This window comes from Lissotriton helveticus, chromosome 2_1, assembly GCF_964261635.1.
Source record: "Lissotriton helveticus chromosome 2_1, aLisHel1.1, whole genome shotgun sequence".
NCBI classification, from domain to species: Eukaryota; Metazoa; Chordata; class Amphibia; order Caudata; family Salamandridae; genus Lissotriton; species Lissotriton helveticus.
This window is the reverse complement of record NC_136059.1, coordinates 1,299,476,693-1,299,548,781: the sequence shown is the minus strand read 5'-3', so window position 1 is coordinate 1,299,548,781 and position 72,089 is coordinate 1,299,476,693.

Below are 72,089 nucleotides of genomic sequence, written 5' to 3'. Positions count from 1 at the left end.
GGCAGTGGTTTGAAGATTTTCCTGCAATTTCTCAACTTTCCCAAGCTGTAAGTTGAGTGTCCATATTCCTTGGAAGCTTCATTAGGACCACTTGTGTCTTTTAAGAGAGGGGTTTTGAGTGCCAGTGAATCCTTGTGTTGCTATTCTCTATGTTGCAGTAAAGGATTGTAGATAGTGGTTAAAGTAGGGGGATCTGAAGTAGCCCCATCAGTAAGATAGATGGCAAACAGTGTAGGCAATGAGGGAGGGAGCATGCAGATTTCACCATGATTGGTATTAGGGCTGGTGTGAGAGCATCACTGAAGTCTGAGGCTGGAAGAAATAAGTTGGTTGGAGTAACTTCAGTGCCGTCAAGGTCCCAAAGCAATTCCTCCTCTTATGTAGTGACAGGGTCCAATGTGCCCTGTGAAAAATCTTTAGTTATGAGGTCCTCGATGCTTGGGCCGTGGTATTGGGGTAAGCCGCCTCATGCTCTTTTCTGTTCAAGATTACCCCAGCATCTGAGCGATAATTTAGAGGCTTGGTCTTGGATACAGATGCTCCAGCATCTTCAAGATTTTGCTGGTCAGGGCCTGACTTGGACAGACTCCCAGAATCAGAGATAGAGAGAGCTGAAATTCTTAGGTGTTTCCATAAGAGTAGTTCCAGATACCAACACCGGCTTTAACTTCTCACCTTATAGACTACCAGAGTCGGGCTGAAAGGATGCTGTGTCCACAGTACTCACAGATGCAGTCAGAGTCCCTGTGTCAGTAGCATCTACATAGGTACGTGATTCTCCATGGTGGCGTCCCTCCCACTTGTCTCCATTGGTAGAGATGCCAGGTTTCATGGGGGTAGTAAACATATCCAGGGTCCTCTGAGACGTAGAAGAAATAAATGATGGAAGGTTGGAAACTGAGCCACCCTTGAATGCACTTACCCCTCAGAGGTATGATCCAGTTTAATGCCTGGTTGTTGCCCCTGTTAAATCCAGCAGGGAGTGCTGGCCCATTTTTACTCAAACGGGTCCCAGCGATGCCCGTGGCAGATTCTTGCTAGTACCTGGGCCTATGCCAGCATCCCCCTTTCCATACTGATTTTTCTTTCTTACCGCAGCCTGTGTTAATCCAATATTTAATGATGCATCAGTGTTTGGTCCCCCCACTGCCAGATGTCTTCAGAGACATCTCTGCTAAGATATAGGAACAGAATGTCCAGGAACGTGGTGTAGTTGTTGGGAATGCAAATGCCCCTCTGAAACCCCAGCCACCCTGAGACTGCTTTTGCTCGATTGAGGCCAGCAAAAAAGCAAGTTATTTTGACAAGCCTTGCAATGACTGCAGGAAGCTTAGAACATTTTGCAGCTGTTTCCCCTGATGACAACAAAGTGCAGCGGACTGATTGCAGCAGCTGAAATAATGTCTCTCATTTGACCACCCCACCATTTAGTAAACTTGTTGGTGATGTCGGTCTGTCGGTGTATGGACAGAAGATGGAGTAAAAGCCGGTACCTGTACTGCCTAGCATTGCCTCCCCAAGGCAGTCAGTCCGGGAAATGCCACACTCAGCTCTGGTCAGCACCAGATCTACCAGCTGGAGGCAATCTCCGAGGCAGCTCCAGATGCACCCGCCCTGTGAGCGGAATGAGCACAACAGCATCATCAGAGGTCCCTGAAGACACCCCATACCTGTGTGAGGAGAGAGGAGTAAGAGATAACCCCACCACTGCAGTCAAAGTTCTGGCCCGATCCAATTCAAGGCCCCAGATGCCACCCCACACATCGGCTCAGCTAACAACACAGCAGAGCAGGTCAGAGAGAAAAGCACAGCAGAGACTGTGTCAAGCTATGTTCAGATCTGTGTCAGATCGGTCTCGGGGGCTAAGGGTCATGCCTCTTATCCTTGGTCAGCAGTCTCTGGGGGAGAGGTCAGGTGCACAACTAGTGCCTCAATGCCATCTTGCTCAGTACCTATATTTTGTAAGAAAAAAATCATCTATGACTGACCACAGGATCATGAGACAGCTTTCCTCCATCAACAAAGATTTATTGAGTGTCCATCAAACCTGTTCAGCGCAATGATCATTCATTGACAAAAATCAGTTCTCGAGGAGGATTTAAAGCGTTTAGAAAAGCAGGTGTATTTTCTCTCTTGTGGATGATCTATTAGCTAGCAGGGTGTCAATTAAAGCTAGATCGCTATTCACTTTTGCTATAAACCATGATGCCCTCAGTGTATTTTGCTGTTTATTGCTGCAAGAAGAGTCTAATTTAATATCCTGTATAATGTTAAAGTCACCACCAAATATAAGTAATCCATTCAACAGGAGCAGAATATTATAAACTTCACTGAGGGAGGTGATGTTAGCCTCGATTGAGCCGTGGAAACTAACAAAGTGGGTAAGCTGTTATGGACCGTCAAGCGCACCAATTTCCATCTGTCCTTTGGGTCTCTGACAACTTTTTTTTTTTTTTACAGAGTTTTATATAGCCCTAACTTGACCAGCTTTGGGTATCAGAGCAATTTACATAGCACCAGTTGTATTACATGAGGACACAGTCATTTTTGTTATGCACAGGGAGATTAAGTGATTTGCCCAGAATCGCAGGATGTTCAGCATTATTGCAGAGATTGTTGCACTTCACCTGAAAAATCCTGTGAAATCAAAATTGCCACATCCCTAACTGCAAAGCTAGGTGACGCATAAAATATGTGTGAGATAAAGATTATGGTCTTCAGTAATTTGTCCGAGGCCTCAAGATGAGTTTAAAGGAAAAGCATAATGTGCACTTTGGATGCCTTGAGCTACGCTAGTAGAGCCCTTAACTTGGTTTGGTTGTTAATACTGTTGGCATTGCAAGATGCTACGCTAAAGGCACTTGGATTCATGACAGGGGAATACATACTGACTTGAGCTGCTGTTACCTAGCCCTCCCAATGCCTTGTCCTAATAGTGCCCATGCTGACTTTCCCATGCTGAACTAAAAATCCAAAATGGCTTCCTCTCAAGCCTTTATTGACCCCTGGCTTCAAGAACCATGCTGACGATTTTACTGCTCATTAAAAAACTTGACACCAGGACTTCTCTGCCTGAATTTTCCTCAACTGATGTGACCCCACTTCCTATCAAGCACCTTCTGTCCATGGAGCCCCACCCATCCTGGGCTCCCTTAGAAGGAGTTGCCCACCCACCCTTGCATGCCCCTCCTCCTCCCTAACTCTCTCTAAGTGAGTGTGCTAGAATGGTAATCCTGATACTGCAAACAGGGGTAGCCGAGTGCTTCCCAGTCTGTTAGGGAGCCTCATAGGCTTTTTTTCAAATAGAATGACATCACAAACTCTGATAAACATACAAAACCAAAATGTAAGGAGATCTCTATGACAAGCATGGAACATTACATCACTTCTTACCTCCTGTCGTCCCCTCGCCTCCCACCTCAGACTCTTGGATTAAATGTAGGAAGTCTTTAGCTTGGGCCGCTGAGGGGGAAACTTGTGCTTGTCCCTTGCAGAAAACATTCAGCATGGAATGTTGGATGATTCCAGCTGTCTCCCTTTGGCTCTCCAATTTATCAATTAAACTTTTTAAGGCTGTGCCACCATGCAGCAGATATTGACTAATCATTTTTTTTTTAAGGAACAGTTTTCTGGGGTAGGATATGCTTTGTCCCTAATGGCTTTGGGCTGGATTTGCTCTCTTACACGGATGTTGCTGAGTTCACCAAGATGGTTTGTGGATAGTTAGTGTTGAGTGATTGAAATTCTGGGTTGAGGTGAGACCAGGAGATCATTAGATCCATGTCCTTCATTGCTATTTCTGGGCATACATACTTGTTGATAAGATCAGGAATTAACGTGATAACAGTCTGACCTTTTTTTTGGCCCTACGGAATTCCAAGAAATCGCAATTTAGAGGAACAATATCCACTTTTGTCATCGTCGAGTTTCAGTTGTGGTTCAACCAATTCGGATTGAATTTTTGAAGCTACAGAGTCTTGTTTATGCCTAAAATCCTCTAGGTCTAAAACTCTTTGTTCCACTTGAGTAACCAGAGGAATGGATATGGGCATTAATCTGGCCCAATTGCTTGTTCATCTTTTTCTGGGCTTCCTCCTGAGAAACATTCATCTAGTATTTGATGTAGAATATACTTAAAGGGTGTGAAGGACGTGGCCCTTTAGGGCCATGCGGGATATATGCAAACCACCTACTATTCCTTCCCAAGAATGAAGTGTCGGTCAGACAGTAGAGAATTCATTCAGGTATACACTCTGCAGAGAAGGCCAGTCAGACCTTCACCCTAAGATGTCTGTCCAGTGGACTGACTCCCCAGCGTATGTTAATACATAATGAACCTGCAACCTGGGCAAACCTCATCTCCCTAATAATGAATCTGATCTCAAGGGGCCACCCAGTCCCGTATTCTTGGAAGGGGGCGGAGGTGGTAACAGTGTATAAAAAAGGGGCGAGAGATGACCCTGCCAACTACAGACCGATCAGTCTAATAGACGTGGTCCAGAAGGTGGTTGGCAGGGTAATAATCTCTAGGGTAGGATCATGGATAGAAGAGGAGGGCATCCTTTCCCATTTCCAAGCAGGATTTAGGCAAAAGGTGGGCACGATGGATCAGGTCTTCCGACTCTTTACTGTATACTGGAAGACCGTGACCAACGGGAAAGGCAGCCTTTATTTGGCATTTATAGATCTCAAAACGGCCTTCGATTCAGTGCCAGGCTCTAGATTATGGGATGTATTACAAGAGATGGGCCACCCATTACCCTTGTGGAATTCATTAAGAAATTACACGAGGGGAATTATGCGAAGATTAGAGGGGGTACCCAGGGCCAGTTGAGGGTGGACGTGAGGAGGGGAGTCCGCCAGGGATGTGTAATGGCACCAACTCTGTTCTCTCTCTTTGTGAATGGGGTGGTGGACCATTTGAGAGAGGACATGGCCGACGCCCCATCCCTGGCAGGGGAAAAAACACCTACCCTGCTCTTTGCGGACGACACCTTCCTGATCTCTAAAACCCCTTCTGGCCTTCAAAAGCTGCTGGATCGCTTTAGCTCGTTTTGTGAGGATAGAGGTCTTACTATCAATACTACCAAGACAAAGTGTATGGCCATTGCACCTTCAAAGAGATTTAAGAAAAATGTCTCCCTCAATGGTACTCCATTGGAGTTGGTAGACTCATTCGACTATTGGGGGGTAAGGGTTAATAGTCGGATGAGTTGGAAGGCCCATATGGCAAAAATGCTTTTAAACCACAAACGAGTTTCAGGAGCGATCCTACGGGAACAGCGAGAGTCTATGAGAAAACCTGTAGCCCCGGCCCTTGTTGTGTACGAAGGTAAAGCATTGTCCTCAGCAGTTTATGGATCTGAGCTGTGGGTAGTTCGAGAATTCCACTGATTTAGTTAGATCAGAAAATAAGTTCCTGAGAGAATTGGTTTTACTCCCCATCTCTACCCCGATAAAACCTGTACGACAAGATATGGGTAGGCGTTCATTGAAAGACATAGTCTGTCTCCGCCCACTACTTTTCTGGATACGCCTTAGAAGGACCCCAGAACTGTCACAATATGCGGCTGTTCTGGATAAATTTATTGCACTCAACTCGGGCAATAAGATTAAGTGGCTGAGTAACCTTAGACAGCTGGTTCTAAATCTAGGTTTGAATGAAATATGGGCTAGCCAAACGCCACCCCCCAAGCAAGTAATGAAGAAACTATATTGGGACTGGGTACAGGAGGAGGACATGTGTAGAGGCAAAGGGGGTATCCTTACAGAGCAGTTCTTAGAGTTTAAACCTGTAAGGAAACTCGAACCGTTCCTTGACTTTATCCAAAAACCCCTGGACAGAGCACTCTATTTAAAACTAAGGTTCGGGACCCTCCCGGTGAATGAAACTACTGCAGGGTGGAAAAAGCTAAGTTCTCCTGTAACATCTTGCCCAGGGTGTGCAGCCCCTAAGGAGTCTGTGGCTCATTTCCTTTTTGCTTGTCCAGCATATAGGGGAGCACGAAAGACATGGTTAAAACCAATATGCAAATAGGTGCCATAAGATGGCCATGCGGGTTTCTAACTACTGATACGTCCTCCCTAGTTATGGTATGTGGGGTAGCAAAATATTTGGGCAGTGCTTGGCAGACACGCATGCGAAGGATAAAGCAAATCACCCCATAGATGTTTTTATATTGATTTATGGTATGCTGCTTTTAAACGAATATGTACTTCTGTTTTTATTGTATATACTTATTTTAAAGCAAATATTTTTGTATTTATTAATAACCGTTGCACGCAAGTATGGATTGGTGGCTCTTTTATTCTGTAAAAGGATGTGTACACTTTTATGATAAAATTTTATCGAAAAAAGTACAAACTTGAAAAACATAATGAACCTCTCTGGAGACTTAGGCCACATCTCTGGTGGAGAACTACCAGCTTGCCATTACAACGAATTTTTTAAAACTACCTTTACAACGCATTCCATTACAACTCACACTACCTTTACAACGCATACCATTACAACGCATACCATTACATTGCATGTATGGTAAGTATTGGATAGTGTGGGGGTAACAATTATTCCAACTCCAGGGGGTGCAACAGTAGGGTAAGTGTTGGATAGTGTAAGGGTACTATGCGTTGTGATGGTATGCGTTGTAATGGTTGCATTGTAATGGCCTGCGATGTAATGGATGTTGCGTTGTAAAAGTTTTGTTGTAATGGTAGTGCGTTGTAAAAGTTGCGTTGTAAAGGTTGTTTCCCAATACAAGTATAGCCTAAGCTGTCTAATAGGGATTATGAAATACAAACTGGAGTCACACTGGCTAATCGAAGGCCTACAAGCTGCAGGGATAACTCATTGGGTTACATAGCGCAATACGAATTCATATATTTTAGACACACAATGCTAACCTAATATAACATAACAAATGCTTTATGGGAGAGGGGAATTTCAAATCTAACAGCCTCTCCTTTTAGCATGAGTGGCTACAAGCTTTATTGCTATCAGGCAGGGTCTTTACAATTCTAGGGGAGGAGGGTGATATTTATCTATCCATCCATTAGTCAAGGTGAAAAACAAGCAAATGCAAACATCAAAAACCGTACTTACATTATTACATTACATCATGGGGGAGCACTTATGGTCACTTTTAGGCAATGAAACACTGGGAGTGAGTTTGCGTATGCAATATGTGCAGCAGGCTGGGAGAAAATGTATGCATAGACAGCTTGTGAAAATGACCCCTACAATGGCTGTCAGGACAAGAAGTATTTTCCAACCCCATGATGTTAATAAACTCCAGAGCCATCCTGAGAGGGACCATGTGCCATTGCCTTCGTAAATTTCAGAAGCCGGTCTATTCAATTCCTGTATTGCAGAATATACAGTCTGGGCACTGTCAGGAATGTATACACAGCAGCTGCTGTTGATGAAAAGGCAGGCTCTACCCATGTCAGCTAAGAAAACATCTAAACCCATCAGATTTTGAAGCGAGAGAAGTCTCATAGCCTGGAGCTCAACTGTAATGTTGGTCAGTATACCTGCAGTGGTGTTAATGACTCCCTTAACGACTCTGACCAAAAGTAGAATATTGCAGGAATTGAACATGGGACCCCAGAACGGTATGAGACCTTTCATTAAGTGGGTAAACTGCTGCAAGGAGGTGTCTGTTTGGTCAATATCATCTGGGTCTATAACTTCTTCAACACAGAAAACTGGAGTGTCCCTTCGCTGCATGCGGTGTGTTCTGTGGTAGTTGGAAGGGGCTATATAAACTGGGGGAAGCAGGTCAGAGAGGTAGCATCGCCCAGACCGTCCCTCAGGGAGCCACACATACTCGAGGGCACCACAAACAAAATAAACATTGGGCAGTGGGATCAATGGCAGACGTTTTGGCATTCTTAATATGGAAGTAGCATTTCATCTGCTATTCCCCACCTCTATGTCTCCTGTCCCTTGAACACAAAAGGGGACGGTATATCCAACATGGCCAGGGGTATGGGCTTACCGTCAGTGACATTAGAGGCATGCAAGGATTGGTAATATTCAGATATATTGAACTGTGAGAACCTATCTCTGTCTACTTGTGTTCTGTTTGCTCTCCTACCTTTATACATAGCTCTGAGACAAGAACTCAAAAGTACTCAGTCAAATCATCCATCTCCAGGGGAGGCACCATGTGGGGATCTATGCTGGGGATACACATTCATTGTCAGAGAATGAGAATGGGAACTGGTGCTCTGGTGTTCCAAAGAGTCAGGCTGGGAGAATGAAATAATCAAACGAAGCATAGTAAACCAACCCTCACAACTATCAACATAGGACAGAGGCATGGTCAGCAAATTCTGTGATGTGTAACTGATGTCATGAGTGATGTAATATGTGACGTCATCAGCAGTGCATTGCACGCGCAAGTTATAGTGAGTCCAACTAACTATAACGTGGGAATTTCAATGGTTTTATGCAAGTAAAACTTTCAGCTAACTATAATTGGTGTGAAACCTATGGTTGTTTCAGTGAATTTAATAGGTTTTTTAAATGCTAATTCCTAACTATAACTGGTGTGAAACCTATGTTTTTTTCAGTGAATTTCATAAGTTTTTTTAATGCTAATTCCTAACTATAACTGGTGTTAAACCTATGGTTTTTTCAGTAAATTTCAATGTTTTTTAATAGCAAATCTTTATAGGTATAGAAAGTGATAAATTTTAAAACGAATTTTATATTGTATAAATATTTTATTATTATTTCATTTTTTTATTTTTAACCCGGGGCGCTCCCGGGGCGCGTACTGGTGAACGCACGGGTAAGCGCAATATTACGGCGCGCCCTGGGGCGCATACCGGGGAGCGTCCCGGGAGCGCTATTCCCGCAAACGAAAACGACATTGTGACGTATCGCGTAGACGCGTGATGCGTCATATGACGCACAGCGTAAACGCGCCCGGAAGCACGCGAGCACCTATGATCGCGGAACGTCCTGACGCGCTTACGCTACGCACCCCCGGGCATGCCCCAGAGCGCGACTACGGGCGCGCCCCGGGGCGCGTAGCGTAAGCGCGTCGGGTCATGTGACCTGAAAATAACACTTTCTATTGGTGCAGAACAGTTTTGGTTTCCAAATGAGTAAAGCCTGGGTCTTGTGACCTGAAAATAACACTTCTCATTGGTTCAGGACAGTTTTTTTTCTCCAAATGATGAAAAACCCCACCTTTCTTCCTTATTCTGACTTTGTTCTTTGACTGAGGAAGACCTGTTTCACCTATAGAGATAATTCTTTTGAAATGGCTACTGTAGCAGCAACAGCTGGAGCATCTGCACCACCACCACCACCACCACCACCAAGAGGACCACCACAACAATACATTGGTGGTGAAGAAGAGGAGGAGGAAGAAGAGGAGGAGGAGGAGGGAAGAAGATGGCTGCCTGAACAAAATACCCCATACAAGCCAAGGCCACACATTGTATGGGAGTTTTTTTCACTTCCAGAGGGCAAGAAAAAAGTTAATGCAGCCAAGGTTACTTGTCGAATCTGTGGCGCAGAATTCTCAAGGGGCAATCCAAACAAAAAATATTCATTTAGTAATAATACCATGATTCGACATATGACCCGGAAGCATCCTAACAACTATTCTCGTGCAGAGATCAGGGAACTGGCCAGTAACCTCCCCCAGTATTCAAGGACCACCTCCAAAAGAAAGCAACCCACTCAATCGGGACCAGAAACAACGGAGATGATGCCTTGTATTCAACCACGATTTGCTAATTTTAGAATCACATGTATTGAATGTGGCAAGCTCATCGCCTATGGTGAAAAGAGCGTAAAGCTCGTCGTCCTTGCTGGTGACAATCACAATTGCCCCCAAAAAAAGTACTTTTTTCCGTTTTTTGTTTTTTGCTCCAGTTGAGCCATTTTCAATTCCCTTTTTTTTTGTTTCTCCCCATAAGAAATACAAAAAAAATATAAAACTGTTTTGAAAAGCCAAAAAAAGTACAAAATGTTCAAAAAACATTAAAAAAATTATAAAACAAAAAAAAGAAGAAAAAAAACAGTTCTTTTTAGAACTACATTTCATTTATAAAATTAAACCTATATTTTTAAAGAATCTCTGTCAATTTTTTTTCCTTAGGGTACGCGTACCGGGGCGCGCCCCCCAAAAAAAGTTTTTATTTTTTTAATGAAGCAGTTAGCATGAGGGAAGAACACAAAGAGAGTTATGTTAAGAGAAAAAGAGCTACAGGATGAACACAGAGGGATTGTTTATTACATAGTAAAAAATAGAGAAGGTGTAATAGGATGAAAGTGAGAAAAGTAAAATGACTAAAGGAGCAAAAGAAAGGAAGAGAGAGGAAGAAGACTAAAGTAGAGATAGTGGGAGAATGTGAGTGGGTGTGAAAAGAAAAAGAAGGACAGTAAAAAATGGAGAATGAAGGGTAGTGGCGGAACCGGGATAAATGAAGAACGGTGAGGGAGGGTGAGAAAAGACCAGTTAGTATAAGTAAAGAGGGGTGAAAGAGGGGGAAAAATTGAATTAGGATAAGACATGGGGAGTGACAAAGAGAAAGGACAAAGAGAGTAAAGGAAACAGTACCTGAATGGGTTTGAGTGAAACAGCAAAGAAAGATAAGTAATGCAGTATGTGTGACTTATAGGGAGTCAGTGGGTGTAGGTCGGGGTGTGGGTGTGTAAGGTGTGTCTGTGGCTGTGTGGGGTGTTTCGGTGTGGGTGGAGGTGAGGGTGTGTGAAATATGTGTGAGGAGTGTATGAGTGTGGGGTGTATATGTGTTCGATAAATGTGTGTGTATGGAATGTGTGTGTGTGTGAGAGGATTTTTTGTGTGTATGAGGTATGTGTGTGGTGTGTGTGTGGGGCATATGTTAGAGGTGTGTATATGTGTTGGGAGGGGGATGAGGTATGTGTGTAGGAGTAAGGTAAATAATTAAGAAAAAGAGAATGAGTGAAGAAGCAAAGGAAGGGAACAGAGGGTAAGTAAAGTGAAGAATAGGGATTGAAAGAAGTTGAATATGAGAGAGGAAATAGGGAAATTGGAGTAAACATGTAGAATAAGAATAAGTGAGGGAAGCAGAGTAAACACACAGGAGTGAGGTTGGTTGAGAAAATGTTAGTGAGCTTAAAGCAAAGGGTGATAACAAAATACATTTTTTTAGTCATACTTACCATATAATAAGTGTAACTTTAATTACATTTTTTAACTACACTTTGTATCTGTGAAAGACAGAAGAAAAAATAAGGTATAATCACTAAAATACATATTTTAAATTAAAAGATACAAATGAAGAGGTCAAAAATCATAACAGTGTATTTAGAAATAAAGTAAGAGTGAAGGACACAAAAAGGGAAATAAAGTAAGGTAGAAGGATAAAAAGAGAAAAAAGAAATAGAAGGAGAGCAAATTACTAAGAGTAAGGCATATAGATTCACTGACAGAGAGGAAGAGAAGAGCAGAGAAATGAACTGAAGGTAAGAAAGATACTAAAAGAATGTGAGTTAGCAAAACTAAGTCAGGAAACAGTAGTAAGTAAAAAGATAATGACAGAGATGGAAAAGAGTCTAATTAAGAATGCATTTAGAAGAATGAGGAATAGAAGATAACTAAGAGTAAGTGAAGAACAGTCATAGAGTGAAGGGATGAAGAGAGAGAGAATAATATACAATGATTGAGGGAAATGGAGTGAGGAAGTTAGTAAAGAGACGCACTAAGAGAAATACTGAGTGAGGTGGAGTACAATGAGTGAGCAAAGGAAATGAGTAAGGGAGCAAAAAAACAAAACAGAGGAGAAAACGACTAAAACAGTGGTAATGAGAGAAACTAATTTGGTGATGAAAGTAAAGAGAAGGACATTGAAAGAAAGGAAATGAGGGATACTAATGGAACCAGAGTAAAAGAAATAGGATGAAGAACGATGACAGAGGAGCAGTGAAGTTGTTGTAAAAGAAATGATGGAAGGTAGATAAACACAATTGAACATAACACAAGGAGAGTGAGGCACTGAGGACATAGAGGTAGTGAACGAAAAATAGGGAGAAGAGGTCAAAAGAAAAGAGCAAACAAAGATAAGCGAGGGAGAGTGGGTGATTTATAGTGATAGAGTGCGACAATACTGCTGAGTGAGTAAAGAGGAATTAGTAAAAGAGCAAAGTAAGAAAATACGGAAAAGGGAAGTAAAGCAGAGAGACTGAAAGCTGAAAAGTTATGCAAGGGAGAGAGGGGATGCAGACAGTTGAAATGAGAATGAGGGGTTGTGAAAGAAGAGGAGAAAAAGAACGGGGTTCAAAGAGAGTGAAAGAAAGACATTATAAGTGAGTAAAAAGAGCTTTAAGAGGGTGGAAAAAGAAAAGTGAGTGTGAGACAATGAGAATATTATTTAAATTACAGAATAAAAACTATAGATTAACTTGTACAACAGGTCACATAGTTTATTTTTGCTGTTCTCAGAATACATTGAATTTCACTTAAAAAAGTGAGTTCAAACTACTCATCATATTACAGCGGGGAAAAAAAACACAATCACAAAGATTGTGTTTTTAAAAAAAACATCCAAGGTTACAAATAACAAATATACACTAATCTTTGATTTACTTACTTTTCCTTTAGGCCAAATAGTATATCATTAAGGTACGCTTCTCGTTGGAAAGTACTCAGCTGTTTACTAAAAATTCAATTTCATCGACTTTCTAGAAGAAAAGCTCCAAGAACATCTGAAATATTTTCATTATTTTCATATACTCTTTTTTTTCACTCATGACTCTTTGCTCATTCCTTAACTTTTCCTCTAGGCCAAATAATGTTAGATGTATGAGCATATTTACAAATTACTTTAAAGAAACTCTGAAATTACCATTTTTAAATAGCAAACTAACCTTTATTAACTGCTCCCGTCTTCATACGCCAATTACCTTTAATTAAATTTTGGTTCTAAAAACATTAGATATGAATTTTTTAAGTCAAAAGGCAAACGTTGTTTAAAAGTCAATGAGTATCGTTACAAAGGGTCCAATCTTTGCAACTTTTTAAATAGCATGTGTAATGCCCTGATGTTGTTGAAGGACCGTCATGATAAATAATAGCTACAGTTCCAAATGTTCTTCCTGAAATGGATAACTGAGAAGCCACAAAATTTTTAATACAAGTTGTCAATTTCGTTCCATCAGGTCTACATCGTTGGAACATTAAAATGCCATAGTGACCGTAACTTTGTAGAAATAATGTGGACAGCATTGCAGACTTACATTGGGTACACACCATATTGTGATCAGCTGCTTTAACTAGATTATTGAAAGACACTGATTTGCAATCTGGTAAAGTCAAATATATAAATCTTTCAGTGTCTATTCTAGTAGTACTTGATGAAGTACAGTTATCACAGTCATGTTGCCATTGATAAGAAAGGTTAAAAAGATTTTTTATATCTACTCCTTCATCTTGCAATACATCAAACATATACATTAAAAATTCCTGACAATCCTGCTGAATTATCTGTGAAAATTGATTTTGACCAGAACATATGTCTAGACGATTTCTAATTTCTGAAACACTTTCTATTTTTGCTCTTTCACTGCTCCATTTCTCTAACACAGAATTCAATAAACAGCACAATGTTTGATCCCGATTTTCAACAATCTGTTTTTGTAAATTTTGAAGAAAAAACCCAACATTAACTACTACATTAGCATAGCAGTTGACACCAGAACTGTTTTCAAACTGAAATCCAACAACATCTTCAACAGAATCCTTTTTCTTTCTCTTTACAATTACACTTTTATCTACTTTTTGCTTTTTTGCTAGTATCTCACTGCAATTAATCTCATTTCTTCTTTTTCGGACTACCACACGTTTTTCAAACAGAGGATATTGAGGCAAATGTGGAGCATACTCTCTTCTTAACCTATTGTATTCTTTAACACAATCTAGATCAGCAGAAATCTTTGTTTCATCACACTCAATCAAGTACAATCCTGATAAAGTTCTGACTCGTGATAATGCCACATATGCCATATCCTCTTTAAACACAGAACTTCCAATGTTCACCAAAGCACTATCTACACTTAAACCTTGAGATTTATGAATTGTCACTGCATATGCCAAACAAACAGGAAACTGTTTTCGGCGAACATATAAGTCTTTCACAAGCAAAAATCTAGCTGAACAACGACAAATTTGTTCTATTTCGTCAATGCCATCAAATTTAATTTTTAAAATTTCAATTCCATCTCTATTTTTGTAATTCACAAAACCAACAACATGACCCATTGCTCGATTTACCAGACCTCTTTTAACATTTAAATTCCTTCTCAAAATGATACGACAATTTAAACACACATTCAGAGTCTTTTCAAAACCAGCAGTTTTAGATATAGTCTTCTCTAATGTATCCAATTTTGATTTTCAAATTTTCTGACAAAATAATTTTTGCTCCCATATGCTCTATTGTATCTATAGCTTCCAGTTTCACTATCTCTTCATTTTCTAACTTCAACATTTTGTTGTTGAACATGGAACATTCTTTCAGAGTAGGCATCAAACATATGCCAGATTTCTTCTCGTTAATCTTCTTAGAAATATTCTCTGGAAGAATGTTTTCATTTGGGTACAAATTAGAAATTAATCGTCCATGTAAAGCTTCTTTCCCATGCTGACTTATTTTTCCGATTCTTACATCTTGTAGAATATTTTTATAATCTTCACCCTTTGCCTGCCGCATATTTTGGAGTAGTTCTGCATATTTGAAATTTAACCATATATTAACGTTTCCAATGCTTCCTAGGCACTCCCTGGTATCTTCATGCGTGACCATTTTAAACACTGGTTGACCTTTCACTGGAGTCAACTGCAGTAGATCTCCAAAAACAATAATGTGTTTTCCTCCAAATAAGACATCATAGTCTGTTCTAAGAATTTCTTGCATTCTCAAATGCACAAAAGCAAGCATTACATTTGAGACCATGCTTACTTCATCAATGATAAGAAGTTTCATTTTCTTCAGGATTCTCGAAACTTCACAGCACGCATCTCCAGATAGCTTGTGGTATTGCAATTTGTTATCATGCTATACTGACAGCATCAGTAAACAATGTAAAGTAATCCCTTTAATATTATGTGCTGCCAGCCCAGTTGGAGCGGTAATAACACAAGACAGCGGTGATTCAGTCCTTTTCTGCAGATAAGTTGCAATTGCTTTAATCAGAAAACGTTTTCCAGTTCCCGCTTCTCCACTCATGTACAGTCGGACAGGCTTAAATGATGTACATGAGCACTCTTTCTAGTAAAAGAGCAAAGTAAGAAAATATGGAAAAGGGAAGTAAAGCAGAGAAACTGAGAGCTGAAAAGTTATGCAAGGGAGAGAGGGGATGCAGACAGTTGAAATGAGAATGAGGGGTTGTGAAAGAAGAGGAGAAAAAGAACGGGGTTCAAAGAGAGTGAAAGAAAGACATTATAAGTGAGTAAAAAGAGCTTTAAGAGGGTGGAAAAAGAAAAGTGAGTGTGAGACAATGAGAATATTATTTAAATTACAGAATAAAAACTATAGATTAACTTGTACAACATGTCACATAGTTTATTTTTGCTGTTCTCAGAATACATTGAATTTCACTTAAAAAAGTGAGTTCAAACTACTCATCATATTACAGCGGGGAAAAAAAAACACAATCACAAAGATTGTGTTTTTAAAAAAAACATCCAAGGTTACAAATAACAAATATACACTAATCTTTGATTTACTTACTTTTCCTTTAGGCCAAATAGTATATCATTAAGGTACGCTTCTCGTTGGAAAGTACTCAGCTGTTTACTAAAAATTCCATTTCATCGACTTTCTAGAAGAAAAGCTCCAAGAACATCTGAAATATTTTCATTATTTTCATATACTCTTTTTTTTCACTCATGACTCTTTGCTCATTCCTTAACTTTTCCTCTAGGCCAAATAATGTTAGATGTATGAGCATATTTTCAAATTACTTTAAAGAAACTCTGAAATTACCATTTTTAAATAGCAAACTAACCTTTATTAACTGCTCCCGTCTTCATACGCCAATTACCTTTAACTAAATTTTGGTTCTAAAAACACTAGATATGAATTTTTTAAGTCAAAAGGCAAACGTTGTTTAAAAGTCAATGAGTATCGTTACAAAGGGTCCAATCTTTGCAACTTTTTAAATAGCATGTGTAATGCCCTGATGTTGTTGAAGGACCATCATGATGAATAATAGCTACAGTTCCAAATGTTCTTCCTGAAATGGATAACTGAGAAGCCACAAAATTTTTAATAGAAGTTGTCAATTTCGTTCCATCAGGTCTACATCGTTGGAACATTAAAATGCCATAGTGACCATAACTTTGTAGAAATAATGTGGACAGCATTGCAGACTTACATTGGGTACACACCATATTGTGATCAGCTGCTTTAACTAGATTATTGAAAGACACTGATTTGCAGTCTGGTAAAGTCAAATATATAAATCTTTCAGTGTCTATTCTAGTAGTACTTGATGAAGTACAGTTATCACAGTCATGTTGCCATTGATAAGAAAGGTTAAAAAGATTTTTTATATCTACTCCTTCATCTTGCAATACATCAAACATATACATTAAAAATTCCTGACAATCCTGCTGAATTATCTGTGAAAATTGATTTTGACCAGAACATATGTCTAGACGATTTCTAATTTCTGAAACACTTTCTATTTTTGCTCTTTCACTGCTCCATTTCTCTAACACAGAATTCAATAAACAGCACAATGTTTGATCCCGATTTTCAACAATCTGTTTTTGTAAATTTTGAAGAAAAAAAACAACATTAACTACTACATTAGCATAGCAGTTGACACCAGAACTGTTTTCAAACTGAAATCCAACAACATCTTTAACAGAATCCTTTTTCTTTCTCTTTACAATTACACTTTTATCTACTTTTTGCTTTTTTGCTAGTATCTCACTGCAATTAATCTCATTTCTTCTTTTTCGGACTACCACACGTTTTTCAAACAGAGGATATTGAGGCAAATGTGGAGCATACTCTCTTCTTAACCTATTGTATTCTTTAACACAATCTAGATCAGCAGAAATCTTTGTTTCATCACACTCAATCAAGTACAATCCTGATAAAGTTCTGACTCGTGATAATGCCACATATGCCATACCCTCTTTAAACACAGAACTTCCAATGTTCACCAAAGCACTATCTACACTTAAACCTTGAGATTTATGAATTGTCACTGCATATGCCAAACAAACAGGAAACTGTTTTCGGCGAACATATAAGTCTTTCACAAGCAAAAGTCTAGCTGAACAACGACAAATTTGTTCTATTTCGTCAATGCCATCAAATTTAATTTTTAAAATTTCAATTCCATCTCTATTTTTGTAATTCACAAAACCAACAACATGACCCATTGCTCGATTTACCAGACCTCTTTCAACATTTAAATTCCTTCTCAAAATGATACGACAATTTAAACACACATTCAGAGTCTTTTCAAAACAAGCAGTTTTAGATATAGTCTTCTCTAATGATTCCAATTTTGATTTCAAATTTTCTGACAAAATAATTGTTGCTCCCATATGCTCTATTGTATCTATAGCTTCCAGTTTCACTATCTCTTCATTTTCTAACTTCAACATTTTGTTGTTGAACATGGAACATTCTTTCAGAGTAGGCATCAAACATATGCCAGATTTCTTCTCGTTAATCTTCTTAGAAATATTCTCTGGAAGAATGTTTTCATTTGGGTACAAATTAGAAATTAATCGTCCATGTAAAGCTTCTTTCCCATGCTGACTTATTTTTCCGATTCTTACATCTTGTAGAATATTTTTATAATCTTCACCCTTTGCCTGCCGCATATTTTGGAGTAGTTCTGCATATTTGAAATTTAACCATATATTAACGTTTCCAATGCTTCCTAGGCACTCCCTGGTATCTTCATGCGTGACCATTTTAAACACTGGTTGACCTTTCACTGGAGTCAACTGCAGTAGATCTCCAAAAACAATAATGTGTTTTCCTCCAAATAAGACATCATAGTCTGTTCTAAGAATTTCTTGCATTCTCAAATGCACAAAAGCAAGCATTACATTTGAGACCATGCTTACTTCATCAATGATAAGAAGTTTCATTTTCTTCAGGATTCTCGAAACTTCACAGCACGCATCTCCAGATAGCTTGTGGTATTGCAATTTGTTATCATGCTATACTGGCAGCATCAGTAAACAATGTAAAGTAATCCCTTTAATATTATGTGCTGCCAGCCCAGTTGGAGCGGTAATAACACAAGACAGCGGTGATTCAGTCCTTTTCTGCAGATAAGTTGCAATTGCTTTAATCAGAAAACTTTTTCCAGTTCCCGCTTCTCCACTCATGTACAGTCGGACAGGCTTAAATGATGTACATGAGCACTCTTTCTAGTAAAAGAGCAAAGTAAGAAAATACGGAAAAGGGAAGTAAAGCAGAGAAACTGAAAGCTGAAAAGTTATGCAAGGGAGAGAGGGGATGCAGACAGTTGAAATGAGAATGAGGGGTTGTGAAAGAAGAGGAGAAAAAGAACGGGGTTCAAAGAGAGTGAAAGAAAGACATTATAAGTGAGTAAAAAGAGCTTTAAGAGGGTGGAAAAAGAAAAGTGAGTGTGAGACAATGAGAATATTATTTAAATTACAGAATAAAAACTATAGATTAACTTGTACAACATGTCACATAGTTTATTTTTGCTGTTCTCAGAATACATTGAATTTCACTTAAAAAAGTGAGTTCAAACTACTCATCATATTACAGCGGGGAAAAAAAAACACAATCACAAAGATTGTGTTTTTAAAAAAAACATCCAAGGTTACAAATAACAAATATACACTAATCTTTGATTTACTTACTTTTCCTTTAGGCCAAATAGTATATCATTAAGGTACGCTTCTCGTTGGAAAGTACTCAGCTGTTTACTAAAAATTCCATTTCATCGACTTTCTAGAAGAAAAGCTCCAAGAACATCTGAAATATTTTCATTATTTTCATATACTCTTTTTTTTCACTCATGACTCTTTGCTCATTCCTTAACTTTTCCTCTAGGCCAAATAATGTTAGATGTATGAGCATATTTTCAAATTACTTTAAAGAAACTCTGAAATTACCATTTTTAAATAGCAAACTAACCTTTATTAACTGCTCCCGTCTTCATACGCCAATTACCTTTAACTAAATTTTGGTTCTAAAAACACTAGATATGAATTTTTTAAGTCAAAAGGCAAACGTTGTTTAAAAGTCAATGAGTATCGTTACAAAGGGTCCAATCTTTGCAACTTTTTAAATAGCATGTGTAATGCCCTGATGTTGTTGAAGGACCATCATGATAAATAATAGCTACAGTTCCAAATGTTCTTCCTGAAATGGATAACTGAGAAGCCACAAAATTTTTAATAGAAGTTGTCAATTTCGTTCCATCAGGTCTACATCGTTGGAACATTAAAATGCCATAGTGACCGTAACTTTGTAGAAATAATGTGGACAGCATTGCAGACTTACATTGGGTACACACCATATTGTGATCAGCTGCTTTAACTAGATTATTGAAAGACACTGATTTGCAGTCTGGTAAAGTCAAATATATAAATCTTTCAGTGTCTATTCTAGTAGTACTTGATGAAGTACAGTTATCACAGTCATGTTGCCATTGATAAGAAAGGTTAAAAAGATTTTTTATATCTACTCCTTCATCTTGCAATACATCAAACATATACATTAAAAATTCCTGACAATCCTGCTGAATTATCTGTGAAAATTGATTTTGACCAGAACATATGTCTAGACGATTTCTAATTTCTGAAACACTTTCTATTTTTGCTCTTTCACTGCTCCATTTCTCTAACACAGAATTCAATAAACAGCACAATGTTTGATCCCGATTTTCAACAATCTGTTTTTGTAAATTTTGAAGAAAAAAAACAACATTAACTACTACATTAGCATAGCAGTTGACACCAGAACTGTTTTCAAACTGAAATCCAACAACATCTTTAACAGAATCCTTTTTCTTTCTCTTTACAATTACACTTTTATCTACTTTTTGCTTTTTTGCTAGTATCTCACTGCAATTAATCTCATTTCTTCTTTTTCGGACTACCACACGTTTTTCAAACAGAGGATATTGAGGCAAATGTGGAGCATACTCTCTTCTTAACCTATTGTATTCTTTAACACAATCTAGATCAGCAGAAATCTTTGTTTCATCACACTCAATCAAGTACAATCCTGATAAAGTTCTGACTCGTGATAATGCCACATATGCCATACCCTCTTTAAACACAGAACTTCCAATGTTCACCAAAGCACTATCTACACTTAAACCTTGAGATTTATGAATTGTCACTGCATATGCCAAACAAACAGGAAACTGTTTTCGGCGAACATATAAGTCTTTCACAAGCAAAAGTCTAGCTGAACAACGACAAATTTGTTCTATTTCGTCAATGCCATCAAATTTAATTTTTAAAATTTCAATTCCATCTCTATTTTTGTAATTCACAAAACCAACAACATGACCCATTGCTCGATTTACCAGACCTCTTTCAACATTTAAATTCCTTCTCAAAATGATACGACAATTTAAACACACATTCAGAGTCTTTTCAAAACCAGCAGTTTTAGATATAGTCTTCTCTAATGATTCCAATTTTGATTTCAAATTTTCTGACAAAATAATTGTTGCTCCCATATGCTCTATTGTATCTATAGCTTCCAGTTTCACTATCTCTTCATTTTCTAACTTCAACATTTTGTTGTTGAACATGGAACATTCTTTCAGAGTAGGCATCAAACATATGCCAGATTTCTTCTCGTTAATCTTCTTAGAAATATTCTCTGGAAGAATGTTTTCATTTGGGTACAAATTAGAAATTAATCGTCCATGTAAAGCTTCTTTCCCATGCTGACTTATTTTTCCGATTCTTACATCTTGTAGAATATTTTTATAATCTTCACCCTTTGCCTGCCGCATATTTTGGAGTAGTTCTGCATATTTGAAATTTAACCATATATTAACGTTTCCAATGCTTCCTAGGCACTCCCTGGTATCTTCATGCGTGACCATTTTAAACACTGGTTGACCTTTCACTGGAGTCAACTGCAGTAGATCTCCAAAAACAATAATGTGTTTTCCTCCAAATAAGACATCATAGTCTGTTCTAAGAATTTCTTGCATTCTCAAATGCACAAAAGCAAGCATTACATTTGAGACCATGCTTACTTCATCAATGATAAGAAGTTTCATTTTCTTCAGGATTCTCGAAACTTCACAGCACGCATCTCCAGATAGCTTGTGGTATTGCAATTTGTTATCATGCTATACTGGCAGCATCAGTAAACGATGTAAAGTAATCCCTTTAATATTATGTGCTGCCAGCCCAGTTGGAGCGGTAATAACACAAGACAGCGGTGATTCAGTCCTTTTCTGCAGATAAGTTGCAATTGCTTTAATCAGAAAACTTTTTCCAGTTCCCGCTTCTCCACTCATGTACAGTCGGACAGGCTTAAATGATGTACATGAGCACTCTTTCTTCTCATGACTGAATCCATGTTCAACCTCTTCTGTGACTTCGTCATGTATCTGTTTCCGCTCAAGGTTTAATTGTTTCACCAAATCTTCTAAATTAATTATATCCTCTTGAGCTTGCTCCATAGCTCTTTCCACCTCATATATGGCAGTGGCAGCTTCATTTTGGATAATTGGTCCTCCTAGTGGATCCTGATTCAATGAAGCAGAACTCTGACTGTCTTGAGAACTGTCTCTCGCAATCTCTGCAGCAATTGTTGCTTCTTGCTCTATTTCTTCATTCAAAATTTCCAGATAATTTGGAAAAACAGGACATTCTATGGTATCCTTGGTTGCATTAAAAGAGTCTTCATAACAGAGAAAATCTCCAAGTAGTTCCTCTTCTTTACGCCATGGTTTAAAGAGTTGCAAAAGAGCCAAATAGAAAAATTCTCTTTTATCTGGATTTTCACAACTCAATTTTCGATGATTAATCAAATGACCTTTTTTCTGTTTCACTAAACATCCTTCACATCCAATGACAGCATATATTCCATTATTGATATCTTCTCTGATGTTCCTCTTATAAATATATCTTTGCAGAACTTCATAGAGACAAGCGTTCTCAAGATGAGGACTTCTGTTTGGATAGTATGTATCCAACATGTTTGTCTTCAAAATATCTGGGCTTTCTGGTTCTTTCTCTGCCAAATACTCTATCTCTTGTACAGATTTCAAAACTCGATTTCGTGTTGCAGCAAGACCTAGACTTATCCAAATGATAGTTCTAGATTTGGCATAGAGACTTGCTGATGACAATCGATCAGAACATTCATATGCTCCAATTTCTCGATGCAACAACATCTTCAGACTGTAACTATATAATTTCTTGCTTAGACTCTTTTCATGTGAAATGTCCTCCCACATTTCCTTCAGTTCTGTCTTTTCTTTTTTTGTGATGTAAGACGTCACATATCGAGCCACAGCAATAGAGTTGTCAGCAGCGAATTGAATATCCATGTTAGCATTCCACATGGACAAAATCACTGGGTTGTAGTCGTTGATGTACTTGGAGTCTTCATTTCTTTTTAAATTGTATGTATTTTTTGGTGATTTCCTCGTCACAGTATGTCGCAGAGAAGACATCAAATTATTTACTCTTCCTTTAGAAATCACTGGTCGTGGAAAGCCGAAACGACATTTTGTGTAGAACTTGTCCCTGTTTCTGAATTTTCGACGACAGTACTTTCCACAACGATGGGATTGAAAGCGTAAAACTTGTTGCCTTAAAATGTTTTCTTCGGTAGTTTTCGGAACAGCACATGTTGAATACTCTTCAATGAAGCTCATCACTGTCTCATCCGAATCTGTTCCAAATTTGGGTGCATCTTTAATCCACAACAACATATGTATATGAGGAGCACCTCTCGCTTGATACTCCTTTCTCCAAAAGAAATCCAAAACCTCTCCACGGGGAGGATTTTTTTCGTTGGTAATAAAGACATCATAGCTTCAAATCTATGATTGAAATATCTGCATACATTCACTGGATCCAAAGAACACAGTTCTTCAGCAGTTTTGAATTCTATATTTTGAATATTTGCATTTGCCTCTCGTAGAAATTGAAGTAAGTCGTCCCATGCATACTCGGCACAGCTAAGAGTGAGGAACCATGTAGGAGTTCCTAAGTTTCTTAGCATGCATTTCAATTCCCCATGACGACGGAACCAATACTCGTTTGTACCACGCTGATAAGCCATGAGATTGATTAAATGGGATTCCAAAATATTATCTTGCAGATTCACTTTCGCCGAAACATTTTGCAAATGTGCTCCACTTTTCAGTATATGGTTTACTGCATAAGAAAGCCCAGACAAGTCACTTTCATACAGTAGATGAAACAAATAGGGAATGCATTGACGAAACCTTGGATCTTCAGCATATAATCTTACAGTTCGGTATTCAGATGCAGGAATTTGTAGTGGTCGATCGTCATATTGTCCACCTCGACCTGTTGGAAATAAATGTGGAAAACAACGAGCTTCCAAACTTTCTTCCCATACACTAATGGGACTTCCTTTTGCTGCTTTCCTTTGAAACAAGTCAATTGCATTCCCCATCACTTCTTTGGAATGTAAAGGATGAACAGTATAATGTTCATATATTTCTTCACTTCTTGATACATCAACTTTTTCAATTTGGCCAACTGAACAATCACTGTCTTCATCTGCAGCTGTTTCCTCTGCTTCAACACATACATGTTTGTAGTACTCATTGTTTTTGACCTAATACAACGTTGCCTTCTTGACTTTCCTAACATCCACTAAATCTTGCCAGCTTTTCTTACTCTTTGTCGGAACCCCATTAACTAGAATAACCAGAGGATCCTCTTCCACTTTCTCTACACCAATGGTATCAATATTTTTCTTGAAATCTAGAGGCAAATAAACAACTCTTCCCTTTAATCCTCTCTGTAAATCTGAAGGAGGCAATTTCCCTATCTTAGGCTCCATGCGAACAATAGCCTGAAAAGGATGGACACATTGAATCAAAATAGACTCATATGTATTTAAATCCATCAATTCAGGAGGAATGTCTACCAACTCCAGATTATTGTGAACAGCTCTAGCAGGCATTCTGTTTTGATTTAATTTATCATAACAATATTTACAAATACGCTGATCAGAACTCAAATCAAAACAATTCTCCACCCACAAATAAGTAGCAAAATCCTTCCACTCATAATTATTTATCTTTTCACTTTTTACGTATAAATCAACTAATCTAGTTTGATGCTTATAATGAGTTCATCGACAACATACACAAGTAAAATTCGGCCTTTCACTTGATTTCACCTTAAACCTGTTCATTTCCTGGTCAAACTTTTCTGTACTTGAAATCTGTACATTGTCTTCCACATTACCTTGAATTTCTGTGTCAATTTCTACACTGTCCTCTTTTTCACCAAAATAAGAAATCTCAATTTCTTCACAAATCTTCTTCACATCTAATTCAGTTCCATGCAAAAGAGCAGTGTTTAATTGTTTAAGCTTAAGTGCTGGACTTTTTGCATAATACAATATTCTCACTAATTTCCTCATTTTTGTATGATGCACTGCTAACATCCTAAAATGATGAAAAACACTTTGACAGACTCTTCCAGACAGACAAACCAGTGAATGGCCTTGCAAACCTGTCTTTTCTCTCAGTCTGCAAGGATCTAAATCTTGCAACAACTTCATTTTCTGCTTCAGACTTTTCTTACTATATGTACGTAAGAAATTACAAAACAAATCAATTGATTCCTGTCGCACACTACAAATACGACTACACTTCCAAGTGTACACTGGACCCTTAGTACGTTTCCCTAAAACTTCATCAGTTAACACCTCTTCTGGTTCTCTAGGCACAAGTTTCTCTTTTTCAATCGGACAACCGTCTTTCACCTCATATGCTCGACCACTGGTGTAAACTGCATGTACTAAATCATTCTCCTGAAAGTAACTCTCCACATTAAAAAATGGCTCACAACTTGAACTGTGCATCCATTCTCCTGAAAAAACTTTACAAAAATTAGTCCGATTAATTACTCTTTTCCATCTACTGTTTGATTTAAAAACATCAATTGTCTTGTTAAGTGTCCTAATTCTATTGATTATTAAAATAAATAATTTTTTCTTAACTTCAAAAGCCTGATCAACAATCTTCTCTACATTTTTCTTTTTCTAATAAAAAGCAGCTCTCTGTTTGCCTTTCCAAATGTTTTTCAACAAATTTAAAACCACCCTATTGCGAAACATTCGTTTACGAATGTCTCTAAACTGATTCTGCCTTCTATTCCGATACATATTATTCTCTCCTGCTCTAGTGTTAACATTTTTTGAGGGCCTCTCCTTCCTTTTCAAAATTACTCTCTCCTTCTCTTTTTCTACATGCTGTCCAACATTTATTTTTGTTCTACATACGTTCCGTAAAAAAGATTTGGTTATCTTACCAGGAGCTTCTTTCCTGTTTTTTGAAGACTTTGTTGTGGAGGACTGCTGTAATTCCGATGCTGTTTTTGTTTTAAACCGTATTTCAAATTTTCTTGATCTTTGCCTTGAGGGCATCTTTCCTTACTCTTGAAATCTTGTTTTCAATCTGTGTTAAAGAAAAAAATAGCACATTATAGACTATTATCAAACAACAAAGCAATGACAAAAAGCAAACAATCTATTCAGGGTTACAGATCAGCTGAGGATTCTCCCGGGGTGCAGAAGAGGTGAGACATGCATTGAAGAGTGTAGTGGAAGAGAGGTATGTCCACAGGTACAAAGAAAGTGAGACCTGTGTCTACGAGTGCAGTAGGAGATAAGCTTCATGAAGTCTAGTCCACTGCACTCTTACACACAGGCTTCACCCCTTATGTTCTCCAGGAAAGGCCTCTCTCCCACTACAGTCTTGAGCAATATTATTATCACAAATACCACTCTAGCCTTGAGGGACCATGAGAACCAAACAGGACCATGTGGAACGAGACGTCGAGCTGCAAAAGGCTGCTCCTCGAAGCCATAATACAACCGGCCAGCAGGGTATTCTTCTTTCCTGTGTCCGTCATGAGCCTCACAGGCAGGCTTCTATCATTCATCAAACACTCCCACGGTGGAGCTGTGCAATTGCAGCCCTTGCTGAAAAACAATTGTGGCCCTTAATAACAAACACATCCTTCTTCTTTCAGGATAGGGCAAACTCCCTCCAGGGCAAATACCCTCAGCGATCCTGTCCAGTATCCAGAGGAAGTGCACCGATGTTCTTCACTCTAATCTAAAACAGGCACATGAAGCGCAGCACCTGCAACCTAAGCTCAAGTCCTTCCCTAACTCCTAGATTGCCCTGCCGGTGCACTGTCCTTCCGTCAGGGCCGCAGATTGTACCTGGTCCATCCAGGCTCTTCCTCAATGACAAATAGGGGCAAAAACTCTGATTCAGTGGAGGATCGAGACTCAGATGTTTGCACACCAGGAGCTGGAGTATCCGGGCGGCCCTTATCTCAGGGGATATTGCCTCGAATAAGGCCTCGTCACTCTCCTTGTCTGTTTGCGCCCCTCTCAGCCGGGCGTTGGAGAAAGGGACGAAACGGGGAACCAGTCTCTCCTTGCTGGTTCGCGATCCCGTCATGCACACACGCATCATATAGAAGCAGAAGGGGCACCATTTTCATGTGGGCGGTGTGGACCCAGTGGTTTTGGCCATCGATCTTCACAGCTGTGCGGGTGGCCAAAAGCACTTGGACAGGTCCTTTCCACCTCGGCTCCAAACAATTTTTGCGCTGGAACTGCCTGATCACCACAAAATCCCCGGGCTGGATCTGGTGCCCGGGGGCCTTTGCACTGGTTGTAGAGCGGCGTGTATCTGTTGGTGAAGAGAACGGAGATCTTTAGGCAAGGAATATAAATAGTCAATCAAAAGAGGGTATTCTATCTCAGCGAAACACTTGGGTCTTGGGACACCCCAGACATTGGCAGGCCGTCCGTAGACATCCTCGGAGGGTGACAGCCCTGTTCTGGAGTGTGCTGTCACCCTGGTGTACATTAATGCCAGAGGCAACACATTTGGGTATTGCAATCTGTGATGGGGCTACTGGAGTGCGAGGAACGTAGTCAGAGACTTTGATAAGTGATTTCAAAGAGGGCTTTATTTTCATATATGATCTCCTCCTCCTGCTTGTAAGTCTCTCTCTTGCGAACTCTGCCGGGTCCGTCTTCCGACTGCCAAGGGACTCCAGAGTGAGGAAGGTAAATAGGTCCGCGCCAGGAGAAATGAAAGAGAAGAACAAAAAAAAATGGGATTAAGTTGTGTGTCCGAGGCTCGTATTACGGGACCGGGAGTGAGGGAAACCACGTGCTCTTGTGTATTTTACAATATCACTGGTGTGCTCTCTTTCAAAATATGCTACAATGAACAGCATACATTGTAGGAGAAAAATGCCTTCACTGATTGTTTTTGTGCAGGAAGGTGTGTCTTCCTGCACAAAAACAAACTCCACATGACACAGATATTCTTACACCATGGTGCAAGGGTGCCTGTATCACCATATGCCTGCAGTTTAAGCAGCAGTGCAGAGGGAAGGACAGACTTCCAACATATTTATGTACACATTTTGCATCTCTGTGCTTTGGAAGTAGGTCAGCATGCTGTAGCTAAAGAGTTTACAGTGTCATGCTACAGCACTTCCTTATAGTTCTGCAGTTATACATTTACCATATATGACAAATGCATTCTGTAGTCAATTATACAATATGTATACATTTATGTAAACTTTCACATACTAGCATATACATTAGCTCTTTCTTTATGCAGAGTAGTTAGGTCTGAAAATAACTTTTTTTTTTTTTGTACTTTTATATATTTTTTTATTTTTAGAACTTTTTTTGTCTTTTTTTGTTTTTTTTTAAAAGAAAAAAAAAGGCAACAGGACGAACAAAACCATGAACTTTGAGGGAATAAAAAAAAATAGCATTGATGATTATCAATTACTCTGCAAACTAGGTCTACTGATTGCTCCCCATAACAAATTAAACAATTGCACTTCACGCAGTGCATTCTAACTTTCCCAAATTGGGGATGTATGTCTGGTGGCGATGTTGAAGGTGATGCCTCAGAGGTACTTGGAATCGCCGATGGTGGAGGTACATTTTGGCGCAGTCTTCTACATTCTTCGTGAGCATAGTTGACAGGATGCATGGATTGGAGGTGCTTGCGCATACTAGCAGTGCCACAGGAGTATTTCTTGTTTGGATCTCCTCTGGACAGTACTGCTTGGCAAATGTTGCACGTTACTTTGGAGGCATTACATTTCTTTTGCCCCTCTGGAAAAGTAAAACATTTCCATACGATGGATGTGTATCTTTTTTCGGAGGGTGAGGTTCTGGGAAAAATTGTTCAGTAACAAAATCACCAGAATCAGATGAGTGTTGCAGTGGTGTAGCCATTTTTGATTCCCAAACAAGAAGTTCAGGTTTCCAAGGAACAAGAAGTGACGTTCTTTTCAGGATAGGTCTTCTCGTAAGGAAGGTCTAAGAAGAGTAATTGAAATGGGTGGGGTTCTTCAACAGTTAGAACAGTAAGTGCTATAAACCAATGAAATCTCTTTTTTTTGGTCACATGGGATCCGCGTTGGGTGTGTACACGCAGCACGCATCTAGCGCGACTTCTCAAAATTGCATTTAAAAGTAAAATACGTTTATTAAAACTAAAAGAATATTTTTTCCCCTTAATATTTATATTAAATACACATATATATATATTCACAGAAAAAACCATAGGTTATAGACCATATATAGTTAGGAATTAGCATTTACAAAACCTTGAAAATTCACTGAAAAAACCATAGGTTATAGACCATATATAGTTAGGAATTAGCATTTAGAAAACCTTATTTTACTCACACAAAACCATTGAAATTCCATATATAGTTAGTTGCACTAACTATATATCGCGCACCCGCAATCCACTGCTGATGATGTCACATATTACATCATTCATGACATGGTCAGTGACATCACTGATGACATCACTGATGACATCTCAAATGATATCACTGATGACATCACTGATGACATCTCATTTGACATCATTCTTGTGCTAATACGATAAACCTCTTCAGACTCTAATATAACCTTAGATACACTCAGTGTATACAGACACTCACACACTGTCACTCATCCATGGAGTTACTCACACACCTAGTCAGTCATGCAAAGAAACAATCTCACCTCCATTTCCTCAACTATACAGTTATACACACCTTACTTATTCAAACATATACTAACACATATTTACTCTCTTATACAATCCCTGATACAAGTTCACAATGATCCATACAGCCACTCACACATTCAGTGGCTCTCATGCACAGTTATTTATATATGCCAACTCTCACATGTACTGTGTTTTACATATGTACTTACTATGACATGTAGCATTGAGATATCCATTCACTCATCAATACACTCATGCACACAGTCAACCGCCCATGTAGCTTTTTCCACATGCACTCTTGAACTCATACACCTAGTGAATCAACTGCTCACACATCTATGCACAGAGTCACACACCTCCCAGCCACGCCCACACAAACTCAATCTCCCATAGAAATACTTGGGCAACCAATTAATAACACATATAGCCTCTCGTATAGCTAATGATCAACACATGCAGCAGTTTACATCACAACAGACATAATGATGCACAAATTAAGACAGTTTAGTCACTAACCCATGCATTCAGTGAGACACATTTAATCACTCACTCATACAGTCAGTCACGCACCTACTAAATCCTTCATCCAGACACTTATACATCCACTCATTCTTCAATATCTAAGACATATTTTAACTTTACAGAAACATACAGTCACTGGATGTTGTCATCAGTGATGTCATTTGAGATGTCATCAGTGATGTCATCAGTGATGTCACTGACCATGTCATGAATGATGTAATATGTGACATCATCAGCAGTGGATTGCGGGTGCGCGATATATAGTTAGTGCAACTAACTATATATGGAATTTCAATGGTTTTGTGTGAGTAAAATAAGGTTTTCTAAATGCTAATTCCTAACTATATATGGTCTATAACCTATGGTTTTTTCAGTGAATTTTCAAGGTTTTGTAAATGCTAATTCCTAACTATATATGGTCTATAACCTATTGTTTTTTCTGTGAATTTCATTGGTTTTTTAACAGCTAATATCTGTAGCTGTAAAATGTATTCTTCTTTAAATCCCAAAATATATTTTATATGTTTATGAATAATTTTTTTTTAAAATATTTTTTTTTCTTCGTTCCCGCTTCGCGAATCGGGAAGCTTCCCGTTAGCTGACCTTGATGCCGCGAAATAGACCGCGAGCCGGTAAACGTTTCTTTACCGCAAGTGCCGCGTTAGAAAACAACATCGTGACGCCTCCCGTCCGCATGACGTTTCACGTTGTCGCGTGATACGTCATATGACGTGCTACGTTAGCGAACTGGTACGCGAAGCGAGTCGCAAAGCGCAGGTTTCTGGAAGCAAACCGGGAGGCCCTGCAAAGCGCTTAACGTAAACACAGCAAGTCATGTGACTTGGTAATAACACTTTTCATTGGTTCATTTCACTTTTGGTTTCCTAATGATGTAAGACTAGGTCATATAATCTAAAATGAACACTTTTGATTGGTTGAGAACTCTTGTTTTTCCCAAATGATGAAAATCCCTCCTTCTTTCCTCACTCTGACTTTCATCATTGTGAGAGAAAGACCCTTTGTGATCACTGAGCAATGGCTTCTTTAGTAGCTTCAGCTGGTGCTTCCCCACCACCTCCACCACATCCAAGGAAGAGTGGACCACCTGCTCAAGTTGTAATTCAACAAGAAGAAGAAGAAGAGGAACAGGAGGACGAGCACGAAGAGAGGCAGTTTTTGCCTGAGCAGCCCAGGACGTCTCACCGGAAAGAAAACTTCATTTGGCAATTTTTTAAAATTCCCAAAGGTCAGAAAAAAGTAAATGCAAGATACGTAACTTGCCTTATATGTCAAGATAGACTGTCCAGAGGGACCGACAAAAAATACAGTTTCGGAAACTACACAATGCATCGCCATATGACTAGGTGGCATCCTAACAACTACAGTGCTGCACAGTTTCGGAACGACCTAGATAATCTCCCTATTATGGCCAGAAGATCTGTTGTACCGGAAGTAACGGGACCAGAGGGCAGGGAGATGGTGCCAAATATACAAATGAGATTTGGTGATGTAAAACACACCTGCGCATTTTGCGATGGATTCATTTCCTACGGAGAAAAAAGCATCACTCTGATCAACAGAGCTATTGACTATCATATGCAAGTTTGTCCGAAACGCCCAAAATAATAAATACTTCTTTTTTTTGTTTTGTTGCTCCTGTTGAGCCCTTTACAATGAATCGTTTTCATTGCCCCCTCCAAGAAAAACCCCAAAAAATATAAAACTGTTCCGAAAAATTCAAAAACAGTAAAAAAATGTTCAGAAAAATAAAAAAAAAAGTTCTTTTCAGAACTACCTCCCCGTTATTAAAAAATTGGTACAATATTTGGAACTGTGCCAACCTCTATTTCTCTTAGTTCGCTTCCTAGTTCGCTCGCTGGTACGCGAACTGGAAGCGAACCAAAAACAGTAAGTATAAGGGAAGGAAACACACACTTATGTTAAAAGAAAGACAGCTATAGGGGAGTAAACTAGAGATACCATTACCCGTAATCCACTGCTGATGATGTCACATATTACATCATTCATGACATGCTCAGTGACATCATCAGCAGAGGATTGCGGGTTTTTTGGCAACATGCCTTATCCACGGTTTAATAACGCTGCCTTTTGCTTTATATAAGTTTTCAAATTGTATGAAATATATACCAATAGGTCGTTATGAACCTTTAGGTAGTGCTTTTCTTCATGAGGTCTGGTCGCTTCCATACACATACAGATGTTTCAAAGATGATCAAGAAGTTTATCTGAATGGAGAGGAATGCACTGAGACGCCAGATCATTCACTAATGTGTAGGCACATACAGTTACACGATTCATGCAACAAACACCGACCAAATATGGCTTGCGTGTTGCAAGGCACGCCAGTTCCTGCTATCATCCCCACGTTCAAGTTGTTGGAAAATGGTAGTTATTTGATGCTCAATAATGAAGATTGTTCTGAGTTAATTAAAAGTATTCCTTTTATCGTAACAGTAAGTGAACGGGTTATTTGCTGCAGAAATGTTCTATTTCCTCCCACACATGAACATAGGGAGTTTTCAATCTGGCCACAAATACCAACCTTGGGACACGTTTCAACGGCATGGCAAGAATAAGAGCTCTTTTGTCTCAGAGAGAGGTGGCCTTGAGTTCGGCCCGTGAAACTTTCGTACTTCACATAGCGAACACCCGTACACAGGTTTGCCTTTCAATTTCTGCAACATGTTTCCGACTATCTTTAACGCATCCTCCACAAAATCCCTGGCACACTTTTTTAAAGTTGTTACCAGTGGTCTCGTGACTTCATTTGAGAAAATCTTTGGAGTCATCCCTGCTTCCTTTCATTGTATTTTCTGCACTCTGGTTCGTGGATTGGCATTTTTACTTGCATTACCAGCGGACGCTCTTGTGCTTTTTTACATTTTTAAATATGGATGTCCCTCCTATGCAACCTCCGACCCTGCAGCTGCTGACACTGTTCCGCAATCGCATGCTAGAATATTATGGCACAATGCCGTTGGCGATATTAAGCACGGCATATGGATTATCTTTTCGGTTCTCCTACTTCACCTGTGTCCAGCCTGTATTTCACTGCCTGACCTGTGATTTCGATTGGGCCATTGATTTGTGTCTCTGCGGACCGGTTTCTCCTGACGTCGACTTTAATCAGCTGATGACTCCTATCATTACTCACGAGTTGGTTTGTCCTGGCGAAAGGATTATGGCTGTGGCATTGATGCATGGACTACTTGGTCCCTGGAATTTACTGGCGGCAGCACAGTCTTTCTTGGAACAGAGCTTTCTTGAAAACCCACCGAGCTGTCCTCTGATGGTGATAGAGGATCCGGTGCTGGGAGAGCACGTATGTTCTTTTCCGCTTTTAAATTGGATGGCTGAACTGTTTTCGGATGAAGACGGTGACTTCCTATTGGAGGCTGTTGCAGCTTATTTTGCATACACAGTTATGTCATAGACCTTTTTCATGTTTGATATGCTGAGTACTAGCATTTCATTGACAATTCATTGACTTATTTGTCAAGTTTTTATTATTTACCTTGCCTATTGGCTTAAGACTCGATAAAGTACTTGGCTGTTTTATTTTTCTTTAGCATTAAATTTTCCTAGTTTTTAATGCTTTACCTTGCGGACCGTCCACATATAAACTTGCAATCTGCTCTCATGAGATGGCACTTCTATTATCTTATTCAGTTCGTTTCCGGATCATGAGGAGGTGTCATCTAGGTCCTGGATATCTTTACACCGTGTTAAGTTAGCATGGGCTCATTCCCGGTTTAAACGCCATTTTTCCTTTTTTGCAACTTCTGCACACGACACTTAGTTGTTGCTTTAGCTTTCCACCTAGTAGTTCATCGTGGTTTACATGAGAATAATATGTTATTGGTCTACTATCTGCTTTACTTGTTAAACTATATCTGTACAGCGAGTGCTAAAGTTTCAAGAACAACACGATACAGAATTGTTATGAGGTCTGATCTCCACGACTTCATACTCATAACATAAGTGCAACTTCTGCCAATTTTGGGCATGAGGCGGGTTTTATATTGCTTTGCCGAACACACATACACAACAGTTGATGCGGTTCACATGAAGAGAGAGCTGGTGTATGCTGATGTGATTCCTTCAAATCTAAGACACTAAAGTATGGGCACGCCCTAAACCAACACAAAGAGACCTTCTTAGCAAATAATATAATATGTGTATTAGGGAGGGTGAGATATAAGCAGCCGCGGGCCGTGGAGGGAGTTACGATGGGGCAGGGAGGCGGGGAGGGGGAGAAGCAGGGTGGAGCCCTCTCTACCTTGCCCCTCCCCCTCCCCGCCTCCCTGCCCCACCGTAACTCCCTCCACGGCCCGCGGCTGCTTATAAGTGTTGCTAACTCTTATTCATTTACAGCATGTTAACATACTGTCACCATTCGCTTTTTATGTACTAGTAACTATGCTGGTAATTTTGCTACTGATAATATGTGTACTTGTATTCTCCACCCTGCTTCTCCCCCTCCCCGCCTCCCTGCCTCACCGTAACTCCCTCCACGGCCCGCGGCTGCTTATAAGTGTTGCTAACTCTTATTCATTTACAGCATGTTAACATACTATTACCATTCACTTTTTATGTACTAGTAACTATGCTGGTAATTTTGCTACTGATAATATGTGTACTTTTATTATCTAAGGTACTACGCCTGAGAAGACGGCATTAGTAAATAAACATTTCAAATACACATCTGTTCTTCTTAACTCCATGTTCTGGTTTCTAAGAAATCTATAACGACCGACTGTTCATGAGTTCCACGTATCCTGAGGTACTATAAGTTCATATTCTGGATTGTCTAAACATTGAGAGTTTGTTATATCCAATGTGACACTGTACCTAGCTTGCTAAATAGTTTTTGATTACTAACGTGAGTTTTGGGACACCCTAATTCGCCGAGGTTCCAATCCTCTGTCCACAGTTCTGTGTGAGAACAGAAACCCTGCGACAGGGGCACCCCCGACCCTTGCTGGAGCTTCATCACACTTGCGATACAACTCCAGCAATGCATTCGCCGAGGTTCCAATCCTCTGTCCACAGTTCTGTGTGAGAACAGAAACCCTGCGACAGGGGCACCCCCGACCCTTGCTGGAGCTTCATCACACTTGCGATACAACTCCAGCAATGCGCCACCTTTACGGCACAGATACATCACGCATCTGTGCTGTTTTTGCCCCATGATGCGCCGCATTGTAAATGCAGCACACCATAGGTGACGGAACAGCGGCACAGAATGACTAACACATCCCTGGTGATGCGCCAGTCATCATAAATGTATCCCTATGCTTCTTATCTTGTTAGAGATGAACCGCCATATGTATCATCAAAGTTATTTGCATTTCCTAAATAGCGAACTTTAAGGAATAAATAGCGATTCTTTACCATTCCTAGTTTGCGATGAGCTATTTGCTAATTAGCCGAATGTAGCCCAATGAAGCCCAATGTAGCCCAATGTAGCCCAAAGATGGCCGCCAGACACACAAAAAAACAAATGTAGCCCAAATATCAGCCAGATGTAGCCCAACTATAGCCCAGTGACAGAATGACCAATCAGCTTCGCAAACCTCCGTTACGCGAAGCGGAGCGCTGTTACAGATATATATCTTTTTTTGAACGTTAATTTCTCAAAATCCACTGGAGCACATATATTGAGACCTAGCAAAGGCACATCGGGCTACCAGTCCCTAATATTTTGCCAAGTTTCGTGCAAATCCATTCAGCCGTTCAATTATTATTATTATTATTTTTTTTTGCCCCGCGGGGCCCTTTTAAAACCTCCACATCAAACCTAGGGGGTCAGCGAGGATCTACTATGCCCCCTTATAGTTATTTCCCCCTTTGTTTTGACCTCCTCTTGTCTCTCGATCCTACCGAGAGACAAGATGGCGGCCGCTACGGACTGTTTGGAATGTTGACAGACGCCGGAGAACCAATCAGCTTCGCTTCACAAAGCTCCGTTGCGCGAAAAGTCCGCGAACCAGTGCGCTGCCCGGTCCGCTGTTACAGATATATATCTTTTTTTAAACGTTAATTTCTCAAAATCCACTGGAGCACATATATTGAGACCTACAAAAGGCACATCGGGCTACCAGTCCCTACAATTTTGCCAAGTTTCGTGCAAATCCATTCAGCCGTTCGGGCTAAAAGTGAGGCCAACCGCCCTATGGAAAACTCAATGTTAAAAACACGTTTTGGGACCCCCCTTTTTTCTCGGCCCCCACTGGACGAACCCCCCCCAGGGCTGCTTAGAAACAAAATGTGCCATTTTCCTGAAAATTTCAGCCAATTCCGTCCACAAACGCCAAAGTTATTAGACATAGAATTTTCAAAAAACCCATAGAGAAAAAATCCTAACTATATATACCTCCTGGCGACCGCCAGTAGGTAATATATATATATATATATATATATATATATATATATATATATATATATATATATATATATATATATATATATATATATATATATATATATATATATATATATTCACTGAAAAAACCATAGGTTTCACACCAGTTATAGTTAGCTGAAAGTTTTACTTGCATAAAACCATTGAAATTCCCATGTTATAGTTAGTTGGACTCACTATAACTTGCGCGTGCAATGCACTGCTGATGACGTCACATATTACATCACTCATGACATGGTCAGTGACATCACTCATGACATCACTGATGACACCATCCAGTGAATGTGTCTCTTTCTGAAAAATAAATATGTGTTATATATGTATATGTTATTAAATATCTTAGTGAATACATATATTAGTGAGTAATGTTTAAATATTTAAATATATGGATTAGTGTTTGACTTTGTGTATAAGTGGCTGCATGGGTTGGTGAGTAGCTACATGTGTATGTATATGGGTTATTAGATGTTTTTCTTAGTATCAGTATGAGTGTTTGTATGGTTTGGTGGGGGTATTACTTAGCACATAGATGCATGAATGAGTGACTCTCTTTGTATGTCTTTTGAAGACAGCATATGTGCAAGACTGTATGGGTGGATGAGTGTGTATATGTGTGTGTTTGTGAGTGAATGACTGTTTCACTAGTGTCTTTATCAGTAACTACATATGTTTTAATCTAATATATGTGAATATTGATGTATATAAGTGAGTACATGTAAGAGTAAGAGATTGTAAGAGTTCCTAGTTTAAATAAGTATGTGTTTCTATAAGTTATTGTTTAAGAGAGTAAGTATGTGTAAGTTTCCTTAGAAGTAAGGTGGTAGTGTGTGTATAGCTGTATATGCAAATAAATGGATGTTCAATAGTTTATTTGTATATGTGAGTATGTGTGTGAGTAACTTTTGGATGACTAGATGTGTAACAGGATGTATAGGTGTATCACTACATATGATGAGTGAGTATATGTATGAGTGACTATATAGAACTGTTTGTGAATGAGTGGATGTGTATATAGTTGACGGAATTACTGAATTGGTTGTTGTAACTGGTATGGTATCTCCGTTTTTTTGAAAATTTTTGTTTCTATTTTTCAATATGTGTTTCAAGGGTTACATTACAGTGAAAGGAGGTCTGTCACTCTGTCACAAGGATGGTGTCATCAGTGATGTCATGAGCGATGCCACTGACCATGTCATGAGTGATGTAATATGTGACGTCATCAGCAGTGCATTGCACGCGCAAGTTATAGTGAGTCCAACTAACTATAACGTGGGAATTTCAATGGTTTTATGCAAGTAAAACTTTCAGCTAACTATAATTGGTGTGAAACCTATGGTTGTTTCAGTGAATTTAATAGGTTTTTTAAATGCTAATTCCTAACTATAACTGGTGTTAAACCTATGGTTTTTTCAGTAAATTTCAATGTTTTTTAATAGCAAATCTTTATAGGTATAGAAAGTGAAAAATTTTAAAACGAATTTTATATTGTATAAATATTTTATTATTATTTTATTTTTTTATTTTTAACCCGGGGCGCTCCCGGGGCGCGTACTGGTGAACGCACGGGTAAGCGCAATATTACGGCGCACCCTGGGGCGCATACCGGGGAGCGTCCCGGGAGCGCTATTCCCGCAAACGAAAACGACATTGTGACGTATCGCGTAGACGCGTGATGCGTCATATGACGCACAGCGTAAACGCGCCCGGAAGCACGCGAGCACCTACGATCGCGGAACGTCCTGACGCGCTTACGCTACGCACCCCGGGCATGCCCCAGAGCGCGACTACAGGCGCGCCCCGGGGCGCGTAGCGTAAGCGCGTCGGGTCATGTGACCTGAAAATAACACTTTCTATTGGTGCAGAACAGTTTTGGTTTCCAAATGAGTAAAGCCTGGGTCTTGTGACCTGAAAATAACACTTCTCATTGGTTCAGGACAGTTTTTTTTCTCCAAATGATGAAAAACCCCACCTTTCTTCCTTATTCTGACTTTGTTCTTTGACTGAGGAAGACCTGTTTCACCTATAGAGATAATTCTTTTGTAATTTGAAATGGCTACAGTAGCAGCAACAGCTGGAGCATCTGCACCACCACCACCACCACCACCACCAAGAGGACCACCACAACAATACATTGGTGGTGAAGAAGAGGAGGAGGAGGAAGAGGAGGAGGAGGAGGGAAGAAGATGGCTGCCTGAACAAAATACCCCATACAAGCCAAGGCCACACATTGTATGGGAGTTTTTTTCACTTCCAGAGGGCAAGAAAAAAGTTAATGCAGCCAAGGTTACTTGTCGAATCTGTGGCGCAGAATTCTCAAGGGGCAATCCAAACAAAAAATATTCATTTGGTAATAATACCATGATTCGACATATGACCCGGAAGCATCCTAACAACTATTCTCGTGCAGAGATCAGGGAACTGGCCAGTAACCTCCCCCAGTATTCAAGGACCACCTCCAAAAGAAAGCAACCCACTCAATCGGGACCAGAAACAACGGAGATGATGCCTTGTATTCAACCACGATTTGCTGATTTTAGAATCACATGTATTGAATGTGGCAAGCTCATCGCCTATGGTGAAAAGAGCGTAAAGCTCGTCGTCCTTGCTGGTGACAATCACAATTGCCCCCAAAAAAAGTACTTTTTTCCGTTTTTTGTTTTTTGCTCCAGTTGAGCCATTTTCAATTCCCTTTTTTTTTGTTTCTCCCCATAAAAAATACAAAAAAAATATAAAACTGTTTTGAAAAGCCAAAAAAAGTACAAAATGTTCAAAAAACATTAAAAAAATTATAAAACAAAAAAAAGAAGAAAAAAACCAGTTCTTTTTAGAACTACATTTCATTTATAAAATTAAACCTATATTTTTAAAGAATCTCTGTCAATTTTTTTTCCTTAGGGTACGCGTACCGGGGCGCGCCCCCCAAAAAAAGATTTTATTTTTTTAATGAAGCAGTTAGCATGAGGGAAGAACACAAAGAGAGTTATGTTAAGAGAAAAAGAGCTACAGGATGAACACAGAGGGATTGTTTATTACATAGTAAAAAATAGAGAAGGTGTAATAGGATGAAAGTGAGAAAAGTAAAATGACTAAAGGAGCAAAAGAAAGGAAGAGAGAGGAAGAAGACTAAAGTAGAGATAGTGGGAGAATGTGAGTGGGTGTGAAAAGAAAAAGAAAGGACAGTAAAAAATGGAGAATGAAGGGTAGTGGCGGAACCGGGATAAATGAAGAACGGTGAGGGAGGGTGAGAAAAGACCAGTTAGTATAAGTAAAGAGGGGTGAAAGAGGGGGAAAAATTGAATTAGGATAAGACATGGGGAGTGACAAAGAGAAAGGACAAAGAGAGTAAAGGAAACAGTACCTGAATGGGTTTGAGTGAAACAGTAAAGAAAGATAAGTAATGCAGTATGTGTGACTTATAGGGAGTCAGTGGGTGTAGGTCGGGGTGTGGGTGTGTAAGGTGTGTCTGTGGCTGTGTGGGGTGTTTCGGTGTGGGTGGAGGTGAGGGTGTGTGAAATATGTGTGAGGAGTGTATGAGTGTGGGGTGTATATGTGTTCGATAAATGTGTGTGTATGGAATGTGTGTGTGTGTGAGAGGATTTTTTGTGTGTATGAGGTATGTGTGTGGTGTATGTGTGGGGCATATGTTAGAGGTGTGTATATGTGTTGGGAGGGGGATGAGGTGTGTGTGTAGGAGTAAGGTAAATAATTAAGAAAAAGAGAATGAGTGAAGAAGCAAAGGAAGGGAACAGAGGGTAAGTAAAGTAAAGAATAGGGATTGAAAGAAGTTGAATATGAGAGGGGAAATAGGGAAATTGGAGTAAACATGTAGAATAAGAATAAGTGAGGGAAGCAGAGTAAACACACAGGAGTGAGGTTGGTTGAGAAAATGTTAGTGAGCTTAAAGCAAAGGGTGATAACAAAATACATTTTTTAGTCATACTTACCATATAATAAGTGTAACTTTAATTACATTTTTTAACTACACTTTGTATCTGTGAAAGACAGAAGAAAAAATAAGGTATAATCACTAAAATACATATTTTAAATTAAAAGATACAAATGAAGAGGTCAAAAATCATAACAGTGTATTTAGAAATAAAGTAAGAGTGAAGGACACAAAAAGGGAAATAAAGTAAGGTAGAAGGATAAAAAGAGAAAAAAGAAATAGAAGGAGAGCAAATTACTAAGAGTAAGGCATATAGATTCACTGACAGAGAGGAAGAGAAGAGCAGAGAAATGAACTGAAGGTAAGAAAGATACTAAAAGAATGTGAGTTAGCAAAACTAAGTCAGGAAACAGTAGTAAGTAAAAAGATAATGACAGAGATGGAAAAGAGTCTAATTAAGAATGCATTTAGAAGAATGAGGAATAGAAGATAACTAAGAGTAAGTGAAGAACAGTCATAGAGTGAAGGGATGAAGAGAGAGAGAATAATATACAATGATTGAGGGAAATGGAGTGAGGAAGTTAGTAAAGAGACACACTAAGAGAAATACTGAGTGAGGTGGAGTACAATGAGTGAGCAAAGGAAATGAGTAAGGGAGCAAAAAAACAAAACAGAAGAGAAAACGACTAAAACAGTGGTAATGAGAGAAACTAATTTGGTGATGAAAGTAAAGAGAAGGACATTGAAAGAAAGGAAATGAGGGATACTAATGGAACCAGAGTAAAAGAAATAGGATGAAGAACGATGACAGAGGAGCAGTGAAGTTGTTGTAAAAGAAATGATGGAAGGTAGATAAACACAATTGAACATAACACAAGGAGAGTGAGGCACTGAGGACATAGAGGTAGTGAACGAAAAATAGGGAGAAGAGGTCAAAAGAAAAGAGCAAACAAAGATAAGCGAGGGAGAGTGGGTGATTTATAGTGATAGAGTGCGACAATACTGCTGAGTGAGTAAAGAGGAATTAGTAAAAGAGCAAAGTAAGAAAATACGGAAAAGGGAAGTAAAGCAGAGAGACTGAAAGCTGAAAAGTTATGCAAGGGAGAGAGGGGATGCAGACAGTTGAAATGAGAATAAGGGGTTGTGAAAGAAGAGGAGAAAAAGAACGGGGTTCAAAGAGAGTGAAAGAAAGACATTATAAGTGAGTAAAAAGAGCTTTAAGAGGGTGGAAAAAGAAAAGTGAGTGTGAGACAATGAGAATATTATTTAAATTACAGAATAAAAACTATAGATTAACTTGTACAACAGGTCACATAGTTTATTTTTGCTGTTCTCAGAATACATTGAATTTCACTTAAAAAAGTGAGTTCAAACTACTCATCATATTCCAGCGGGGAAAAAAAACACAATCACAAAGATTGTGTTTTTAAAAAAAACATCCAAGGTTACAAATAACAAATATACACTAATCTTTGATTTACTTACTTTTCCTTTAGGCCAAATAGTATATCATTAAGGTACGCTTCTCGTTGGAAAGTACTCAGCTGTTTACTAAAAATTCCATTTCATCGACTTTCTAGAAGAAAAGCTCCAAGAACATCTGAAATATTTTCATTATTTTCATATACTCTTTTTTTTCACTCATGACTCTTTGCTCATTCCTTAACTTTTCCTCTAGGCCAAATAATGTTAGATGTATGAGCATATTTTCAAATTACTTTAAAGAAACTCTGAAATTACCATTTTTAAATAGCAAACTAACCTTTATTAACTGCTCCCGTCTTCATACGCCAATTACCTTTAATTAAATTTTGGTTCTAAAAACATTAGATATGAATTTTTTAAGTCAAAAGGCAAACGTTGTTTAAAAGTCAATGAGTATCGTTACAAAGGGTCCAATCTTTGCAACTTTTTAAATAGCATGTGTAATGCCCTGATGTTGTTGAAGGACCGTCATGATAAATAATAGCTACAGTTCCAAATGTTCTTCCTGAAATGGATAACTGAGAAGCCACAACATTTTTAATAGAAGTTGTCAATTTCGTTCCATCAGGTCTACATCGTTGGAACATTAAAATGCCATAGTGACCGTAACTTTGTAGAAATAATGTGGACAGCATTGCAGACTTACATTGGGTACACACCATATTGTGATCAGCTGCTTTAACTAGATTATTGAAAGACACTGATTTGCAATCTGGTAAAGTCAAATATATAAATCTTTCAGTGTCTATTCTAGTAGTACTTGATGAAGTACAGTTATCACAGTCATGTTGCCATTGATAAGAAAGGTTAAAAAGATTTTTTATATCTACTCCTTCATCTTGCAATACATCAAACATATACATTAAAAATTCCTGACAATCCTGCTGAATTATCTGTGAAAATTGATTTTGACCAGAACATATGTCTAGATGATTTCTAATTTCTGAAACACTTTCTATTTTTGCTCTTTCACTGCTCCATTTCTCTAACACAGAATTCAATAAACAGCACAATGTTTGATCCCGATTTTCAACAATCTGTTTTTGTAAATTTTGAAGAAAAAAACCAACATTAACTACTACATTAGCATAGCAGTTGACACCAGAACTGTTTTCAAACTGAAATCCAACAACATCTTCAACAGAATCCTTTTTCTTTCTCTTTACAATTACACTTTTATCTACTTTTTGCTTTTTTGCTAGTATCTCACTGCAATTAATCTCATTTCTTCTTTTTCGGACTACCACACGTTTTTCAAACAGAGGATATTGAGGCAAATGTGGAGCATACTCTCTTCTTAACCTATTGTATTCTTTAACACAATCTAGATCAGCAGAAATCTTTGTTTCATCACACTCAATCAAGTACAATCCTGATAAAGTTCTGACTCGTGATAATGCCACATATGCCATACCCTCTTTAAACACAGAACTTCCAATGTTCACCAAAGCACTATCTACACTTAAACCTTGAGATTTATGAATTGTCACTGCATATGCCAAACAAACAGGAAACTGTTTTCGGCGAACATATAAGTCTTTCACAAGCAAAAATCTAGCTGAACAACGACAAATTTGTTCTATTTCGTCAATGCCATCAAATTTAATTTTTAAAATTTCAATTCCATCTCTATTTTTGTAATTCACAAAACCAACAACATGACCCATTGCTCGATTTACCAGACCTCTTTCAACATTTAAATTCCTTCTCAAAATGATACGACAATTTAAACACACATTCAGAGTCTTTTCAAAACCAGCAGTTTTAGATATAGTCTTCTCCAATGAATCCAATTTTGATTTTCAAATTTTCTGACAAAATAATTGTTGCTCCCATATGCTCTATTGTATCTATAGCTTCCAGTTTCACTATCTCTTCATTTTCTAACTTCAACATTTTGTTGTTGAACATGGAACATTCTTTCAGAGTAGGCATCAAACATATGCCAGATTTCTTCTCGTTAATCTTCTTAGAAATATTCTCTGGAAGAATGTTTTCATTTGGGTACAAATTAGAAATTAATCGTCCATGTAAAGCTTCTTTCCCATGCTGACTTATTTTTCCGATTCTTACATCTTGTAGAATATTTTTATAATCTTCACCCTTTTCCTGCCGCATATTTTGGAGTAGTTCTGCATATTTGAAATTTAACCATATATTAACGTTTCCAATGCTTCCTAGGCACTCCCTGGTATCTTCATGCGTGACCATTTTAAACACTGGTTGACCTTTCACTGGAGTCAACTGCAGTAGATCTCCAAAAACAATAATGTGTTTTCCTCCAAATAAGACATCATAGTCTGTTCTAAGAATTTCTTGCATTCTCAAATGCACAAAAGCAAGCATTACATTTGAGACCATGCTTACTTCATCAATGATAAGAAGTTTCATTTTCTTCAGGATTCTCAAAACTTCACAGCACGCATCTCCAGATAGCTTGTGGTATTGCAATTTGTTATCATGCTATACTGGCAGCATCAGTAAACGATGTAAAGTAATCCCTTTAATATTATGTGCTGCCAGCCCAGTTGGAGCGGTAATAACACAAGACAGTGGTGATTCAGTCCTTTTCTGCAGATAAGTTGCAATTGCTTTAATCAGAAAACGTTTTCCAGTTCCCGCTTCTCCACTCATGTACAGTCGGACAGGCTTAAATGATGTACATGAGCACTCTTTCTAGTAAAAGAGCAAAGTAAGAAAATACGGAAAAGGGAAGTAAAGCAGAGAAACTGAAAGCTGAAAAGTTATGCAAGGGAGAGAGGGGATGCAGACAGTTGAAATGAGAATAAGGGGTTGTGAAAGAAGAGGAGAAAAAGAACGGGGTTCAAAGAGAGTGAAAGAAAGACATTATAAGTGAGTAAAAAGAGCTTTAAGAGGGTGGAAAAAGAAAAGTGAGTGTGAGACAATGAGAATATTATTTAAATTACAGAATAAAAACTATAGATTAACTTGTACAACATGTCACATAGTTTATTTTTGCTGTTCTCAGAATACATTGAATTTCACTTAAAAAAGTGAGTTCAAACTACTCATCATATTACAGCGGGGAAAAAAAACACAATCACAAAGATTGTGTTTTTAAAAAAAACATCCAAGGTTACAAATAACAAATATACACTAATCTTTGATTTACTTACTTTTCCTTTAGGCCAAATAGTATATCATTAAGGTACGCTTCTCGTTGGAAAGTACTCAGCTGTTTACAAAAAATTCCATTTCATCGACTTTCTAGAAGAAAAGCTCCAAGAACATCTGAAATATTTTCATTATTTTCATATACTCTTTTTTTTCACTCATGACTCTTTGCTCATTCCTTAACTTTTCCTCTAGGCCAAATAATGTTAGATGTATGAGCATATTTTCAAATTACTTTAAAGAAACTCTGAAATTACCATTTTTAAATAGCAAACTAACCTTTATTAACTGCTCCCGTCTTCATACGCCAATTACCTTTAATTAAATTTTGGTTCTAAAAACACTAGATATGAATTTTTTAAGTCAAAAGGCAAACGTTGTTTAAAAGTCAATGAGTATCGTTACAAAGGGTCCAATCTTTGCAACTTTTTAAATAGCATGTGTAATGCCCTGATGTTGTTGAAGGACCATCATGATAAATAATAGCTACAGTTCCAAATGTTCTTCCTGAAATGGATAACTGAGAAGCCACAAAATTTTTAATAGAAGTTGTCAATTTCGTTCCATCAGGTCTACATCGTTGGAACATTAAAATGCCATAGTGACCGTAACTTTGTAGAAATAATGTGGACAGCATTGCAGACTTACATTGGGTACACACCATATTGTGATCAGCTGCTTTAACTAGATTATTGAAAGACACTGATTTGCAGTCTGGTAAAGTCAAATATATAAATCTTTCAGTGTCTATTCTAGTAGTACTTGATGAAGTACAGTTATCACAGTCATGTTGCCATTGATAAGAAAGGTTAAAAAGATTTTTTATATCTACTCCTTCATCTTGCAATACATCAAACATATACATTAAAAATTCCTGACAATCCTGCTGAATTATCTGTGAAAATTGATTTTGACCAGAACATATGTCTAGACGATTTCTAATTTCTGAAACACTTTCTATTTTTGCTCTTTCACTGCTCCATTTCTCTAACACAGAATTCAATAAACAGCACAATGTTTGATCCCGATTTTCAACAATCTGTTTTTGTAAATTTTGAAGAAAAAAAACAACATTAACTACTACATTAGCATAGCAGTTGACACCAGAACTGTTTTCAAACTGAAATCCAACAACATCTTCAACAGAATCCTTTTTCTTTCTCTTTACAATTACACTTTTATCTACTTTTTGCTTTTTTGCTAGTATCTCACTGCAATTAATCTCATTTCTTCTTTTTCGGACTACCACACGTTTTTCAAACAGAGGATATTGAGGCAAATGTGGAGCATACTCTCTTCTTAACCTATTGTATTCTTTAACACAATCTAGATCAGCAGAAATCTTTGTTTCATCACACTCAATCAAGTACAATCCTGATAAAGTTCTGACTCGTGATAATGCCACATATGCCATACCCTCTTTAAACACAGAACTTCCAATGTTCACCAAAGCACTATCTACACTTAAACCTTGAGATTTATGAATTGTCACTGCATAGGCCAAACAAACAGGAAACTGTTTTCGGCGAACATATAAGTCTTTCACAAGCAAAAATCTAGCTGAACAACGACAAATTTGTTCTATTTCGTCAATGCCATCAAATTTAATTTTTAAAATTTCAATTCCATCTCTATTTTTGTAATTCACCAAACCAACAACATGACCCATTGCTCGATTTACCAGACCTCTTTCAACATTTAAATTCCTTCTCAAAATGATACGACAATTTAAACACACATTCAGAGTCTTTTCAAAACCAGCAGTTTTAGATATAGTCTTCTCTAATGAATCCAATTTTGATTTCAAATTTTCTGACAAAATAATTGTTGCTCCCATATGCTCTATTGTATCTATAGCTTCCAGTTTCACTATCTCTTCATTTTCTAACTTCAACATTTTGTTGTTGAACATGGAACATTCTTTCAGAGTAGGCATCAAACATATGCCAGATTTCTTCTCGTTAATCTTCTTAGAAATATTCTCTGGAAGAATGTTTTCATTTGGGTACAAATTAGAAATTAATCGTCCATGTAAAGCTTCTTTCCCATGCTGACTTATTTTTCCGATTCTTACATCTTGTAGAATATTTTTATAATCTTCACCCTTTGCCTGCCGCATATTTTGGAGTAGTTCTGCATATTTGAAATGTAACCATATATTAACGTTTCCAATGCTTCCTAGGCACTCCCTGGTATCTTCATGCGTGACCATTTTAAACACTGGTTGACCTTTCACTGGAGTCAACTGCAGTAGATCTCCAAAAACAATAATGTGTTTTCCTCCAAATAAGACATCATAGTCTGTTCTAAGAATTTCTTGCATTCTCAAATGCACAAAAGCAAGCATTACATTTGAGACCATGCTTACTTCATCAATGATAAGAAGTTTCATTTTCTTCAGGATTCTCGAAACTTCACAGCACGCATCTCCAGATAGCTTGTGGTATTGCAATTTGTTATCATGCTATACTGGCAGCATCAGTAAACGATGTAAAGTAATCCCTTTAATATTATGTGCTGCCAGCCCAGTTGGAGCGGTAATAACACAAGACAGCGGTGATTCAGTCCTTTTCTGCAGATAAGTTGCAATTGCTTTAATCAGAAAACTTTTTCCAGTTCCCGCTTCTCCACTCATGTACAGTCGGACAGGCTTAAATGATGTACATGAGCACTCTTTCTTCTCATGACTGAATCCATGTTCAACCTCTTCTGTGACTTCGTCATGTATCTGTTTCCGCTCAAGGTTTAATTGTTTCACCAAATCTTCTAAATTAATTATATCCTCTTGAGCTTGCTCCATAGCTCTTTCCACCTCATATATGGCAGTGGCAGCTTCATTTTGGATAATTGGTCCTCCTAGTGGATCCTGATTCAATGAAGCAGAACTCTGACTGTCTTGAGAACTGTCTCTCGCAATCTCTGCAGCAATTGTTGCTTCTTGCTCTATTTCTTCATTCAAAATTTCCAGATAATTTGGAAAAACAGGACATTCTATGGTATCCTTGGTTGCATTAAAAGAGTCTTCATAACAGAGAAAATCTCCAAGTAGTTCCTCTTCTTTACGCCATGGTTTAAAGAGTTGCAAAAGAGCCAAATAGAAAAATTCTCTTTTATCTGGATTTTCACAACTCAATTTTCGATGATTAATCAAATGACCTTTTTTCTGTTTCACTAAACATCCTTCACATCCAATGACAGCATATATTCCATTATTGATATCTTCTCTGATGTTCCTCTTATAAATATATCTTTGCAGAACTTCATAGAGACAAGCGTTCTCAAGATGAGGACTTCTGTTTGGATAGTATGTATCCAACATGTTTGTCTTCAAAATATCTGGGCTTTCTGGTTCTTTCTCTGCCAAATTCTCTATCTCTTGTACTGATTTCAAAACTCGATTTCGTGTTGCAGCAAGACCTAGACTTATCCAAATGATAGTTCTAGATTTGGCATAGAGACTTGCTGATGACAATCGATCAGAACATTCATATGCTCCAATTTCTCGATGCAACAACATCTTCAGACTGTAACTATATAATTTCTTGCTTAGACTCTTTTCATGTGAAATGTCCTCCCACATTTCCTTCAGTTCTGTCTTTTCTTTTTTTGTGATGTAAGACGTCACATATCGAGCCACAGCAATAGAGTTGTCAGCAGCGAATTGAATATCCATGTTAGCATTCCACATGGACAAAATCACTGGGTTGTAGTCGTTGATGTACTTGGAGTCTTCATTTCTTTTTAAATTGTATGTATTTTTTGGTGATTTCCTCGTCACAGTATGTCGCAGAGAAGACATCAAATTATTTACTCTTCCTTTAGAAATCACTGGTCGTGGAAAGCCGAAACGACATTTTGTGTAGAACTTGTCCCTGTTTCTGAATTTTCGACGACAGTACTTTCCACAACGATGGGATTGAAAGCGTAAAACTTGTTGCCTTAAAATGTTTTCTTCGGTAGTTTTCGGAACAGCACATGTTGAATACTCTTCAATGAAGCTCATCACTGTCTCATCCGAATCTGTTCCAAATTTGGGTGCATCTTTAATCCACAACAACATATGTATATGAGGAGCACCTCTCGCTTGATACTCCTTTCTCCAAAAGAAATCCAAAACCTCTCCAAGGGGAGGATTTTTTTCGTTGGTAATAAAGACATCATAGCTTCAAATCTATGATTGAAATATCTGCATACATTCACTGGATCCAAAGAACACAGTTCTCCAGCAGTTTTGAATTCTATATTTTGAATATTTGCATTTGCCTCTCGTAGAAATTGAAGTAAGTCGTCCCATGCATACTCGGCACAGCTAAGAGTGAGGAACCATGTAGGAGTTCCTAAGTTTCTTAGCATGCATTTCAATTCCCCATGACGACGGAACCAATACTCGTTTGTACCACGCTGATAAGCCATGAGATTGATTAAATGGGATTCCAAAATATTATCTTGCAGATTCACTTTCGCCGAAACATTTTGCAAATGTGCTCCACTTTTCAGTATATGGTTTACTGCATAAGAAAGCCCAGACAAGTCACTTTCATACAGTAGATGAAACAAATAGGGAATGCATTGACGAAACCTTGGATCTTCAGCATATAATCTTACAGTTCGGTATTCAGATGCAGGAATTTGTAGTGGTCGATCGTCATATTGTCCACCTCGACCTGTTGGAAATAAATGTGGAAAACAACGAGCTTCCAAACTTTCTTCCCATACACTAATGGGACTTCCTTTTGCTGCTTTCATTTGAAACAAGTCAATTGCATTCCCCATCACTTCTTTGGAATGTAAAGGATGAACAGTATAATGTTCATATATTTCTTCACTTCTTGATACATCAACTTTTTCAATTTGGCCAACTGAACAATCACTGTCTTCATCTGCAGCTGTTTCCTCTGCTTCAACACATACATGTTTGTAGGACTCATTGTTTTTGACCTAATACAACGTTGCCTTCTTGACTTTCCTAACATCCACTAAATCTTGCCAGCTTTTCTTACTCTTTGTCGGAACCCCATTAACTAGAATAACCAGAGGATCCTCTTCCACTTTCTCTACACCAATGGTATCAATATTTTTCTTGAAATCTAGAGGCAAATAAACAACTCTTCCCTTTAATCCTCTCTGTAAATCTGAAGGAGGCAATTTCCCTATCTTAGGCTCCATGCGAACAATAGCCTGAAAAGGATGGACACATTGAATCAAAATAGACTCATATGTATTTAAATCCATCAATTCAGGAGGAATGTCTACCAACTCCAGATTATTGTGAACAGCTCTAGCAGGCATTCTGTTTTGATTTAATTCATCATAACAATATTTACAAATACGCTGATCAGAACTCAAATCAAAACAATTCTCCACCCACAAATAAGTAGCAAAATCCTTCCACTCATAATTATTTATCTTTTCACTTTTTACGTATAAATCAACTAATCTAGTTTGATGCTTATAATGAGTTCATCGACAACATACACAAGTAAAATTCGGCCTTTCACTTGATTTCACCTTAAACCTGTTCATTTCCTGGTCAAACTTTTCTGTACTTGAAATCTGTACATTGTCTTCCACATTACCTTGAATTTCTGTGTCAATTTCTACACTGTCCTCTTTTTCACCAAAATAAGAAATCTCAATTTCTTCACAAATCTTCTTCACATCTAATTCAGTTCCATGCAAAAGAGCAGTGTTTAATTGTTTAAGCTTAAGTGCTGGACTTTTTGCATAATACAATATTCTCACTAATTTCCTCATTTTTGTATGATGCACTGCTAACATCCTAAAATGATGAAAAACACTTTGACAGACTCTTCCAGACAGACAAACCAGTGAATGGCCTTGCAAACCTGTCTTTTCTCTCAGTCTGCAAGGATCTAAATCTTGCAACAACTTCATTTTCTGCTTCAGACTTTTCTTACTATATGTACGTAAGAAATTACAAAACAAATCAATTGATTCCTGTCGCACACTACAAATACGACTACACTTCCAAGTGTACACTGGACCCTTAGTACGTTTCCCTAAAACTTCATCAGTTAACACCTCTTCTGGTTCTCTAGGCACAAGTTTCTCTTTTTCAATCGGACAACCGTCTTTCACCTCATATGCTCGACCACTGGTGTAAACTGCATGTACTAAATCATTCTCCTGAAAGTAACTCTCCACATTAAAAAATGGCTCACAACTTGAACTGTGCATCCATTCTCCTGAAAAAACTTTACAAAAATTAGTCCGATTAATTACTCTTTTCCATCTACTGTTTGATTTAAAAACATCAATTGTCTTGTTAAGTGTCCTAATTCTATTGATTATTAAAATAAATAATTTTTTCTTAACTTCAAAAGCCTGATCAACAATCTTCTCTACATTTTTCTTTTTCTAATAAAAAGCAGCTCTCTGTTTGCCTTTCCAAATGTTTTTCAACAAATTTAAAACCACCCTATTGCGAAACATTCGTTTACGAATGTCTCTAAACTGATTCTGCCTTCTATTCCGATACATATTATTCTCTCCTGCTCTAGTGTTAACATTTTTTGAGGGCCTCTCCTTCCTTTTCAAAATTACTCTTTCCTTCTCTTTTTCTACATGCTGTCCAACATTTATTTTTGTTCTACATACGTTCCGTAAAAAAGATTTGGTTATCTTACCAGGAGCTTCCTTCCTGTTTTTTGAAGACTTTGTTGTGGAGGACTGCTGTCATTCCGATGCTGTTTTTGTTTTAAACCGTATTTCAAATTTTCTTGATCTTTGCCTTGAGGGCATCTTTCCTTACTCTTGAAATCTTGTTTTCAATCTGTGTTAAAGAAAAAAATAGCACATTATAGACCACTATTATCAAACAACAAAGCAATGACAAAAAGCAAACAATCTATTCAGGGTTACAGATCAGCTGAGGATTCTCCCGGGGTGCAGAAGAGGTGAGACATGCATTGAAGAGTGTAGTGGAAGAGAGGTATGTCCACAGGTACAAAGAAAGTGAGACCTGTGTCTACGAGTGCAGTAGGAGATAAGCTTCATGAAGTCTAGTCCACTGCACTCTTACACACAGGCTTCACCCCTTATGTTCTCCAGGAAAGGCCTCTCTCCCACTACAGTCTTGAACACAGGCCTCACCTCGTCTGTCCCTCTGGACATGCCTCACCTCATCTACACAATCTACTTCCTAATGTAAGTTAACACAGGTGACATTTTTATGAAAGGATGACATATATGTATTTAATCATGCAGACACTATTTATTCCTTCTCAAAAAACTAAAAGTCTTATTTTTTCACTAAAATCGTTTTTTAAATACCATTTTAGACACACAGTGCAGGTCCTATGTACAAGCATTCAGTGTCCATGACTACAGTGGAGAGGACTAACCTCCTCTTACCCTTGGACAAGCCTTACCTCATCTCTGTCCTCTGAACAGGCCTCAATGTATTGAGTATAATTGATAGTAAGTAGGTGCAGATGAGGTGACGCATGTCCAAGGGTGTAAATAAGCTGAGGCTTGTCTAAGCATGCCAATTAGTTGAAGTCTATTCAGGGTTGCAGATGAGGTGAGGATTGTCTAGGGGTGCACAAGATGTATGGCCTCTATTGAAGAGTGTAGTAGAAGAGAGATCTGTCCACGGGGGCAAATAATTTGAGACCTGTGTCTAACAGTGCACTGGGGGATAGGCTTCATGAAGCCTAGTCCACTACACTCTTAGACACAGGTCTCACCACCTACGCTCTCCAAGAAAAGCCTCTCTCCCTCTACAGTCTTGAACACAGGCCTCACCTCCTCTTTCCCTCTGGACATTCCTCACCTCATCTGCACAATCTACTTCCTAATCTGAGGTAACACAGGTGACATGATTGTGAAAAGGTAAATTTTTTTATGTAATCATTCACACACTATTTATTCCTTCTCAAAAATGTAAAAGACATTAATTTGCCCCAAAAATGTTTCAGTAGTGTAATGAAAAGCTTATACATATAACCTTTTCTCTGTTTTTCAAATGTTATTCTAAAAAAAGATTATGAGGCCTAAGCAGGAGTGCAGATGTAATGAAGCCTGTCCAGGGAAACACAAAAGATGAGGCTTGTGTCCAAGAGTGCATTGGACAGGACTAAACTGGAGTAGTGTGCAAAAAAAAGATGAATCTCATTTATAAAGCCCTGCATCAGTTTTCCACTGCAGATGCGTCACTTTTTCTGACACATCGGCGTCATAAAACATATGCCTTGTTGCGCCATATTTAAAAAGTGACACATGTAGGTAGATGCGTCACTTTTTCAACCTCTGTGCCACATTATACCTTTGTCAGGTGTAATGTACACAGAAGGGTTATTTCTCCGCAGAAAGCCTCGTAATAGTGACGCTGTGAAATCAATGAGATTTCACTGCGTCACTTTGAGGACACTGTTACCTCAAAATCTTGCGCCTGCCTCACACCAGACATAAGACTGAGGAAAACGCTTTCACATGGAGCTTTCCCCATGTGAAAGGTTGCATTGCTGGAGTACAAGCATTCCATTTCAATACTGAAAACTCACTATTTTACAAAAAACATTTCCTCTCTCTTGCAAACAATCCTACCGCATGTCCGAGGGTGTAAATAACATGAGGCTTGTCTAAACATGCCAATTAGTTGAAGTCTATTCAGGGTTGCAGATGAGGTAAGGATTGTCTAGGGGTGCACAAGAGGTATGGCCTCTATTGAAGAGTGTAGTAAAAGAGAGATCTGTCCATGGGTGCAAAGAACTTGACACCTGTGTCTAAGAGTGTAGTGGGGGATGGGCTTCATGAAGCCTAGTCCACTGCACTCTTAGACACAGGTCTCACCACCTAAGCTCTCCAAGAAAAGCCTCTCTCCCACTACAGTCTTGAACACAGGCCTCACCTCCTCTGTCTCTCTGGACATTCCTCACCTCATCTGCACAATCTACTTCCTAATCTGAGGTAACACAGGTGACATGATTGTGAAAAGGTCAAATTTTTTTTATGTAATCATTCACACACAATTTATTCTTTCTCAAAAATGTAAAAGACATTAATATGCCCCAAACATGTTTAGTAGTGTAATGAAAAGCTTATACCTATGACCTTTTCTCTGTTTTTCAAATGTTATTCTAAAAAAAGATTATGAGGCCTAAGCAGGAGTACAGATGTAATGAAGCCTGTCCAGGGAAGCACAAAAGATGAGGCTTGTGTCCAAGACTGCAGTGGACAGGACTACACTGGAGTAGTGTGCAATAAATAGATGAACCTCATTTATAAAGCCCTGCATCAGTTTTCCACTGCTGATGCGTCACTTTTTGTGACGCATCGGCGGCATAAAACATGTGCCTTGTTACGCCATATTTAAAAAGTGATGCATGTAGGTAGATGCGTCATTTTTGAAACCTCTGCGCCACATTATACCTCTGTCAGGTGTAATATACACAGAGGGGTCATTTCTCCGCAGAAAGCCTCGTAATAGTGACACTGTGAAATCAATGAGATTTCACTGCGTCACTTTTAAGACACTGTTACGTCAAAAACGTGCGCCTGCCTCACAGCAGACATAAGACTGAGGCAAACGCTTTCACATGGAGATTTCCCCATGTAAAAGGATGCATTACTGGAGTACAAGCATTCCATTTCAGTACTGAAAGCTCACTATTTTACAAAATACATTTCCTCTCTCTTGCAAACAATCCTACCGCATGTCCAAGGGTGTAAATAACATGAGGCTTGTCTAAGCATACCAATTAGTTGAAGTCTATTCAGGGTTACAGATAAGGTAAGGATTGTCTAGGGGTGCACAAGAGGTATGGCCTCTATTGAAGTGTGTAGTAGAAGAGAGATCTGTCCACGGGTGCAAATAATTTGAGACCTGTGTCTAAGAGTGCAGTGGGAGATAGGCTTCATGAAGCCTACTCCACTGCACTCTTAGACACAGGTCTCACCACCTACGCTCTCCAAGAAAAGCCTCTCTCCCACTACAGTCTTGAACACAGGCCTCACCTCCTCTGTCCCTCTGGACATTCCTCACCTCATCTGCACAATCTACTTCCTAACCTGAGGTAACACAGGTGACATGATTGTGAAAAGGTCAAATTTTTTAATGTAATCATTCACACACCATTTATTCTTTCCCAAAAATGTAAAAGACATTAATTTGCCCCAAAAATGTTTCAGTAGTGTAATGAAAAGCTTATACATATAACCTTTTCTCGGTTTTTCAAATGTTATTCTAAAAAAAGATTATGAGACCTAAGCAGGAGTGCAGATGTAATGAAGCCTGTCCAGGGGACCACAAAAGGTAAGGCTTGTGTCCAAGAGTGCAGTGGACAGGACTAAACTGGAGTAATATGCAAAAAAAGATGAGCCTCATTTATGAGGCCCTGCGTCAGTTTTGCACTGCAGATGCGTCACTTTTTGTGACGCATCGGCGGCATAAAACATGTGCCTTGTTGCGCCATATTTAAAAAGTGACGCTTGTAGGTTGATGTGTCACTTTTTAAACCTCTGCGCCACATTATACCTCTATCAGCTGTAATGTACACAGAGGGGGCATTCCCCCGCAAAAAGCCTCGTAATAGTGACGCAGTGAAATCTATGAGATTTCACTGTGTCACTTTTAGGACACTGTTGCGTCAAAATCTTGCAACTGCCTAACAGCAGGCATAAGACTGAGGCAAACACTTTCACATGGGGCTTTCCCCATGTGAAAGTATGCATTGCAGGAGTTGCGTCATTTTTGTGACACACTCCAGCAATTTGTCACTTTTGCGCTTACAGATACATCACAAATACTGACTTATCTGTAAGTCCTAGAAACATGATGCGTCATACATTAAATATAATGCATCATTGGTGTCACAAGGAGTGCAAAGTGAAAAGTGATGCATCGCTGTTTTCATAAATAAGGCTCTCAGTGTGCTTCCTAATGTGAGGTAACACAGGTGACATGATTATGAAAGTTTCAAATTATTAAACTTAATTATGCACACTTTTTTTATTTTTTATCAAAAATGTAAAAGCTATTAATTTGCCCCAAAATCGATTTTTCAATAACATTTTAGAAACACAGTGCAAGTCCTATGTACAACCATTCCATTTCAGTACTGAAAAGTCACTATTTTACAAAATACATTTACATTCCTACCAAGCATTACCCAAAAAATTAAGCAAACCAACAGCAAAGAAACTCAATCAGCTTCCTAATCTGAGGTAAAACAGATGTTTGTAAAAGATTCAAATATTTTTATGTAATTAAGCACACACTATTTATTCCTTCTTAAAAATGTTAAAGCCATGGATTTGCACTAAAATCGTTTTTCAATTACCATTTTAGGAACAGAACACAGGTCCTATGTACAAGCATTCATTTTCACAACTGAAAGACATTAATTTGCCCTAAAACCGTTTTTTATTTAATATTTTATGAACAGAGCACAGATCCTATTTACAGGCATTCATTTTCACAAGTAAAAACCATTATTTTGCACTAAAAACCTTTTTCAATTAACATTTTAGAAGCAGAGCACAGATCCTATATACAAGCATTCATTTTCACTACTGAAACCCATTGATTTGCACTAAAATCGTTTTTCAGTTACCATTTTAGAAACAGAACACAGGTCCTATGTACAAGCATTCATTTTCACTACTGAAACCCATTGATTTACCCTAAAATTAATTTTTAAAATAGCATTTTAGATACAGAGTGCAAGTCCTATGTACAACCATTCAACTTCACTACTGAAACATCACTATTTCACAAAATACAAATCCTCTATTTTGCAAATATAGAAACCATGTATTTTTTAAAAGCATCACACAAACCAAAAGCAAAGAAAATCAATGTGCTTCTGAATCTAAACTCTCTATCTAAATGAATCATAACTCACCTTTACAAATGCTTTGAGAGATTCAGAACAGTGTCAGATACACACACCAATATTTCTTTAGCAGAGCAAAAGGTATGTTCTCCAGGCACTGCAACCATTAATGGCACAGAAAATCTCTAATTCTACACACATATTGCTCATGGTAATCAATCAAAACTCTTCCCTCTTCATTTTCAAACCAACATCCTTCCCCCCCTCAGCCCTTTCTACCTGTTACCATAGCAACTCCCTCCTCACTGAGCTCCCAGGGTTAAAAGTTTATTCTACAATGTTGCAAATCACCTCAGCAAGGATGTTTGACCTGTGAATACACCAGCTTATCTGCTGCAATGTTTCTTTAAATGACTGTTTTTTAACCATTCAAATGACTTCTTTCACACAACAGAACCATGCACCCTAACTTTCAGTTTTCAACTATCTGAATCCACCAATCATTGCTTGGAAGAGCACTGAAACTCCACAGTTTTTTTTTGCAAACTCCTAATGTTCCAACTACCATTTCATTTCTACACTTCATCTGACTGCACCAGAACCTCCTCTCACCATGTACTCTGTCTGGATTATTGGACATAGCTACATTCACTGGGCTCAAAGGTATGCAGCTAACAGAAATTTTCACAACCTTGATTTACCAAATGTGCACATAAAATGGATTGGCCAAAGAGGATTGAGATGTCATCAATTGAGACCATTGGTGAAAACCTTTTACCATCTGCCACACCCTAACCTCATAATTTTGCACTGTGGTGGAAATGACCTAGGCACTTTGACTGGGGTAGGTCTGGAGATGCTTTTAAAGGACACCTTTAGGCAATTGATGACACTTTTTCCACAAACTGCCATGGTATACTCCAATATATGCCAAAGACAGAAATGGAACTGGTCCAACCAATTTTGTCCACAATTTGAGAAAGCACGGAAACATGTGAATACATCTGTTTCTGCTTACATGAGAGACTATGGAATGGGTTCAATATACAACAACAACTTGCGTTACAACATGCAAGATATCTACAGAGCAGATGGTGTGCACTTCTCAGATGAGGGGAATAGAATATTCCTCCTGAATTTAAGACTATGCATTGGAACCTACTTATAGGTACCTAAATCAGCCACAGAACCCAAAAGCTCTTTTCAGAGCTACCCTACCTCTGATCACTCCAAATGATTATCTTTTTCTAACTTTTTTCACTATTTTTCACCATAGTACGCTCCCCGGTACGCTTCCCGGTGCGCGTACCGGGCGCTCCCCCCGGGAAAATTTAAATATTTTTTTTTTGGCCTATATGAGCCTCCTAAGACCCCCTCAGAAAACCTAGAGGGTCAGGGAGGGCCTACCATGCCCCCTTATACCCATTCCCAACGTTGTTTGTCATCCATTTTTTATCTCAAATCTACCGAAACACAAAATGGAGGACTCCCGTAGCGCTGCCAGTACGCGTACCGGGGTGCGCACCGGGAAGCGCTCCCAAGAAATGTTAAAAGTCAATTTACATAAAAACCACTGGAGACACTTTCACCAAATATAGAATAGCTCATACTACATACCAGTCCCTACCATTTTCCTAAATTTGGTGGAATTCTATTGAGCCATTTAGCCTGTAGACCTCTCTAAATATCCTGAGGTAAATTACTTCACAAAAACACATCTGAAGTGTTAGAATTTACAACCAATTAAAATGTTACTTTCATTTTCTACTATCATTTCATGACATTTGATTGGTTATGTACATGAATATATATAAAGAAAGAGAGGGAAACACAGCCATTTTGACTACTACTTCCTGAAGTACATTTCAAAAGCATTTTCACTGAGAACTTAAACTTCTTTTTGAAAGGTAAGATGTTATTTTGAAAACTGAAGTATGTTGTGCACTTTAAGTTAATTTGGAAAACATTTTCTGATAGTAATATACTATCCCTCTGTAATAGTTATAGATTGAGATACACTTCTCTGTTATAGTTATAGATGGAGTTAGGCTTGTCTTGTATAATTATGAATTTACTTAGGCTTCATGATATACACTTTTTTATATTTCTACTTCCAGCCTAATACCATACACTTCCCAAAGATAACTTCACTGTTAAAAAATCAAAACTACCTGTCTGAACTTAAACCCAACAGCGCCCTATCTCTACTGATATATTTATTTTTTATGCAAATTACAGCAAGAAAATGGAAGTAGAGCAGAATATTTCCTTCAAAATTGTACTGGAGAGCAACAATGAACAAGTTATTGAACCCAATGATGACTTAGAATTCATGGATGAATCACGGGACTATGAACTAGTTCAATGTGTAGAAGCAGTAGATTCGCTAATTCAAAATGAGGACATTTCCGACAATCTGTTATTAGAAGTTCTGTTAAATTTGGAAAAAGAATCTGAAAAATAAATTTATATTTCATAATTCTAAAATTGTTTGAGACATTATTCATTTTTATTTGTAATTCATAAACTAGTACCATATTGATTATAATGTAAAGTCAGATTTATAGTATACTGTGCAACTTTTTTATGTTACCTACAACTCCAATGAGTATTTGACATCTCTTTTTCATCTCCTGCCTCCATGTTGTTTCTACTTTCCTGACAGACTATGATATGGATTCTATATAGCACAATAACTTCTGTAACAACATCCAAGATATCTACAGAGGAAACGGTGTACATTAAATTTAAGACTCAGCATTGGTACCTACATGTTGGTACTTAAAACACCCAAACGACACAACAACTCTATGCAGAACTACCCTACCTCTAATCACTTTAAATTATTATTTTCCTATTTCACTGGGTTTTTCCAGTGGTACGCTCCCCGGTGCGCTCCCCGGTGTGCGTACCGGGAGCTCTCCCCGCGAAAATCGAAAAAAATGTATTTTATTTTTTTGTCACGCGGGACACTTTTATGGCCCCCACATCAAACCTAGGGGGTCAGGGGGGGTGTACCATGCCCCCTTTTGGTCATTTCCCCCTTTGTTTTTAGCCACCTCTTGTGTCTTGATCCTACCGAGACTAACGATGGCGTCCGCTGCGGACTGTTTCGAATGTTTACAGACACCAGAGAGCCAATCAGCTTTCCGTGCGCAAGTCGCGTAGCGCGCCCGGTGCGCTCCCCGGTGCGCGTACCGTGGCGCGGCTATAGATATATATATTTTTTTAAACCCAAATTACTCAAAATCCTCTGGAGCACATATCTTGAGACATAGCAAAGGCACATCGGGCTACCAGTCCCTACAATTTTGCCAAATTTGGTGAAAATCCATTTAGCCGTTCAAGCTAAAAGTGAGTTCGACCGCCCTATGGAAATTAACATGGGGAAAACACGTTTTGGGACCCCCCTTTTATCTCAGCCCCCGATTGACGACTCCTCCCCAAACTTTCAGGGAAGGAGCGGAGAGCAGCGAGGCAAAGTTGAGGAAAAGTTCAGGCAGATTCTTCAACTGGCGCCAAAGTTATTCCCAATAGAATGTTGTGATTTCCCTATGGAAATCAATCCTAACTATAACTACCTACTGGCGACCGCCGGTAGGTAATATATATATATATATATATATATATATATATATATATATATATATATATATATATATATTAACTGAAAAAACCATAGGTTATAGACCATATATAGTTAGGAATTAGCATTTACAAAACCTTGAAAATTTAATGAAAAAACCATAGGTTATAGACCATATATAGTTAGGAATTAGCATTTAAAAAACCTTTTTTTACTCACACAAAAACATTGAAATTCCATATATAGTTAGTTAGTTGCACTAACTATATATCGCGCACCCGCAATCCACTGCTGATCATGTCACATATTACATCATTCATGACATGGTCAGTGACATCACTGATGACATCACTGATGACATCTCAAATGACATCACTGATGACATCACTGATGACAACATCCAGTGACTGTATGTTCCTGTAAAGTTAAAATATGTCTTACATATTGAAGAATGAGTGGAAGTATATGTGTCTGGACGAAGGATTTAGTAGGTGCATGACTGAATGTATGAGTGAGTGATTAAATGTGTCTCACTGAGTGCATGGGTTAGTGACTAAACTGTCTTAATTTGTGCATCATTATGTCTGTTGTTCTGTAAACTGCTGCATGTGTTGATCAGTAGCTATATGATTAACTATATGGGTTATTGATTGATTGTCCAAGTATTTGTATGGGAGACTGAGTGTGTGTGTGGCTGGCTGGGAGGTGTGTGACTCTGTGCAGATCAATGTGTACTTGTATCAATGATTGTATAAGAGAGTAAGTATGTGTTAGTATATGTTTGAAAATGTAAGGTGCTCTATGTTTAACTGTATAGACAAGAAAATGGAAGTGTGATTGATTCTTTACAGGACTGACTAGGTGTGTGAGTAACTCCATGGATGAGTGGCAGAGTGTGAGTGTCTGTATAGGTGTATGAGTGCATATGATAGTGTTGTAAAGATGAGTGATTGTATGTATGAATGATTGTATGGGTGAATGAGTGAATGTGTGTGTAGACGTAGGAATCAGTGAGTGCGTATGTAGTAACTAGTATTGGTGTGTCAATGGTTTCAAAAACTTATACTCTGTATTTAACACTGGGTGTAACAGAGGTTATATTAAAATGTGAGGAGATGCATTGTATTGTCACATGAATGATATCATCAGTAATGTGGTCATTGATCTCAAATATTAAAATGTGAGGAGATGCATTGTATTGTCACATGAATGATATCATCAGTAATGTGGTCATTGATCTCAAATGAGATGTCATCAGTGATGTCATCAGTGATGTCATTTGAGATGTCATCAGTGATGTCATCAGTGATGTCACTGACCATGTCATGAATGATGTAATATGTGACATGATCAGCAGTGGATTGCGGGTGCGCGATATATAGTTAGTGCAACTAACTAACTATATATGGAATTTCAATGGTTTTGTGTGAGTAAAAAAAGGTTTTTTAAATGCTAATTCCTAACTATATATGGTCTATAACCTATGGTTTTTTCATTAAATGTTCAAGGTTTTGTAAATGCTAATTCCTAACTATATATGGTCTATAACGTATGGTTTTTTCAGTTAATTTCATTGGTTTTTTAAAAGCTAATATCTATATCTGTAAAATATATTCTTTATTACGTGACGTATCACGTAGCCACGTGAGACGCCTCATGACACGTCGCATAACCGTGACGTATCGGCTCTGCAGCGCAAACAAAACCCGTAACGTAAGCGCGCCGGAGCACGCTTACAGATATATATATCTTTTTTAACCTTAATTAGACAAAATCCACACGTGCACATATCTTGAGGCCTTGCAAAGGCACATCAAACAAACAGTCCCTACAATTTTTCAAAGTTTTCTTGATAATCTATTCCATTATTTTTTTTTTTACTGTTTCTCTTGTTACGCTTACCGGGACGCTACCCGGTACGCGAACCGGACGCTCCCAAAACACAAGATGGCGGACTCCCGTTACGCTGCCGGTTAGCTGCCCGGTTCGCGTACCGGGAAGCGCCTCTACCGCGAAAAATCGCAATTTATTTTTTTTTGCCCCGCGGGGGACTTTAATATCCCCCTCATCAATCCTAGGGGGTCAGGAGGGGTTTACCTTGCCCCCTTTCTTTCATTTCCCCCTTCGTTTTTCACCACATCTTGTCTCTCGAACCTACCGAGAAACAAGATGGCGGCCGCTCCGGACTGTTTACAATGTTGACAGCTACGCTGCCGGTTAGCTGCCCGGTTAGCTGCCCGGTGAGCTGCCCGGTTCGCGTACCGGGACGCGCCTCTACTGCGAAAATTTTTATTTTTTTATTTTTTCCCCCGCGGGGCACTTTAATATCCCCCTCATCAATCCTAGGGGGGTCAGGAGGGGTCTACCTTGCCCCCTTTCCTTCATTTCCCCCTTCGTTTTTCACCACATCTTGTCTCTCGATCCTACCGAGAGACAAGATGGCGGCCGCTCCGGACTGTTTAGAATGTTGACAGACACCGGAGAGCCAATCAGCTTCGCTTCGCGAAGTTCCGTTACGCGTCAGGTACGCGAACCGGGGCGCTGCCCGGAGCGCGCTTACAGATATATATCTTTTTTTGAACGTTAATTTCTCAAAATCCACTGGAGCACATATATTGAGACCTAGCAAAGGCACATCGGGCTAACAGTCCCTACAATTTTGCCAAGTTTCGTGCAAATCCATTCAGCCGTTCTGGCTAAAAGTGAGGCCAACCGCCCTATGGAAATTAACATTGGAAAAACACGTTTTGGGACCCCCCTTTTTTCTCGGGCCCCCTTGACGAACCCCCCCCCAAATTTTCAGGGGCTGCTCAGAAACAAAATGTTCAATTTTCCTGAAAATTTCAGCCAATTCCGTCCACAAACGCCAAAGTTATTAGACATAGAATTTTCAAAAATCCCATAGGGAAAAAATCCTAACTATATATACCTACTGGCGACCGCCAGTAGGTAATACATATATATATATATATATATATATATATATATATATATATATATATATATATATATATATATATATATATATATATATATATATATATATATATATATATATATACATATATATATATATATATATATATATATATATATATACCCACTTGGGCGAAATTTATTTTGTTTTGCTTTATTCTATTTTATTGTGTCGATGCCATTATTGCCCACTTGGGCGGAATTGAATCACAATACATATTTGTGCCATGTAGGTTTTCCTGCAAAATAATGTTTAATTTCATTATATATGTATTTGGCATTGACCTGAACTCATTCCATGACTAAGGAAAGGGATGAATTATTTTTGTGGATATTATCTTTTATGTTGAGATACTATTTAACAATGTTGATATGAGATTCATTGTTTTTCTCAAGCTATTAACCCGTTTCAAAATGGTGGTCTCTCTACCTAAAGAAAGTATAGCCGCTGTAGTCCTTTTTTGATTATGCTGAAATGTGATTTGTATTTATCATGTGACCATGGTAAACTCCAATCTGACCCGTGACCAAGAAACCTACGGGTTTCGAAACGCGTCAGGTGTTGTTTGCCGCATTTCGTTTGAAATAAATACGCGCTGAAAACAACAAATTGGGGCTCGGTGCATTCTCTTTATGTCAGAGAGAAGTGTTTGCTGGATTTTGGAGGTTCGCGACCTCGCCGGTAGCCCGCCACCTTTGAGAAGGCAGAGGTCATAGCGTAGTACGTTTTGACCTATATATATATATATATATAATTCACTGAAAAAACCATAGGTTATAGACCATATATAGTTAGGAATTAGCATTTAAAAAACCTTATTTTACTCACACAAAACCATTGAAATTCCATATATAGTTAGTTGCACTAACTATATATCGCGCACCCGCAATCCACTGCTGATCATGTCACATATTACATCATTCATGACATGGTCAGTGACATCACTGATGACATCACTGATGACATCTCAAATGACATCACTGATGACATCACTGATGACAACATCCAGTGACTGTATGTTTCTGTAAAGTTAAAATATGTCTTACATATTGAAGAATGAGTGGATGTATAAGTGTCTGGATGAAGGATTTAGTAGGTGCGTGACTGACTGTATGAGTGAGTGATTAAATGTGTCTCACTGAATGCATGGGTTAGTGACTAAACTGTCTTAATTTGTGCATCATTATGTCTGTTGTGATGTAAACTGCTGCATGTGTTGATCATTAGCTATACGAGAGGCTATATGTGTTATTAATTGGTTGCCCAAGTATTTCTATGGGAGATTGAGTTTGTGTGGGGGTGGCTGGAAGGTGTGTGACTCTATGCATAGATGTGTGAGCAGTTTATTCACTAGGTGTATGAGTTCAAGACTGCATGTGGAAACAGCTACATGGGCAGTTGACTGTGTGCATGAGTGTATTGATGAGTGAATGGATATCTCAATGCTACATGTCATAGTAAGTACATATGTTAAACACAGTACATGTGAGAGTTGGCATATATAAATAACTGTGCATGAGAGCCACTGAATGAGTGAGTGGTTGTATCGATCATTGTGAACTTGTATCAGGGATTGTATAAGAGAGTAAATATGTGTTAGTATATGTTTCAATAAGTAAGGTGTGTTTAACTGTATAGTTGAAGAAATGGAGGTGAGATTGTTTCTTTGCATGACTGACTGGGTGTGTGAGTAACTCCATGGATGAGTGGCAGTGTGTGAGTGTCTGTATACACTGAGTAAATCTAAGGTTATATTAGAGTCTGAAGAGGTTTATCGTATTAGCACAAGAATGATGTCAAATGAGATGTCATCAGTGATGTCATCAGTGATGTCATTTGAGATGTCATCAGTGATGTCATCAGTGATGTCACTGACCATGTCATGAATGATGTAATATGTGACATGATCAGCAGTGGATTGCGGGTGCGCGATATATAGTTAGTGCAACTAACTATATATGGAATTTCAATGGTTTTGTGTGAGTAAAATAAGGTTTTTTAAATGCTAATTCCTAACTATATATGGTCTATAACCTATGGTTTTTTCATTGAATTTCAATGGTTTTTTAATAGCAAATATCATAAGCTGTCGAATGTCAAGTACGTGGTAAGTAAAAACATTTTCGTGTTTATGCACACTGATCTGCTTTGAATGCTGCCCCCCACCCCTCATTTCTATTAGGAGTACTCTCTCTTTGCAGATAGTGAAGGGTAATTAACGCAGGCCTTTGCCCCCGTTGCCCCCGTTGTAATCCGTCGTGCCTGCTTCTCTCTCCATTTGATTGATTGTTCTCTTTGGTTCATTCTCTATTTACAAACAAGCACAGAGTCGCAATACTCTGTTTAGTCTTTGCAGATAGCGAAAAATCGTGTAAAAAAACAAAAGGAATCGAGCAAAATCAGTAGGCCACTAATGGGATCTCTTTTTGACCTCCCTAAAATAGAAACATTAGGAACAAACTGTTGATAATACCAATGTGTATGTACATAAGCGGCGTTCATTTGTGTTCACAGTACCCCTTGTTGATTGTTTGAATCGAGCATTGAATTGTTCGAAGTTGATTCTCTTAAGAATCTTCTCTGCCTGCAAACGAGGAAGAATAGGAATATTCTCTCTCCCTTTGCAGATAGTGAAGGGTAGGTAACGCAAACCTTTAACACGTCGTGCCTATTTCGTTCCTCATTGATTGATTGTTTCCCCAAACATTGACTGTTTGGGAATTGGTTCTTTTTGGAGGTATTCCCTGTTTGCAAATATACGTAGGAAAATCTTTGCAAATAGTGAAAGGGTACGTAATGCGGACCTTTCTCCCCCGTTGTAATCTGTCATGCCTATCTACTCCCCACTGATTGATGCACCTGTTTCACCCGGACCATTTACTAGAGATACGTCATCTGGCCCGACCAGAGAGCACCCCTAGTGAAAAGGACATATGCAATAATAACGAAGTGATCACTGTATCCTGTTAACAGAAACTTTAGCATGAAACAACCTGGAAAGAAAAGAATAGGAAAACGAAAATCAGTAGGCCACTGATGAACATGAACTTTTATTAAACAACGAACAAAGAAACGATAACATAACGTAATGATAAAACCTATTAATGTCCTAGAAACAAGAAAACGTTAAAATATGCCAGTGGTGAGAGACCAGAAAAACAGTAAGAGAAACCAAATCACCCCTCGCTGTCCCACCGCCTGCCACGCCAAAAAAATCGATAGACTAGGGAAAATGCAAGTCAGTAGAACATCCGCCCCCACTCTGGAAACTTCCAAGGTGGGGCAGGGTTGCGGCTACGCCCAGCCGGGAGCAGCCCATATAAGGCGGGTCCTGCTGCCACGCCTCGGCCAGGAGATCCTAACGTAGGGTGTAGCCGGAGGAGAGGCCGAGGCCAGCGGGACCCGGCCAGGGGATTGCCTTTACAACGCTGAACAGTTGCAGGGGGGGGGGATGTCTCCTCGACCCTCCCCTCTCTCTCCCAGTCCGGCCGCGGTGGCCCTTGAGAGTTGCAGGTAGTCCCGCCACATGCTCTTCCGGTCCGGCCACCAACGGTCGGGGGGCCGAGGCCGACGGGATCCGGCTGCAGCCGATAAACCAAGAAACCCGTTCATGGGGCCAGAGCCAGGGGCGTCCGGCCGACATCTACCGGAAGCCCGGCCCGAAGACGGACGGGACACTTCTTCTTTCTTGAATAATGGCTGCGACAACACTGGGGGGGGATGTCTTGCACATGCCTCCGACCCCCCCCCTCGTCCTCATCGCCTGGTCCGGCCATAACAAATCTCAAGCGAGACGCCGTGGGGTGCACTGGGAGGGAGAGACGGTGCGAACAGGCCTCTCCCGCCTCCCCAGGTGGAGGCTTCCCAGCTGCACCCTCAGCGCTCCAGGCGCCCGGAAAAGGGTTCTTCCACTGTGGCCATGCTGCAACGTCTCGCCCGGCAGGGTGGAGCCCGTCCGCTCATTTGACCCCGCGATCGCCAGTAGCTACCGAACTCTCAAAATGGCGGTCGACCTGGCAAGAGCGGGCCCAGCATAAAGAAATGGCCCGGTCACTGGTTGACTCCACCACCGTAGTCCTCCACGACCTTGAAGATTCTAGAGGAGCCGCGGGAGTCTCCGACCCCCGATGGGGAATGACTGCCATGATCGCCCGTGGAGTGACGAAACTGTATCCGCGGGACGTCGGCGCTCCCATGCTGGCGCCAGCCTCACTTTGAATTACTAGAATCCTGCAGACCTCAGTTCCGGTGAAAGCACAGTGTGACCCGGTAGGAAAAATTGTTGCACCCCCTCCCCTTTTTGACTGATAGTTCAAACCACCGATCCTTTCCTTTGCCCTTTTAACGGAACTTTGGACTGCCTCCCCCTCTTTTACATTTTCTAGAGAAAACAAAACATTAACCACTACATTAGCATAGCAGTTGACACCAGAACTGTTTTCAAATTGAAAACCAACAACATCTTCAACAGAATCCTTTTTGTTTCTGCTGTGACCCTGCTACAGCACAGGCATTGTCCCCAGCAGTAATTCTGCAATGCCGGTAAGAATAGCTGTGGTGCCTACTGGACTCACTCACCCCCGCGGCGCCCCACGCCGTTATTTGCTGGGCGGCAACTTACTAGACATCACTTTCGTGCCATCTAGATTTCAGCGCGTTCTGCTGCCTTGGAACTATTCGCACAACAGACTGCTACTGACGACCCACCCCCAGGCAACATCTTCTGAATTTTCATAATTTGAAAGAACTAGTAACATGTCCTCATCAGGAATTCAAAAGAAATTGCCACGGTCTCTTCGTTGTTTAAATGTTTTTACTGTTTTTGTTTTGTTGTATATATTTATATGTTATTAAAGTTTTATATTCCTACTACTTTGTTGGAGTGCTATATATTTTTAATGTGACACATAATTGTAAAAACTTTGATGTACAAAGAGTCATTCCTGGAATCTTCCGCTTCAGGCTCGGTCCCCTCCCCAATCACAATACAGGATGGTTTTCAGATAGTAGGAACACGTGTGGTGTGACGGATCTCATCGGGTGTGGGCCTTGATCTACTATAACTCCTTTGAAGAGGGGTGATTCTTTACAGCTGGGGCCATAAACTACATCTGCAGGGCTAGGTGATAGCCTGGACAATCGGACACAGAGGAAGAGGAGTGTCAGAGGGTGCGGTAGTGAATAGGGCGAAAGGGAGGTGTCGGGCGGGCACAGAGTGTGATTTTCAGGGAAGAGCAGCGCAGATGGGGGGAGGTTTATTGCCGATGCATAAGACAGAGAGCGGGGGTGACCAGTGCCTGGGGAAGATGCTTGCGAGGGTGGGGAGCCATGCTACGAATCGACAGCGTGCAGAGAGTGGGTCTGGTCAAGGCATCTAAAATGGCTGCCGTGCACGACAAAAGTGTGGCATTTCAAAAAAGGCAAGATGGCGCAGACAATGTTTTTCAACACTTCCTCATTTCCTTCGAATCGAACGTTAACAGACGTTGGTGCATATTACCAAAGTTAAGCGATATTTATCGCTAACGATGCTTACCAACGAATTTTTTACCGCTAAGCATCGTCAGAAATTATCGAAGATAAACCTTGCTATTATCAAGGTTTATCGCAAATGCGATAATAAACGGCCGCAATGCATGAATATCGCTAAAAAGTCAGCGATATTCATGCATTACCGAGCTAATGCTCTTAGCCATGTTACCCACCTCCCATTGGATAACATGGCTAAGAACTGCTCAGGGCAGGTGTTACTTTTTGGAGATATTCGCGCTTAGCGCGAATATCTCCAAAAGTTGGTAATAGGAGATAGATATCTTGCATGTTGTAATGCAAATTATTGTGGTATATGGAACTCATACCATAATCTCTCAGGAAAGCAGAAACTGATCCTTTTGGGACCGCCTAAAAAGGCCTAGGGGGTGAGGGGTACTCTACTTTGCCCCCTTTTCACGTTCCGAACTATTTTATTTTACTCTCTTCTGTAATTACACAAAATAGCAGCGATAAGATGCATCGGAGACACACAGTGAGAGAAAGGAGGCCGGAGATGAAGAAGAGATGTCAAATACACATTGGAGATAATATAGTGGCAGAAGGGAAGTAAATATGAGTAAACTTACCATGTAACATAAAAATGTTGCACTCTATACTATAAGTCTCATTTTATACTACAATCACTTCGCTACAACCTCATAAATTAAAAATAAAAATGAATAATGTCTCAAACAATTTTTGATTTCTAAATATAAATTTATTCTTCAGAATTTTCTAAATTTGAAAGAACTAGTAACATGTCCTCGTCAGCAATTTCCTCATGAAAAGTCTGCAATGATGATTCTTGTAACTCTATGGTCTCCAAACATTCGATAAATTCGCCATCAACAGATTGATCAAAAAAATCATTCAAGTCATCTCCTCCTTGTGACAATATTTCATTATTGGTGCTGTCAATTTCAATCAATGTAGTGGAATCATTCAAGTCATCTCCTCGTGACAATATTTCATTATTGGTGCTCTCAATTTCAATCAATGTAGTGGAATCATTCAAGTCATCTCCTCCTTGTGACAATATTTCATTATTGGTGCTGTCCATTTCAATCAATCTAATGGAATCATACAAGTCATCTCCTCCTTGTGACAATATTTCATTATTGGTGCTCTCAATTTCAATCAATGTAGTGGAATCATTCAAGTCATCTCCTTGTGACAATATTTCATTATTGGTGCTGTCCATTTCAATCAATCTAATGGAATCATACAAGTCATCTCCTCCTTGTGACAATATTTCATTATTGGTGCTCTCAATTTCAATCAATGTAGTGGACAATTCAAAAGAAATTGCCACGGTCTCTTCATTGTGAGCCATTTTATTTTGAAATTGCTTGCTGTAAATTGCAGAAAAAAATAATCACTTTCATTTATCGTTTTTAGTAATACATAATATAAAACTAACTTTATCAAGTATTTAGTATAACAGAAGGACTGCAAATAAATAACAGAAAACATTTTTCAAATTATCTTCAAGTGTACAACATAGTTCCCCTTACAAAGAAATTGCCACGGTCTCTTCATTGTGAGCCATTTATTTTGAAATTGCTTGCTGTAAATTGCAGAAAAAAAAATCACTTTCATTTATCGTTTTTAGTAATACATAATATAAAACTAACTTTATCAAGTATTTAGTATAACAGAAGGACTGCAAATAAATAACAGAAAACATTTTTCAAATTATCTTCAAGTGTACAACATAGTTCCCCTTACAAATTAACAACTCACCTTTTTAAAAGTAGGAGAAGTGTTAGTACTGTGTAAATCAAACACCAGAAATTCACCACCAAAAATTCCTCACAAATGTACCTCAGACAGTAGTATCACAAAATGGCTGTGGTTTCCTCTCATTTGACATATATACATAACCAATTAACTTTCATCACACACAAATACAAAACCAAAGTAACATTTTAATTGGTTCTAAATTTCAACACTTTCAAATGTGTTTTCCCCATGCAATTTTCCATAGGACATTTACATACGTCTACAGCCTGAATGGCTGAACGGAATTACACCAAACTTGGCAAAATGGTACATCAAACCTAAGAGGTCAGGAAGGATCTACTATGCCCCCTTATGGTCATTTCCCCCTTCGCTTTGGCCTCCTCTTGTCTCTCAATCCTACCGAGAGACAAGATGGCGGCCGCTACGGACTGTTTGGAATGTTGACAGACGCCGGAGAACCAATCAGCTTCGCAAAGCTCCGTAACGCGAAAAGTACGCGAAGCGGAGCGCTGTTACAGATATATATCTTTTTTTGAACGTTAATTTCTCAAAATCCACTGGAGCACATATATTGAGACCTAGCAAAGGCACATCGGGCTACCAGTCCCTAATATTTTGCCAAGTTTCGTGCAAATCCATTCAGCCGTTCGATTATTATTATTATTTTTTTTTTTTGCCCCGCGGGGCCCTTTTAAAACCTCCACATCAAACCTAGGGGGTCAGCGAGGATCTACTATGCCCCCTTATGGTCATTTGCCCCTTCGCTTTGGCCTCCTCTTGTCTCTCGATCCTACCGAGAGACAAGATGGCGGCCGCTACGGACTGTTTGGAATGTTTACAGACGCCGGAGAACCAATCAGCTTCGCTTCACAAAGCTCCGTTGCGCGAAATGTACGCGAACTGGAGCGCTGCCCGGTCCGCTGTTACAGATATATATCTTTTTTTGAACGTTAATTTCTCAAAATCCACTGAAGCACATATATTGAGACCTACAAAAGGCACATCGGGCTACCAGTCCCTACAATTTTGCCAAGTTTCGTGCAAATCCATTCAGCCCTTCGAGCTAAAAGTGAGGCCAACCGCCCTATGGAAAACTCAATGTTAAAAACACGTTTTGGGTCCCCCCTTTTTTCTCGGCCCCCCTTGACGAACCCCCCCCAAATTTTCAAGGGCTGCTCAGAAACAAAATGTGCCATTTTCCTGAAAATTTCAGCCACTTCCGTCCACAAACGCCAAAGTTATTAGACATAGAATTTTCAAAAATCCCATAGAGAAAAAATCCTAACTATATATACCTACTGGCGACCGCCAGTAGGTAATATATATATATATATTTAGCGCTGTGGAGTGGTCTGTACCTGTGGTTTTCGTTGTTGAAGGAATGCTTTCCCTCGTGTAAGAACGGAGCAGGAACTTGAATCGTATTTCAAACAGAAGGTATTGGACCGTTGCCTTCTTTACGGACCCTCCTTTCAATTTTGGGCTGTTTGGCTATGCGGTCTACAAGCGGAAGCACTTTTTCAATTGACCCGGAAGGAGTACATTGAGCCAACAGCCCCCCGTCTGACGTTTTTCAGCCCAGTTTGCCGGAGTACCTGGAGCCACTGTTTGTGAGTTTTCCCGTGGGGTCGGAGGACGCCAAGGAAGTATCACCGGAGGAACTCTGGGGTAAGCTGACGAATTGGGTTTTGCCGACATTAAGGCAAAATAGCCATTT